Raw genomic sequence first — 72,089 nt, forward strand, 5'->3', positions numbered from 1 at the left:
CGGTGTCCCGTCGACGTCTCGTCCTCGTCTCTTGTGCGCTGTCCCAAAGCAGAAAGAAAAAGCATGTGTCCTCGCGGACTGTACAGATATACTCACCATTTAAATAACCAATAAGAAAGGAAACGAAAAAAATGAACAGCCAAGAACCCTAGTGGCCAAGATTACCTAATGGTAGGGCAAATTAGTACAATAAAACAGGCAAGTCGGTTGCTGATTACCGACGTCCCGATACAGGGGGAGGGCCTCTAATTATCATAATAATCATATTCACTATCCCCAGAGTCTGCTTTATGTTCACGATCTTTAGGGGCGAAGCCCCTACACGATCGGGCTGTCGGCGTCTCATGTCGTATTCTCAATGTGGTCACGGTACTGAAACACCACGGCACTCGTTTTCCTGGGCGTCACGCTACAACGTAGCGCGTACTAAGGAGTAAAATGGATAACACCGGTTTAAAATAAGTTAAAATGATTTAAAATTTGTGTAGCGCTCCGTGTCGGTTTTACGAATTGCAAAGCACGAGCCGAAGCTGTTCGTAAACCGGCTGTAGCTTGTGTTGCACCAAGAACCCACCGGGGGTGATCGGCCGTATCAAGAAAAGGCAAACTTACATGGTGCCGGGGCCCCGGTGATCACCGAGGACTAGGCTTGTAAAAGTGAGTGTACTTGATTTGCACTCCAATAATGTACCGGTTACATTTTACGTGAGCAAGAGGGGAGGCTTGTAAAACGCGCAGGCACCTCGGACAGGGAGGCGTCCCTCCCAAACCTGGGTGCTTGACGCCTCATTCTACTGAAAGTGTATGTGTTCGCAGATGTAAGGCGCGTACTTGTGTGTTTGCAGGTGTTAGTCACGTGTTGTGAATGTAAACAGCGTGCTTGTGTTGCTACTGCTAGAGGCAGTTTCAATTGCATGCTGTAAATAGAGGTATTTCTTTAGGTACCCAATAAGTTGGGGTGCCCCCCAAAATAAAAGGTGGGCTAAATGAGTATACGTGGTAAAGCTAACAAACCACGAACGCTTTGTATTTGTGTACCTTGCAAGGTAAACCCAGCGTAAATGAAACATCTTGTGTAAAGGGAGCGGGTGCCAGGGAGAAGAAAAGGTCCCCCCCCCCCCCAGGACACCAGCTGCCCTCGTGGTGCAAAACCCATGTACCAAGAAGTGTGTCATTTGATATTTCTGTCCATACAGTGATAGCTCTTGCCTCATTTCGAGGAAAGTATCTGGTTTGCCAACAGCAAGGAGTGATGTCATCATGGAATGTAACGGACGGACTGAGTGTATGAACATGGCCAACTGTAACCACAAGTTTTCTGTACCGTCTTTTGTAACAAGAGAAAAATAAAAATTCCTTTGATTACCTCCATAATGTTCTTTACCCCCCACTTAGCGCCAGGGAGGGCCTCCTCCGCTCTCGCACCAATCCCTGTGTGGGAATCTAAGCCCAAGGGACAAAGACCACCGTGCAAAAAATGGCGACCTTGTAGATGCAATGGTTTTAAAGGCGATTGCAAAACGGAAGCAGCAGCTCGAGTGAGCCGCCTTCGTGGTGATCGGCATCGATGATGATAATTTAATCGGTGGAGGAGCAATGACGATACCAACATTTTTAAACCTTCCCCCGCCAATTAGAAGACCGGTGAGTCTATTTCCCGTAGACAAAGGCGCTGCACTTCTCGGTTTATGATCTGTCCATACAGAAACCTACGGATTGCTTTATGAGCGAAGTTTTATATCTTAACCTATCTCGTCCGATGCCTTTGGCGGTTCTTGCTGTGAGGGAGGAGTTCGTGCGACTATTCTCTTCCGCGCCACGGCCAAATTTCCTGCAAAGTTCCTGTTCGCCTTCGCCAGAATTTTTTCAGTGTCTTCGACGTCTATCCGCTTGCAGGGACACCCACATGGTCGAGCGTCTTCTCGGAAACTGGAGGGTTGTCGGGAAGGTCTGCATTCATTGTCCAGGGAAGGGTAACGGCGAATCGCTATCCTGGATCGACATGAACTGATCAAGTTCGCACATTACCGAGTCATCTCGATGATTCGGTCCTGGTTCCTTGTTTTGAATATATGTTGTCACCAAAATGTGATCAAGAGATTGTATCAACTCGGCCTGTTCAGTGCACGTCTGGAGTACTACGACCCTTGAGCAATCAACTTTACTTGAAGGTTTGTGTCGTAGTCTTTGCACCGTATATCAAATCCTTGTCTAGGCTGCGGTTAGTCTGGGTCCTAAATATTGAATATTGTCAGTCACAACATGCAGATAAACGTCTGATCCAAGTAGGACAGATATGTCGCTGTGGTCGGCGTGCTCACACTCGAGATTGTAGTGTCGATGATCTGTTCTCACAAGGCTCCAATGAAAGCTTTATCTGGAGACGGAATTAAGGGGTTTCAGAATGATTTCAACTCCAGCGCTTCTATTGTTAATACGATATATTTGGTTGTTAAGCTATGCAAGTGTACTCGTACTCCAGTGAAAGTTTCTTTGAGTTCTTTTCCACCAAATACTCCTACAGTGAGGGTTTCTTTCCCGACCAACTCACAAACCAGCTTCTTGGACACATCCGTCGCGATGAAGCTCCGTTGACTGCCTCCGTCGAGGAGAATTCTGCCTTTTAACTCCTCTGTCGGTCCTGACAAGTTGGCGGTTAGCGTTTGGGGGAGCCCAACAGAACCCTCGTGTCTGTTCATCAGCTGAGTTGGAGTTATGGCGACACCCTCGCAAACGTTCCTCCTTTGGCCTTCCCTGTAAATCTAAAAACCATGTCGCCGAGAGCATTGTTGGCCGGTGAGTTTTCTGCTGCATTGTCTAGCAAGATACCCTTGCGTCAAACAACGAAAGCAGCGTCCTTCTCTCGAGAGTCGCACCTTCTTCTCTTCGAAAGTTTTTTATTCAGAGCAGTAAGACACTGGGTCATGCGTGGAAGAACAAAAGAGGGCTCTTGGAAGACGAAGAAAAAAAAGCAATCTGGAAGCGGTCAGACAAGAGTGCAGCAGGACAGCGCCCACGAGGTGCAGGCCCGAGGTCCATCACCGGTGCTGCCTTCCAAGGTGTATCATCCGTCGCGGCGTAGGCCCGACGACAGCCCTGGAAGCCTCCGGGAGAAGCCGGTGTCCGGCCCACGAGTGAGCGGCGTGCCGGCGACGCGGAGCGTGGGCAGCGAGGCCTGGTTTCGGGCCTACACTATCTCCTCCCACCGCTAGTCATCGGCACCTCCACGTTCTTCGCCGTGGGATCATAACGCCGGTTTGGAGCTCCCCGGCGCACACAGCTCATCAGCTTCGCGACAGAGGCGCCTCGCGTCGACTCGCCCAAGCCACCGCCCCGCCTGTCCTTCAGTATACTGCACCGTGCCTGCTCCAGTGCACTGAAGTGTGCCAGTTGTTCCTTAGTCCCCTTGGAGTCTTGTAAATAGTTCGTCCCGCTTCCGGTTCACGACCGCTGGATTGTCTTTTGAATAGAATGTTTGTGTTCACGGCTCATAGCTCTCCTCGCGATCCTGCCCACTACTTCATACATACATATTTTCTCGTCCCAGATGTATTACTGTGCAGAGATACTACGGACGACAGTTGGGGACATGTATGCTGTTGATGAGAATCCATATCTTCTAACTCGTAGTCCCACGTATTCGATGTTATTTTCGGCAAGCATTCAAGTTCTTGCCCCCAAAAAGTCATGAACTGCTCAAAGGTCTCCTCGTGGACGTCAATTTGTGGCAAACGATCCTCATTCATGGTGGTTGTCATGGCCATCTTTGACCACTGTTGATATCTCGACACCAGATCTGGGGTAGCGCCCGGAGCAGAATCTCTCTAAGCATAAAGCATAAAGCAGGATGTACTAGGGCTCGTCCCGAGGGCTATTAGGATTCTGCAATGAACTTCAACGTGGTCGTAGAGGTTTCGCAGTCGACTACGTCGGAGGATGAAGAAACCGGTTTCAATTTAATCAAGGCTTGCAAATGATCTCGCATAAGCAACGCCTGATTACCGAACCTCTTCTTGAGTAGTGCTATCCCGTTCCTGTAACCGTGATTTGTCGGAGACAGTTGAGATATTGCGGAAGCGGCTTTTCCGGTTAGAAGTTTGGCTAAATATTAGAATTTCTGCGGAGGTCGGAGTTCGGGGTTAGCATGTATCGTAGTCTGAAACTGGTTCCAAAATTGAAGCCATATTCGTCGGTCTTCATCAAAGTTAGTTAAGCCAAAGACTGCTAGTTTCGTTCGCGTTGCTACGGTTCAGCAAGGCAGTGGGCGCGTCTCATAAGTGAGAATACAAGACTCACATCCAAGAGGTCATCGTGACCGAAAACGAAGCTTTGCCTTACTTTCACAACTCGGTCCTTGAACGGTGCCGTGGCCGATGTTGCCGCTCGGACGAGGTCATTGGTGGTGTCCATATAAATGTCCTCGTTTATTTTCTGGACTTGTCGGAATATAAACTCGATCCGCTCGAGCTAAATAGATATATCCATTTGCATGGTAAGATTTCCATTCTGAAGGCCCTGTTACAGGTTCCGTGCGGTGCCTTTAAGCTTCTCTAGCAGTGTGCTTCGCTGCCGTAGCTTCCTTGCAATAGAGGTCATCGAGGATCCCAAGAGTACGGTCAAACGGAGCAGTAGTGATCGTAATGAGGTGGCTGTCCAGTGGCTCGTCGTCTCAGACCTCAATTCCCGGGTTCCACGGCACCAATTGTGGGAATCTAAGGCAAAGGGACAAAGACATCCCTGCAAAGAAGGGCGACATTGTTGGTCGCAATGGCTTTAATGGCGATTATGAGAAGGAAGAAGCAGCTGGAGCAGGCCGCCTACATGATTATCGGCATCGATGGTGATACTGTAATCGCTGGAGCAGCAGTGATAGTACAAAAATTTCTACATCCTGCAACTACCCCGAGCTGGGCTATGGGGCATGCAAAGTGCCTAAATGCGGTTCAACTCACCACAACAGCATGCGCGCGATTGCTCCTTTCACCGGTGCCTCTAAGGCACCCAATCAGCGCGCGCCGTGTGGCAAGCGAAAGAATTGCAACTTTTCAATACACTGATACACTGCATGCTTCGCCCATACCCATGTTTCACGTTAGTTGAAATGGCCCGAGATTTTGAAGAGCAGAGCACTTTACGGTCCCACCTAGTCGTAGCTGGTCGTATCTCTCTCGCAGTAAGCCTTCGATATCAAGTGACTGCGGAATCTGGTGGCCAGCGAGATAAAGGACCCACGTAACGTCGCACGGCGTACAGTGATGGCTTCGAAAGTCACGCAGTTGGTATGTCATAACGGTTCGACACTACTGAACCGCTGGCGCTTGTCATACTTCTCTTCGTTGGTAAGCGCAAGGAAAACTACAGGCCCATTTGTGGCAAAATCTGTGTATATACCCGGAAGCCCCCGCGTTCATTTAGTCAAGAACGCCCGTTGGGTTCGTTTCGACGATAGTAAGCCAACCAAGTGGATGCCAAGAACGACGCCTTCCAAATGGCGCAGCAAGGCGCCGGCACATGCAGGTTGAAATCAAGCAGAAATAGAACAGATCTACCTCCCCCGCCGCTCTAGGCAGGGGACAGGTGAGCACTGCGGAGGCCAGATATTTCAATTGTATGGGACAAACTTCCGTCCATTTCAAGAAGAGACGAGTGAGACAGGGAGGCGAAGGGCGTGATGCGTGGTAGCAGTGGGCTGATAACGCGTTACAGCCCATTATAGCAAATCACAGCTCTGCACTTCCGGCCGGTTTCAAGTTCATTGGAAAGGCTTTAATTTCTTTATTAAACTTTTGTTCACGGCATAACGCAACGTTTGATTTGAATTGTTTTTAATTTCGCTGTAGCTTTTTTTAAACATTTTGTGTTCATAACAATTACAGCGTACCCTGCGATAATCTCCCAAGTTGAAAACAAAAGTCTTGCCGCCGTTAACCACGCGCTACCAGCCCCACACTTAGCAATTTTTTTTTGTGGAGTAGGCCTGCTAGAAAAAAGCAGGCTACATTTTTGGACTATTTTCAGGCTTGCGCATAATTAGTACTAACATGAGAGAAAACTGAAAATGCGTGTGTCAGCCAGTTAGAAGTCTTCCTGTATTGTATCCATGGACACTGGGTAATTGTAGGGAACGAAAGGGCTCATGCACTCGCTCTTTCTAATCGCAATCCAAGTGACCCCCGACCCTGGCCCCGGGACTACAGGAATAACGAAGAACTCGCTACTAATTGCAAGGCCCGGAGGCAACAAATGGAGGACCTTCGCAGTCCCCATTACGGCCTTCCTCCTCCCGCACCTGATCTTACGCGCCGGAAAGCGCTTTCATCATAGCGGAGACTGTCTCCTTACCTTGCGGTCTTATTCTACCCGAACTGGGACGCCGCACTATCAGGGGCGTGGCGCCTATTCTAACGTAACACTCTCACTCGACCTGTCCTCCCGCAAGGCGATCACCCAAATTCCTTCATCGACGCATTTTACCAAACACAACTACGACAAGATCCTTGCAACAAGTAAGAACGCCCGTGTGTACGATATATCGGGGCACGTTAAAGATCACCAGGTGGTCGAAATTATTCTGGAGCCCTCCAGTACGGCGCGCCTCATCGCCTGCGTTCCGTCGGCGCGTTAAATCCCATCAACAATAAAATCACTAACCTTGATTGATTCTTCAATGTAGGACAATACGTATGTAGCGTTCTAGCGTCTGATAATAAATATCAGTACATGTCACCTCTGAAACGTACAAAAATTGCCAATTACCGAATAAATAGCTTTAGTTTTTCAACACCCTCTTACACCTCTACTAACTATAGAAATATGTATTTCAAATGCATTATAAGAACGTATTTTATTATTTGGTGGGGACGGACCTCCGAAGTCACCACTGCAGCCTAGGCAGGATGCATTCCACCAAGCTCGTCGCAACTGTCTTGTTTCTGGCAGGAGTCTCGCTCTACCGACGTAGTGCCTACGGTGGCCTCGCTATACGCGACGTCGCTCGCCGCCGCCGGGAAAGCAGGCGGCGCGGCCGATGGGGTAAGGTCGCGGCACAGTTTTCTGCGAAAATACCCCCTCCTGTTTTCGGATTAAAGAAAAAAAGCGGAACCTGTAATTGATGAATTTCAATAAGCACTTTAGTGGACACTGGATCTACGCTTTCGGTTATGAGTTTGAGCTTTAAACAGAGTTTACACCGAAAGGTGATGTTACATTGGGATCAACCGGTTACATTTCGTGGAGTTGGGCGTGAAGTGTTGTGTCCGCCTGGGACCTGTTTAGCAGGTGTGCATCTTGGTAGAAAGGGGTTCAAGCCAGAATTCACTGTGCTTCCCTGTTCCACACACCATGCCATATTAGGTATCGAGTTTTCCAAATAGTGTGGTGTACTACTGATTGCACAAATGAACAAATTCACCTGCCAGATGATCTTTCTTTACCCATAATCGACGACTTGACTGACGTCACCGCTGTTTATGTAGTGGAGGACTACGCCGTACCATCGCTTTGGCGAGAGTTATTGTTGTTACTTCACCCACGATCCCTTCAGTCTCGTTCAATGTGTTAAACGAGCCAAAACGAAGCTGCTGGTTCCGCGCGGTGTCGTCCCAGGGGCTGATGGCCGTGCCAGATTGTAGGTAGGGAACTGCTCGAACGCAACCACTGTGCTTCCACAGGAAACGTAGATTGAATCGTACGATGGATATGCCCCAACCGCAATTTCTGCACTGACTGATGTCCCAGTTCATTTTTTGATGCTTCCTCGCAGGGCTCCAAGTTGATTGAAATGATTGCTAAATCTCTCCGCTCTGACGAACGCCAGACTATGTTGAGCATTCTTTTCTGGCAATGTGCTGTATTTTATTTTTCCCAGACCCACTCTGCCCTCTCGTTTCCCACTCCCGGGTGCATCACGTCATAAATACAAGCTCAGACACCAATTCGACATAAATCTTATCGAGTGTCACCATCTGATCTCAAAGTTAACGGCCAAGTCGGCGAAACGTTGAAGCAAGGCGTTATTCTGGAGTCTTCAAGTCCTTACGGAGCTCCCTTTATTCTGTTGAAGAAAGTTGCCTCTTGGCGATTTTATGTTGACTGCGGCCCCGTGAATGCTGTCACCAAAAGCGTATATATATCCTTTAGCACGAGGTAACGACGCCGTTGGCTGCCTCTACACAGCTTCTTACTCTTCTTCCATCGGCTTAAGGTACGGATACTGCAGATTCCTATGCATCCCAATTACAAAGCAAAGACCGATTTCGTGACCCCAGATGGGTTAAATCAATTTAATACTATGACCTTTGGCCTGTGTAATGCGCCTGCCACTTTCGAACGGTTCGTGGGCACAGATATGCGTGGGCTGAAGTGGGGCATATGCATGTGCTATCTGGATGATGTCGTCATTTTCGGTGGCACTTTCGACAAGCATAATGCACCCCTAGCTGCTGTAGCTTACTGCATACCGACCTCAAGCCTCGTATTGAGCAAAAAGAAATGTTTCGGCAAGCGCCAAACTCTGGTATTAGGCGTTTTGGTTTACATGGTTGTTGTGCGACCAGATCCGCACAAGTCTAAGCCCGTCGCATTCTTCAAAGAACCACAGCCTGTTAAAAATGTAAGGAGTTTTCTCGGCGTATGGTTGAATTTTAGACGCTTTGTTTCCAGATTTGCTGACGTTGCATCTCCCCTAACGCGCCTGCTTCGAAAAAGACGTCCCTTTCATGTGGACTCCAGAATGTAATGAAGCTCTCCGCCAGTTGAAGTCTCTGCTTACATCGGGACAAATACTGCGTCATTTCTAAAGCCTGGACCCTACTGAAGTTCACCTGGACGCTAGCGGAGTGGGCATTGGGGCTGTGCTTGTTCAACGTCATGATGGCCATGAACTTGTATTGCTTATGCCAGTCGTTCACTGAGCAAAGGCGAGAGTAACTACACGGTAACGAGTCAATACTGCCTGGCAGGCATATTCGCCACTAAACGCTTTCGTTCTTATCTGTACAGCCGTAGTTTTACCGTAGTTCCGGACTATGGCTCACTGTTGGCTTGTGAACCTCCGCGGCCCATCTGACCGCGTGGCAGGGTGGGCTTTGCGTCTTCTGGAATTAAACTTTACTGTCACGTAGAAGAGCGGGCGACAAACATTCTCACGCAGACTGTGTTTCCCGCCTCCCTATCAAAACAACAGACGGGTTTGTGATTGTGATAAAATGATTGTGATAAAATCGACAGAAATCTTGCAGCTGTAACCACGGAGTTCACCGACTTCAGTACGCTCACGAAAGCACAAAGGGGAGATTTCCGTCTAGCATTACTGTTGTACGCCGCACGTCACTGTCCTTCTTTCAGCACAACGGCTTACTTTACAAAAAGAATTACTCGCCAACACTCTCCCGATTGCTTGTTGTGGTTCCCAAAAGTTTACTTTGCTTCTCCACACCATGCTTGATGATGCCACTGCGTGCTACATGGGACTTGCACGGAGGCTTCACCACACGCGCCAGCGATTTTACCGGCCCAAAATGCGTCAGGTAGCAGATCGATACATCGCCAGTTGCCCCCGATGTGAACAGCATAATACTCCTGCGTTGAGGCCACTTGGCCAACTGCACCTGGTAAACTCACCGCACTCTCCATTCGAGAAAGTTGGTGTCGACCTGCTTTGTCTATTCTCAGGGTCAGCGCAAGGTAATCGTTGGATAATTGTTTGCGTGGACCACCTTTCCAGTTACACAGATACAGGTGCCCTCACATCAGATACTGCACGCTAGGCCTCAAACTCCTTTTTGGACCGCATTTGGTTTCACCATGGTCCCCCTGGTGTCATCTTCCGTGACCGTGGCCGCATATTTACTGCAGATTTTGTAGAACAACCGCTCCGACTTCTCTCAGTTTCGGCACGTCACCCATATCATTCGCAAACAAATGATCTCTCCGAGCACACCAATCGGACACTTCCCAACGTGATCGCTATGTACGTTGATTCCAAACACAAAAACTGGGATGCCATCTTGCCTTTCATTAGGTACGCGTAAAATACCGCCCGGCTCAAGACCACAGGATACAGCCGTTTCTGCCTCCTTTATGCGCATGTGTGGCCGGGCTCTTTGGAGACGATTTTTCTATTTTCTCTTCATGATGACCGCTGCGTAGCCAAGACGCTTTACCTCTCTAAAGAAGCCCGTCGACTCGCTCGGTTACGTACACAGGCCTTATATGACCCCTTGAAGTTACGCTACGACGGCTGCCACCGAGACATGTACAGAAGAGGCGATACTGTGTGGCTTTTCGAACCCCCTCCTCCAGCGTGGTTTGTGTGAGAAGCTGCTGGCGCACTAAACAGGGCCATTGGCGGCTCTACATCGTATAAGCAGTGTGACCTACGTCGTCTTACGGCTTTTCATAAATGGCAGGCCAAGCAGCAGGGCTCAAACAGTTCACGTCGCCCGACTCAAGCCGTACAATTCCAGCGACATGCCATGACTACCCTGGAGAGGTACAACTCCACCGGGGAAGATGTTAACCTGTCTACTCACGGCCCCCAACATCAAATGACTAGAGGGATTGAGCAACAAATTGAGTTGAAGGTACTTGATGCAGAGGAAGGAGAGGTTGCTAGTGTTCGTGAAAGCAGTCCGTCATACCGACGTAGTCCTTGTTTACCTGAAAATAAACTGTCGTCCCCGCACGTAAAGATTGTTCAAATACCCTGCACTAAGCTTGCCCCGATTGCCTAAAGGGTATACTTAATCCATTCGCCAACAGTCGCTACGCAGGTCACGACCCTTAAACTGTGTAATTTATTTGTTTAAATTAGAATTCTTCTGCGCCCTGGAACAGGCAACAGGTACAATAATAGATTGCCGTTATTCTTTATTCTTCGTAATGGAGTGGTGCGTATCCTTCTGGTACTTCCGTACATCTTTGAATCATAAGTTCTATAAAAAGTAAGGGACGGAAAAAATTGTCTTCTCCCAACTGAACGCCTACTGTAAGGCACACAACAAATATTAGAATGTAGGGTCATTGGTTGTAGGATGTAGGATGATTTAGCTCACCTTTGTTTCTGCAGAATGGAGGACTCCCGTTCGTAGTTAAGTACTGATTACCTCTTCCTTGACTTCTTATGCTGTAGTATCCCATCTCACCTTCTCTTTCTGTAGTGTTACAGCCTTCAGATGTCTCACCATAAAGAGGGCACGGGTGGGATGCGAACTTACATGAGGTATTATTGAGTGATGCTATAAACAAATACGCAGCTCTTGTGTGGCTGCAGCCAACAGCTGAAAGGGAATAAGTTATAAGAACGGTCATTTCGCTGGCAGGCGCAATGGTGCTCACCACGTTTTAAGGATGGTTGCATTGAAGATCACAGCAATTAGTGCCCTCACTAAGAACGTAACCTGACGATATAATTACCATTCACAAAATTGAGTAAACGTATCCATTAATGGTCGCAGTAGCTTTTGCATATCATGAAAATTGCGGCACTTGGAGGAAACAAAATAATAAGGAACACTCCTATGTTTGCAGTAAATGTTGGATCTAAAAATAAAGCTTGACTTGTTTACGCTAAGTTTGAAAGCTAGCGTTGATTGTACCATAACATAAAAAACATATAATTTTTTTAAGTACCGAGAAATACTTTTTGTTTCATCTGTGATTTCCAATATACGGGTGTTGTAGCAAAAGCACATATATTTTTTTAAATTATCGAGAAATACGCTGTTTCTTCTGTCACTTCCAGTATAAAGGGTCTTGTAGAGTACGTAGGTGGAGAAATAATGTAAAAAAGAAGTAATCCGACTTCCCACGCTTTTGCGCGCAGCACGAAGCAGGAAAAAGTCGTGTTTACTACTTTTGTATCCAGGACACTTCGTTCATAACATTCTTGAAGGATTGGCGCAAGTTCCATGATGACAGGGCCTACATAGCGCCATATGTTAGCCGCAGAGAATAGAGGGCTGATGACTGTCTAAGCGCTGATGACTGTCTATATCGCTGATGATAATTGCGTTAAAATAAACTAAACAAAGTTCAAGTTCCTGCAGAACAAACTCAAGAATCCTCCAAGGTAATTACACTACCACCCACATTATTGAAAAGATTGGTAGGAATACTTTTTTTCTGGAGCACCGATGACATGATCTTCTATTATGTCGTATATTATTCGGGGTTAAATAAAGCGACGTAGTGCTGAAGTGCTTGAATGCTGTTTCATCTAATAAAATGCATTTGTTCGAGCTATGTTTTTGAAATTTTTGTTAGAAAATGTCCTCTAGAGCTTTCATTTTAACACTGCAGAGTGCACGTCTGAAGAAACGCGCTGCGATGTGGAGATTTGTACCGTCTCTTCTAATAAACAACAGTAACACTGCAAAAACGGCGGCGATTTTGCAATTGCGTCCTCAGCACACGGCTTGGACCAACACCAAGAATATTGAATAGATCGAACGTAACTAATCGACTTTATTAGACAAAGCAGATGGTTTCCTTCATCGCGGCAAAAAGCGTTTAATGGCCTTATTTTTAGCATGAAGCAAATACACGAGCAGTGTTTTGGTCTTTCCTTGAAAACATGCGACCAATCCCATATTTATGGATTGATACTGTAAAAAATGTGTGTGCATTTTCTGTAGTCCTTTAATTTCTCTCTATCAACGTGTTCATTGGACGTTATCGGACCCATTAAAATAATGTAAAACATCATACCAAAGCTCGGAGACTTCTATAAAAGCCGAAAACACTGTCAATGCTGACACGTATACATTGCAATACTATGAGCACAACATATCAAACTGCGCTATCAAAAGGTAGAGTTGAAATATTGGGTGTTGTAGAGGTTATAAATAAGCAAATGTATGAGCTTTTGACCCTTATAGAGCTCGTCTAAGGGAAAGACAGTTTCTTTTTTATGTTTTTCTTCGTATATCACACATTCAATACGTATTGGTTCCGGAGAAGGGTGATATAGCGGCATGCAGAAACTTCTGTGACCGGTAGGTCTCTGATATGGTCCTACAGACTTTTATTCCTGGTATTCTCCCATTCAGGCATAAAACAGCCATATCAACTCATGCAGACCATGCAGAGTGCCGTACAGAAAATCTTTGGACCTTTTCTTTTACCTTCGTACAGACACTTGGGAGGTTCGCGCTGCTGATGTGCTTACTTATCGGCGGGATTGCCCCTAAGTCAAAAACAAATCTCCCGCTTGTTTCAAATAAGCTCATTTTCCCGGGAAGGCAGTTAACGCATACGGGCGTACTATTCGCAAAACCTCCTGATAATGGCAGCATACCGCGTTAAAACTCATCCCGTCCACTAAAAAGCAAACTACTACAAAAATGCGATATTGGTTATTGGTCGGACCGAATGCCTAGTGAGTGAATGCCTTTAAGTAGTTGTCATGTTTGGCATTTGCTTGGGTTAACGGGATACCACATAATGAAGCGCACGAGCGGCTCTGCTGCAAATATCGTGGTGTCAAACAGGTTGCAGGCGCGGACCTAAGCGGGTTACGAACCGAGAAAAGTGCCCTTTTGACTACAGCGTTGCTACAACCACGTGTCTCAAAACTTTTCACGCCATGTTGCTATGAGAAGTTCGGAGTTTTTGCGTTTTATTTATGTGGTACGCACCATTTTATGCAAATATTTCTGCAATAAAATGTACAGCCATCTGTCTATTCAGCGATCGTGCCACCCGGGCCTTCCGCTGTGGTGACTTGTTTTTGCATGCTCCGAGGACGCTGCATATCTTCTAAGCCAAGTTTGTTCAAGTAAATTAGGTTGTTTGTTGAATCACTCACCTGTACACATCAACCCAAGTCATACAAAATGCGGTTACGTAGTTTTACTAAGATTGTAACATCAGTTCTCCAATGGCGACCAGCCGGGGGCTTGGCGAGCGAGCATCACGAATATGGAGCGAATGTGAAAACGAGCGATCGCTTCTTTGTGAGCCTTTATTTAAAGTGTGAAATTAAAGTATACAAATAATTTTATTTAAAGTGTCGTGTATACATTTCTTCCTTACTTTGTCGCACATGCGATTTAAAAGTAAATATTTTTCGATGCCTTAGGCATGTGGATGCACCAAAGTACCGCTTCCGGTGGCATTGTTTACCAAGTGCGCACTTGTGCAAGAGGGATTCTTTAAACAGTATTTTAAAGCGATTAAAAAATTGTTGCATTTTTAGGAACACATTCAATACCTGGATGAGCAGTGACTGAAGCGACCGAAAATACGAAACATGCCCGTGCAGCAGGCAGAGTTGGCTTGGGTTGCTTGTAGCATATCCAAATGTTGAGTAAACAATAGCAACGGCCGGTGCCAGTCGTCCTACAAGGGTTTTGGAGAAGCAAGCGCAAGCCACATATAGCGACACTAAACAAATCATGATGGTGCATTGATGGCTCACTTTTTTAGAGGCTCAATCCTAAAGCACATCATCTGGGTGCATGATCACAATATAAAAGTATACTAAAATGGGTCCTCACGTAAGTCTGCGAACATTAACACAATGCAAAGCCGAGAGGGTAATCGCAAGGATAGGTTTTATTTACCGACAATTTTCTCTATTTTCTCTATTATCGCAACCTTAATAACACTGCTAACAGAAAAGGGGTTGTCTAGTATTCTACCTTATCACAGCCTCAGGGGCCGGCCCATCCCATTTTGGATTCACATCGCGCATCAAGCAATAAAAAATACGTAACTAAACGTGCTGTTATGATTTTACTAAGGCAGAATTGACCGTATGGCCCATTATTTTTCTGGATAACTGAAATATTGTTCGTAAACAACAGGATTGTTCCCAAGTTGCCCGTTGAAACATTATTTAGGAAGCTGATACGTCGTAGAATCCCTTGATGGTGACGCGAAACTGCCTTTGAGTGCTATCTTTAAAGGAGCCATGAAGACAAAATACAAGTTGAGTTTATTAGAAAGACTGCTTAGTCCCGATAACAATGATACCATTATTATCGCCATCTTCAAACAAATAACGGAGATATGAAAAAAAAAACGTGTGAAGCATTCGCGACCCCCTAGCCACTTTCCCGCAACTTTTCTATGACCTCACAGAACCGTGTTTATGCGATTGGCGGCCGCGTAACTGACCTGTCGCGACGACACATGACTGGACGTCTGTAATGGGGCCTCTAGTTCCATTTGACCGCATCACTTGAATGCTAACGTGCAGTTAACGCACTGAAAATTATGTTTTATTGTTGGCCCGTATGACGTCATTCTTGCTCATAACACGTCACTGTGGCGCAAAATTTCAGTTTTTAAATACTTCTTGCTTTTTTTCGTTAAAAATACATCTTTTGTGGCTGTAATGGAGCTGAGTGACATATTGAATCCTAGTTCTTTCAAATTAAACGAAGTTGTATTTTCTCTTCATGGCTCCTTTAAGGGGACTAAAATAAAAAGCAAGAAATGACAACTTAACGAGCATGCTCAATTACATATTCACTGCGCAGAGCTAGGCAGAGGCGTGTCGTTTACATGGTACGTTTGCAAAGGTTAAGGCATTTTTTGTTGTTCTTTTCACCAAAATATGTCTTTTAAATGGGTGGAACGTAACCTGTACAGCCGGTAAAAGGCTTGTCTATAACACAGCGTTCGTACTCTCAGCCCTATCCTGCCCCGCTTGAGCGGTATTTGAATAAAACTACTTCGGAATTCTAAAGTCTTAGCCCTTCGCTTTTGCCTCCGACATGTTTGGAACGAGTATGTTTCGGCAGTTTTCGGATGTAGCTGGTTGAAGTTGAAATCGCTGTTATAGACAAGCGTTTTACTGGCTGTACATACATAAATACTCACCGTTTTCAGCTAAAGGGGTTGCAAATGTCTTTTATTAAAATTTTTAGAGACTTGTAGTCTGACAAATGTATCCGGCAGGAATACGTGTCTAAAAAGTTACCTGATAGCTTGACGGTTTCCATTTACTATTTCAAAAGTGACAACAGTAAGAACTCTAACTCTTAGTGGCTGTTTCTTAGTAAAGAGAGTTGTTGCTTACGTATTCGACAGCCGGGCTGCCATGACCCTCCGTTAGGAAAGAAGTCAACGTCTCCAGTAGGCGTGTCTATTCCAAGTTGCAAACTCCCTAAGCCTCCGGCATTTGAGTGAATGATATCAACAAAATCAGCGTCGCCTTTCCCTAATTCAAGGCCAGAGCCTGAAAACAGGGGGCCGGCAGGATCAAGACCTGTAAAGTACGAAGAATGGTTCACACGTCCATTATATTTAGAAATATTAATTTATTTTGTTGTTGCCTCATCAAGAAATTATACAACAATTTTTGGCGGGAGCTCAAAAATGAGAGCTTTTATCTTTTCAGATAGGTTTTAATTTTTTCCCGATATCAATCTGCTGAAAATGGCTAGGTACCACACGCTTCCCCGGTGATGATGTGGGTGGAAAGTAAAATGTGAAGTGGCTGCGTGAATCAGGCGACTGGTATTTATTACAAAAAACGCAGCGCAAAATTTATAGCGGTTTCTGTTGTTAATGTCTAACTTCATGCTTCGAAGGCGGGTTGCGTAACGTGTAGGTTGTATGCTTTGCCTGCTTAGTACGAGTAAGTTGAGTGTGGAGAGTGCAGCGCCACATGATACGGCGCTGGGAAACCATTGATGTAGGGGTTAGGGGGAAAATGGTTGCAGGCGGTTTCTGTCGTATGGAATGTATTTATTGAACAAAAAATTACTACGCTTGGTTTCTTTCGGTTGGCGGTGATTTAGCAATTCAAAATGTCATACATTCGATCAATAAGGGAGAGATCCTCTTCTACTAACCCCGTGCAATATTTTAATGTATTCATGGGAAAGGGCTATAATATTCTACTTGCGGTAACATGCAGTTCCCAAAGTGCATCTTACGGCAATGGACGCGAAAAGTGGGCTTTAGAGATTTGGGAGAGAAAACAGAGCACGATATCTTGCTCTCTTGTTTATTTCCTTTCGTATGTATCGTGTTTATTCCATGTTTACTGCCGTTCTGAATGCATTAACTCCATAAAAGGACTGTTCTGCTCGTTTGTAGTCGCGGCAAAGGTGAGACGGCATTGAATATTATATTAACATAATAATAATATTTCATTTATTTTTCATCCTTAGAGATGCGGGAGGCAAGGAAAAAAAGCTGTACAATCAGCCCCCCCCCCCCCCAACATGAAATACAAGGTACCATGTTCAATTTTTCCGCAGCGTACAGCGTACAATAAACACACCGTCAAATGAAAAGAAAAAACAATGAGGAAAGAAAGTGAAACAAACAGATCTCCAACAGACCTCTGAAAAACCTGAAGTGGCAGTAGCAAGCCCCCCATTTTTTAAAGAACACCGAGTTGATTTGAACAGCTCTGATTACTTGGGGAATTTGATGCAGGTAGCCTCTATGCCTTGTAAAGGCCACTCTGGGTGCATTTGTGCAAATTTATTTCTTAGGAAAAGCACTTCCAGAATTCTGTCCCACTCTATGCTCCCTCATTGCGATTTCTAATGATGTTTCGTAATACCCTTACTCTTGCATGCTTGGCTTGTAGCTGCCTAGTGCGCTGCTTGCCGACCCTCCTACGGAGCTACTGTCGAGGACGAAGGCGGGTCTTCGCAATTCCTTCGCTCTGTTAAAACAAGACTTGTGCCCGGAAGAATGTGGGTTTATTTTTTAGTTTGCAGTCTGTAAAGTGTAAAACCAATGTATGGGAAGAACCTTTTATGCAGTGTCCAATAACACAGCCGTCAGCAGAACTACTTGCGAACGCTTTGGGGCCAACGGGTCCAGTCGCTCCGTTATTCGACGTGATTTGGGGGACTCTTACGGCACAAGATGCTCGGAATGCTTAAAATAAACAAACAAAAAGCCTGTGCGACGTATAACTCGCATAGCATCCACGCCAACTGGAAGTTACAAATTGTAGCCCTAAAATGCTGAAAGCTACTCTCCTTGTGCCTCTACCTTTCTGCGAGCACTATGCATACTTGTAACTAATACGGTAACTATACAAAGATATTTGCACGTTGGGCGAGTTGGTAGGTGTTCATACCTAATCCCAGCGCGAAAGACTGGACAGACAGAAGAATAACCACCGCACAGGTAGTGTCTTGTGGTTATTCTTCTGTCTGTGCCATGTTTCGCGCTAGGATTAAGTATGCAAGGACACCGCAAACTAGCACAAGGAAAAAATGTCCCAAAAAATCACGGAGAACTCGGTTGACACTGCTCAATCTAAAAACCACTGGATTTCTGGAAAATATGAGAGGCTCCTGTCGGGATATTTTCTTAGGGGCCGCATTATTCTATGTTTCTGCAAGTTACATGTTTCTGCAAGATCTCCGCGCTGTTAGTTTGGCCTTCCTAACGGGATCCATGGGACGATACAATTTTTTTTGCCACTGGACATGGTCACAGGTTGTCTTTCGTTTCTCTTCTTACGGCCATTACTCCCCCGTTCGTGTTCACGCCCTGGTGCAGCGTCTTCTAGCAGGACACCTCCTATTTCTCATCTTGTCTTCCTAACTGTAGGACTAATGGTGGTGGTGGTGGTGATTTATTAACAAAGGAGCGAAAAGAAAAGGACTGGCGATATGGTTAAACTTAATGATGAGATCACCCTTATGCAACCCGGTCCAGGGAAGGGGATTTGGGTTCCATAGGGTAGGAAAAGAGAAGGTGGAGGAGAAGAGCAGTAAGAGAGTGAGGCACAGTCTATGTCGCGTTCGTTTCGTCGATGACTCGATGGCTACAAAAGCAGCGCTAGTCCTGTCACAACCGGGAAGTTGACTAGGTGCTGGAAGACCTCCCGTCGAACGGCATCCGGTCCCGTGGGGAACAGGAAGTCTTCCAGCTTGTGGCTTGGGGCACCGAGTCGCTGAAGTGCAGCCCGGAGTTCCGCCCTCGCGGGGTCGTGCTGGGGGTAAGGGCACAGTAAGTGCTCTAGCGTATCGGCCACTGGGCAGTCGGCGCAGGTGGGGGACACCCGGCGGCCTTGGTGGTGCAAGCGCTCTCCCAAGTTGCAGCAGTTAAGCCACAGGCAAAGCAGGAGAGTCCGGGCTTCTCTGTTAATGAGTCCGGGTAGGACCCGTGGGGCCTGGCTACTGACTACTCGGGCCACTTGATGCATGGCCTCCACCACTCGTGCCAGGATAGTCTTTGCAGCGTGATAGGACACCACATCCCGGGAGGCTGGAACCCCTGCCTGGCGAGCAGCACCCTTGGCCAAGACGTCTGCAACCTCGTTACCCGTGATGGTTACGTGCAATGGCAGCCAGTAAAGTCGCCGTAGACACCCCTGCGCCTCAACTGCATAAAGCGTGGCCGGCAGCGACCGCTCAACGTAGCCGCTAGAGCTGTCTGGCTGGTAGGCGGCATGCCGACGAAGGGGGGCCGACCATGAGTTAGTCAGCATGATGGCTCCCCGGGTCTGGGTGCCCTGCTTGAGAAGTAGGTCTGCGGCCAAGTGGAGTCCAGCCAGCTCTGCGTGGGTAGATAGGGCAGGAAAGGGTAGGCTACACACGCGGCTGGTGCCGAGTTCTAGGGCCGTCCAGGGAGCTCTCGCTCTGCCCGTCGACTGTTGCCCGGACCCATCCGTGTACACGTGCAAACGTCCGGCAGCGTCGTTCTGCAGCAGGGCAGCCACATCTTGGTGGACGGCCTTGGGTGGAGTCGACCTCTTGCTACAAACCTCCGAAGCCCAAGATACTTGGCGCTGTTTCACCGGAAGGAACTGGCCTTTCAAGGTGAGCGGCGGCGTCGTCTTGCATGCCCTGTATCCCCTCGGGTGCAAGATCATTGCCTGCTTTTTGTCTCGGACAGCTGCAGGACATGGCGGGAGACACGCCTTCACCTTGGAGAGTAGTCTCATTGGTCTTTGCGCCCAGATGGCGATGTCGTCAGCATAGACAGCCATCCTCACTCGAAATGCAAGCCCAGCTGGGATTAACTCCCGGAGTGGAGTTAGAAAGAGGTTCAAATAGAATGGGCTGAGCACACTCACCTGGGGAACCCTAGAGCTGGCGTCTCTTGGGCGGCTCATTTCTCGGCGCACCCTGACTCGTAGGGTCCGGTTAGTCAGGAATGCCCTCACGTAACTCCAGAGGTGCCCTGAAAAAGCCATGCTGTCCAGAGCCTGCAGGATGGCCGTGTACAGGACGGAGTCGAGGGCCGACTTCATATCCAGCAATAGCAACAAGGCCACCTCCTTCGCATGGCGGGCCTGCTCTAGCATAGACACACCACATCTCCCAGGGAGTCAGCCGTACAGCGGTGGCAACTAAAGATGCTTTGCTGCTCCTTTGAGACGCCCCGACGATGATCAATACACTGGAGGCAGGCAAAGATTGTGTTCTCCATCAGCTTCCCCGTGGTGGACGTCAGGGAAACCGGCCGGTACGATGCAGGCAAGGTGGGTGGTTTAGCGACGTTCAGCATCGGCCTGACTACTGCCACCCGCGAAGTAGATGGAAGGCTGCCCTACCTCCACATCCGGTTGAGAAGGTGTAGAAGCGACTGCAGCTGGGTGATTTCCAGGTTTCGGAGCATTTGGTATGTCCACCCCATCAATGCCAGGGGCGCTCCGCGCTCGGTGCATCGATCCAGGGAGGTCCGTAGCTCCCGGACTGTGATGTCGCCAGTGCAAATGGCCACCACTTGCTGGTTCTGGGCGGCCGCCGGCAACAGGTGCATCAGGGCCTCAGCGGCAGGTGGAGGTGGGGTGAACTGGTCGGCTAGCCGCTCTGCCAAGGGCTTCTCAGTGATGCCCAAGGAAATGGCGGAGGCCAGCAGGGGCTGCCGGCTAGTGGCGGCAAGCTGTAGAAGCGCCCGGAAGACTCTCCATAGACTCTCGGATCCCTACGAGAGTCCATGGAGGAGCATAGCGACTCCCATTTCTGCCTCCGCCACTGCTTGGATCTCCTCCTGCCCTGTAGAGTATTCCGGACGCACTGTGCAGGCTTTGGGCGCGCAGCCTTCCGGATGCCTGCTCTGGATGGCCCGCCGTTGCAGCTGGTTGCGCCTGGCCCGGAGTCTCAGGAGCTTCAGGTCCGGTGGTGCCATGTAGAAGGGTTTCTCTCCCCGCACCGTGGACGAGTTGGCGCTCTTCACGACAGTTGCCAGGAAATCAGGCTCTGGGCCCTCCAGACGCTCTGTAATCTCCTTGTGGTAGTTGTTCCAGTTTGCAACGGCGTAGACCCTGGTGTCTGCTCGCCTGCGATCACTCCTGGGGGTGGCCAGAATGGGGTAGTGGTCTGATCCCAAGGTGCGAGTGATGGTTTCCCAGGTGTAGGCACAACGTTGGGACACCAGTGTGACGTCAATGTGACACCGCTGGACCATGCCTAAGGGACCAGGGTGGGTAAAGGTGGTGGTGCTGCCTTTGTTGGCCACGAGCAGGCCGCAGGCTGTGGTAGCATCCAGCAACTCTCGTCCCCGGCTGGTGGTGCGGAGGCTGCCCCAGGCTGGGTTGTTCGTGTTAAAATCTCCGCACACGACAACGTCCGGGTCCAAGTGGGCCCGTAGCCGCCCCTCAGCTATGGCGTCCAGGGCTGCATTGGGCGGACGTAGCACGGGCCACGGTGGTGTCCGTTGACCCCATGCACACCGTGACAGCGGCGTATTCCATGCGGCCACACACAATCGAGGCCAGGTGCACTGGAGCACTGTTGAGCACAGCCGTCACGTAGACAGCTGCCTGGGACTTCCCTGGTGGGTGGCTGGCGTCTTGGCACAGATGGCTGGTGCAAGAGCGCAGGCCGCAGCTAGTTGAGCTGGCGTGGCACATGTACCCAGGCAGCCGTAGGGTGCTGCCGAAGACGTTGTCTCCTGCAGCGCCAGTACATCAAAGTGCTCCCGCAGCAGCTGCTCTACTAGTTCCGCGTGGCAAGGCCCCAAGAGGTTGCATATTGCACTGCAAGATGCGGGGCGCTGGCCAGCACTGCAGGGTCTGTTGGCATTCTTGAGGTCGGGGGTGGGGGCACAGGTGTGGCATGGTAGCAGTGGCCGCCAGGCGCCCGGGGTCCTCAGTAGGCAGGTGACCCACCAGGCTGTGCACCAGGGCAAGAAGGATGGGCACCAATTGGTCCTTACCGGTTGCAGCTGAAGCTGCAGGGAGCTGCTCCACCACTGGTTGTGCGAACGGATGGGCAGGTGGACGCCCGGATGGCTTGCGTGGTTGCACTTGGCGTCCGTGGGTAGCGGCAGGCTGCTGCCGCTGGTGGCGTCCCTGGGTGGCAGGAGGTTGCTGAAACTGACGGCTGGCCTGCTGCTGGCTAAAACGTCGCCTGGCCATCTCAACGTAGCTTCGTTGCTGTTCCGTGCGGAGTGAAGCTGTGGACTGGCTGCGGTAAGCGGTCATTGCGGACTGGCTGCGGTGCACGTGCCATGGCTGTGGCCACCTTGCGTTCGTGCTGCCAGCGGGTGCAACAAAGGTAGTTGACAGGGTGCGTGCCCTGTATGTGGCCACCTTGCGTTCGTGCTGCCAGCGGGTTCAGCGGGGGTCGGTGACGTGGTGCGGGCCACTGCAGTTGGTGCAGCATGGGGTACAGGGAGGGCACTGCTGTGGGGTGTGGTCTCGGCCATAGTGAGCACAACTTTGTTTTTCCTTGCGGCAGGCTGTCACGTGGTCCAGTCGACCACCTCGCGCACATTGCGTTGGCCGCGGCCGACAACCCAGCACAGGCAGCAGCACAAACAGGGGAGAGCAAGGGGCACAGCAAACGTAATCTGCACAGCCCCATCAGCCTTCCGTGCCACACCCCATACCGCCGCCTCGCCGTAGATGTTGCCCTGGATCTCCTCGACGGCGAGTTGAGGGTCTAAATACTAATATCTATTTCCGTGGAGACTTTTTCCGTGGAGACGTTCAGGGGCGGACAAATGTCTACAGTTATCTGGACAGTCTGCTCTTTCCAATGAATTCAGCAACGTTATAGCAACGCATCGTCTTTACCAATTCGATGATTTTCCCACCAGAAGAACCGCCGAAAGCAGCTCTTTACTCTACTTGGTTTCAAATGCCGAAGCCTTATTTCAATCCATTACAGCAATCCCTGGCATCAGTGACCATGACGTAGTACTTGCTAAAGTTTCATGAAACCGACCACAAAAAAAAACATTTCTGAACCACGCAAAATGTACAGTTTTAGGAAGGGCGATTACAGTATGATTTTTCCATTTTTTTATTTTTTTTCCATTTTTATTACCCTAAAGTCCCTTCCGGGCATTACATAGGGGGGGAATAACAAAAGCACACGGTACACTCATGTGTCAAAAAAAAAAATACAGATGGTAAATATCTGTTTAGATTGAATTTAAACAAAATGTTACAATGGAACAGAAAACTCCAAGTGCAAAATACAGTGCAGTTAAAAAATAGCAGAGCACCATAATAACAAGCAAACAACACAAAGTTAACCACAAAAATAAGATTACATAGGTTATACCAATATACCGCAGGCGCATACTACCATCTTTTTGTTACACTCACAAAAACAATGTTGTATGTTCTTCGGCAAATTTTTCAGGGTTTGAGATGACAGCAATATGTTTTGGGAGGGCATTCCAGTCACTGATTGTTGAAGGCAGAAAGGAAAGGCGGAGTAGGTCAGTACGGGAAAATTCCGGCTGCACTTTGTTGGGGTGGTCGATACGCAGAGATATGTGTTGTGCGGGTTTCATTCTTGAGGTAGTAAAATGAGTAGGATTGTGATAAAGTTTATGGAAGAATATAAGCCGGGAAATTTTGTGCCTTGTTTCCAGAAGTTGTAGGCCGAGGTTACTTTTTATCAGTGTAATGCTTGAATGAGGTGTGTACTGACCTGATATGAACCGAGCGCTCTTGTTTTGCAATGATTCAAGCTTTTTGGTCAAGTATGATTGATAAGGGTCCCAAATTATTGCGGAATATTCAACTTTTGATCTTAGAATGGACGTATATGCGATCAGTTTAGTGTCCTTATTGGCGTGGCGTAAAGAACGACGGAGAAAACCGAGCGTTCTGTAGGTATCTGCTAAAATAAAGTTAATGTGCGCTTTCCAGGAAAGGTTGCTGGTAAGGTGAACCCCTAAGTATTTAAATGAATTTACAGGCTCAATGGTAATGCTAGTAAGGGTATAGTCGAACAATATTACTTCATTTCGCGTGGTAAAGCGCATAAGTTTAGTTTTTTTAGTATTAATAGACATTTGCCAGTCAGCACACCACTTTTCCAATTTTCGTAGGTCATTTTGAAGTTCAATACAACTAGACTGGTTAGTTAAGCGCCGGTAAAGTACGCAGTCATCTGCGAATAACCTAATAGATGAATTATTGTCAACAGCTATGTCGTTAATGTAAATTAAAAAGAGAGTGGGGCCAAGCACTGACCCCTGAGGAACCCTAGATTTTACTACTTGGAATGAGGACTGTACGTCATCTATAATAACTGCTTGGTGTCTACTAGTTAGGTATTCTTTAACCCACCTTATAACATTCCTTTCCATCTTAATATTTTCCATTTTCTGAATAAGGCGATTATGAGGTACAGTGCTCAGCGATTGAAACGCGATACTCGGAGCGCGTGGCTGCCGGTGCTTGTTGCGCCACCGGTGAGCGCTTGTGAAAGCGAGCTGACGCATTGTGGTATACGGTGAGGGTGAGAGCGTTCGTGACGCAGGCTGACTGCATCCGGGAGACAGCCCTTCAGTGTGCAGTTCTTGGCGGCGCCATAGGGGTGCTACATGCCTTGGCTTCAAAACGCTGCGCCTGCGTGCCGCGCCGCGCCCCGCGAAGCTGGGTGAGCTGGCACCGCGCGCGTTATGAAGAAGTTGAATGCGCATTTATCGCGATGGGTTATCGTGGCGCGCACGGCACGCAGGCGCAGCGTTCTGAAGCCATGACATGTTGCACCCCTACGGCGCCGCCAAGAACCGCACACTGAAGGGCTGTCTCCCGGATGCAGTCAGCCTGCGTCACGAACGCTCTCACCCTCACCGTATACCACAATGCGTCAGCTCGCTTTCACAAGCGCTCACCGGTGGCGCAACAAGCACCGGCAGCCACGCGCTCCGAGTATCGCGTTTCAATCGCTGAGCACTGTACACGATCGAACGCTTTGGCGAAATCAATAAAAATAGCATCAGTCTGTTGAAGTTTGTGTAGAGAGTCGTGGATATCAGTTGTTAGCTCAAACAGTTGAGTCTCGCAAGAGAGTCCGCGCTGGAAACCGTGTTGATTTGGGTATAAAATGTTGTTACTCGTAAGGTATTTCATTATTTGTGAAGACAGAATGTGCTCAAAAAGCTTACATACGACGGAAGTTAAGGATATTGGTGTGTAGTTGCTGAACTCGTTTTTATCGCCTGATTTGAATATCGGAACTACATGGGCTAGTTTCCAATCATCAGGAATAACGCCAGTGTCTAAAGACTGTTGAAAGATGAGTACAAGAATCAGTGCGGAAAACTCTTTTGTGATTTTTAGTAATTTCGTGCTGATGCCATCAGGACCTGGGCTTGAGTAGGTGGGCAATCGCTCGATCGCTTTCATGATTCCCTCGGAGTTTACCACAATACAAGGCATGATGAAGTCAAGGCTAGTGGGAACGCTTATAGATGGCATTGGACTCTCCTGTTCAAAAACACTACAAAAATAGGAGTTGAAAGCGTCAGACACTTCTCGACGATTCGAACCCGATTCCGAGACAAGCTGAGGCATTTCCCTCAAGGGCGACGGAGAAATAATTTTCCAGAATTTTTTTGGGTTAGTTTTCATAAAATTGGGCGGGTCAACATTCAAGAATCTATTTTTGGCTTCTGCAATAAGTTTCTTACATAATTTGGCGTAATCAAGATAAGAAGTCCAGTCCTCGTCTCTTTTGCTGCGCCTGACCTTGGTGTACAAACGTTTCTTCTTGTTCAAACAACGCTTTATATGTTTCGAGAACCATGGCCTGTCGGTAGTTTGAAAGAGGCATTCCTTTGGGACGTGTATTTCCTGCAACGCTCTCAGCCCATCTCCGAATAGCAGCCAGTTCTGTGGTGCCTAACGATTTTTATAAGACTGCGAAAAGGTCGTGTAAAACTGCTCTATATCTCTGTTTATGCCGTCAAAGTTGCTTTTAGCAAAATCGTACACCGTTTTTCTTCTGGAAGGCTTCTTTTTTGTAGCATACCTGAACAGGCAATGAACAATGCGATGATCGCTGATACATTCTAATACGTTGACGTGAGCGCTATCTGGATGTGTGGTAAGAACCAAATCAAGAATAGCATCTGCGCGTGTGGGTGTGGATACCAACAGGGTTAATTGAAAGAACGACATAAAATCCAAGAATGGAGTACTTTCAAATGTAGACTGTATGCTGTGGGACCAGTTTAAAGCAGGAACGTTAAAGTCAAAAGTCAAGATAATCGGCGAGTTACTGTATCTGTTCTCAATTTGAACGAGAACTTCGTGAAGTTCGTCAACGAAATCGCGAAGTTCGTCAACGAAATTAGTCATAGCGTAGATGAACAGTACGATTATTTCATTGAAGCCTCATTGCATTTAGCGTAGAGGAACTATGGGAGCTGTTCAGAACTAGATTCCTATCATTTATAGACGAACACATTACATCGAAAGTTTTGTCTCGTACACAATATAAAAATAATGCCTTGTTCACGAGTGAGATTAAGCTTTTGCTCAACAAGAAAACACGTATATATATTATATACGTCAGCAACACGAACGAAAAAATTTTCAAGAGCCTGGAAAAAATTTGCTACGAAACTACCAAGAAAATAAAGCGTGGCCAAGAAAAATTTTATTCTTATTTAAGTGAAAAACACAAACGGAGTCGTAAAGAACTATGGAAGTATAGAAGAAAGCGGAAAGGGGGAAGAAACTATTCCCCTGTTGTGTGCTGATCAAGGATTACTAACGTATGACATCGATAAAGCCAATCACTTTAAAAATTATTTCAATCAGATTTTCTACCCCCCTAGTGGGCGCAGCAAGTGCCGGAAGTTCTCAGTGCCACCTACCGGCCATGCCAGACATAGATGTAATATATAATGGACCCGGCCGCGGCGGCCGCTTTTCTGATCGAGGCGAAAAGCAAAAATCGAGGCGAAAAGCCCGGGTGTACGAGATTTCGGCGCACGTTAGAGATCCCCAGGTGGCCAAAATAATCCGGAGCCCTCCACTACGGCGCGCCTCAACGCCTACGTTGCGTCGGCGCGTTAAACCATACAATCATTCAACATATAATGGAGTATTAAAGCTTCTAAAAGAACTGAAACGTCATTCTGCCCCGGGTCCTGGCGCTATAGCCTGTCTAGTTTTGAAAAACTGCGCAGCCACGGCGTTTAAATTTCTTGTGCTATTCAGATTTTCTATGTCTACACGCCAGTGGCTCCTACAGTGGAAATCTGCTAACGTCCTACATATTAATTGAAACAGACCCCTTTGCCAGGCGCCCAATTACAGACCCATATCGTTGACGACCGTGCGGTGCAAAATCAGTGAGCACATTATTTACTCGAACATATTCCATCATTTGCAGGTAAATAATGTTTTTATGAACACGCAGCATTGTTTTCGAGCTGGGCATTCATGCACAACCCAATTAGTGGAAATCTGTCATCACATTTTTTCTTCATTTGATTCAGCTACTCAAGTGGTTTGTGCATTTTTAGGCTTCCGAAAGGCATTTGATGTAGTGTCCCACTCTGACTTGCTTCATAAATTATCTTATCTTGGTCTGCCTGACAACGTGCTCGGTTGTGTGCGCTCGTATATTTCGAATTGGTTCCGAAAAAGTCTCATTGATGGCTTTGAAATCGAACCCGTCCCCGTCACCTCAGGAGTCCCGAAGGGGTCCGTCCTCGGCCCCCTCTTGATTTTAAATTTTTAATAATGATATAAATGTAAACATTTCAGCTAAACTACGGCAATACGCTGCGCATTGTATAGGGACATTAACAATTCGAATGACACTGCTCAATTATAGTTGGACCTAAACAGTATTGTTCACTTGTGTGATAAATGTAATATGAAGCTGAACATCTCCAAATTGCATGCGTGTCAGCCGAAAGCGGTCAGATACAGTAACTACTTACTTTTTCATGAAAATTGCAGTTTCAGATCATGTTAAGTACCTCAGCCTCCCATTCTCATCAAACCTAACCTGGACCAAACTCACTGAAACCAAAGCAATCAAGGCTGGCAGTGTACATATTTTATTAAAAGAAATGTAAAAAATGCGCCAAGTCACGTAAAGGAGACTTTGTACGTAACTGATGTGCGCCCAATACTAGAATACGCTGCTGCTGCGTGGGATCCCGACACCAAGGTACTTATTAATAAGGCAGTCGCTATTTTGCCGGCAACTGGCAGATTAGCCTGGGAGAAAATATGCCGGCAGTTCCTTCCCATTGGCTGGCCCAGACCACGTGATTATTATGCCGGCACATTTCCGCGGGGGCTATTTTGCCGGCAGATTAGCCCAAGAAAAGTTGCCGGCAATTCCTCGGCAATGCTTGGGTGCCAATCCTGCAGCAGCCATATATGTCAACTTTAACGTTGGAGAGAAGTTTTCGAGCTTTGCCGAGCTTGAGGAGAAGATTGGTTGGTACTATTCAGTGAATTACGCCAAGTTATAGAAAAAAAAACGAGTCGGCGATATTGCGGCGGGCATGTTGAACTTGTTTAAGCCAGAATTTTGTTTTTCTGGGGGGGGGGGGGAGGGGGGATTTTGGGAAGGGGGTAGTTTTGCTGAAAGCAACAGTAAGTATTGCTTACGTGCTGCCCGGAAAAGATTTCGGGAGGAGGGGGGGGGGGGTTCGAACCCCCAAACTTCCCCTCTGGGTACGGCCCTGATATGAACGCTGTGCGAAGTTATTTTGTTTTACAGAATATGCTTGGTTGGCAGTGGTGGGTGTCCTGACATATAACAATTGCAGCGGGTGCACGTGTAAAAATGATGTAAAAATGATGTAAAAACATGTAAAAATGATCTATAACTTGGCGTAATTCACTGAACAGTCCCAAGCTCGGCAAAGCTCGAAAACTTGTCTCCAACGTTAAAGTTGACATCTCCGGCTGCTGCACCGAGGGGCAGAATTGCCTGTGGAATTGCCTGCAACTTTTCTCCCGGGCTAATCTGCCGGCAAAATAGCAGGTGTGAAAATGTGCCGGCAGCCGGCAAAATAGCACCCGGAGAAATGTGCCGGCTGCCGGCAAAATAGCACCCGCAGAAATGTGCCGGCAGCCGGCAAAATAACCTCCGCGGAAATGTGCCGGCATAATAATCACGTGGTCTGGGCCAGCCAATGGGAAGGAACGGCCGGCATATTTTCTCCCAGGCTAATCTGCCGGCTGCCGGCAAAATAGCCACAGCCTATTAATAAACTAGAAGCTATGCAAAATCGTGCTGCCCGCTTGGTCACTGGTTGTTCGGCAAGAATACCAGTGTTGCCGCCATAAAAAAGGCACTGTATTGGTACAGCTTAACTACTCGCCGCACATTATGTCACCTACTATGCATCAACCAGATAGCTAACGAAAAAAAGGTATTGACCAGCATACTTATTTATGCCCGCCTGCTTAAGCAGCAAAAAGGAGGGGACAACAGCAAAAATATCAGAGAAATTTATTGCCGCACCTCGCTTTTTATATCATCTTTTTTTTTTCACGCACAATTGGCGATTTCAATGAGCTTCGAGAAAACGCCATTTGCGCAGCTGCTCAGAGATTTGACACCGCTCTAAATTGTTATTTGCGTAGCGACATTGAAAACGGTGTTTCTTGAATTGCCGTGATCTTGTTCCTGTCAATTATTTGGTTCTTGTTTTTTTATTAATTATTGCTCCTTCATTTTGCTGCCCACTGCAATGTTTGATGATCGCTGTGACTCATCCATTTTTTATTTCGAATTTCGTCTTGTTTCTTCTTTTCTTTTGTTTTATTTTTTTGCCTTCGGCTGTGTTGTTTGGTGTTGTACAGAGTTCTTTGCTACAAGCTTTTAAAAGTGCATCTGTTGATTTTTTATTTTTGTATCATACGAGATTCATGATTACGTTTCGGCACTGACCATTTTATGTATCTCCTTCAACAATGCCGTCTGGGCGAATGTAGTTAGCTGGATAAATAAATAAATAAATAAATAAATAAATAAATAAATAAATAAATAAATAAATAAATAAATAAATAAATAAATAAACAAATAAATAAATAAATAAATAAATAAATAAATAAATAAATAATAATATTCCCCGAAGAGTGATCTCTGGCGTACCTGTGACACCACACCCCTTTGATTCCACTGCGGGAAGGCTCGCCCATATTGCGAGTGCCCAGCCGGTTTGCCCGCATTTGCACCCAATGCGCCGCGTCCACGAGACGGAGAACGGCAGGCTGAGATTTCGGGATACCTCGCCAAACATAACGACATGTTCCTTCAGCGACGCTCTGAATCCCGTTCACCGTCTCCACACCGATGCCGCGCCCTCAGCTTTCGCTTGGCGCCCAACTCCGCCAACCACCTGTCGCGCAGCCCTGAAAGCCGAGGAAACTGAAGTCAGCGGCCCCCGGGGGTGAGGCCACTGATGACGAATCGATGCAAGATCCTCCATTGCGACGACGACGATGGGAACGACCGGATACCAACGACGGGGCGGACAGAGACAACAAAAGCATCACCACCCAACCGGCTTCCTGCGATCTACTTGTACGAATCAGTGACTGTACGACGACTGCTTTGGCCGACACGGGTGCAGTTTATTTCGTTATCAACAAGGATCTAGCGACTTCACTTAAGAAAGTTATCGGCCCCTGGACCGGCCTACAAATTCGCGCAGCTGGGAGTCATCTAATTACACCTAACGGTAGGTGTACTGCGCCGGTCGACATCTGCGGCTTCACATACACCGGCACCTTCATAAGTACATAAATATTCGAAGGATTTGATCTTTGCATGGACTTCCTGAACTTGCATGGGGCTGTTATAGACTTACCAAAGTCCACAATCCCCTTCTCCACAAAGAAAGCTATACCTGGAAGCATTCCCGACCGACGTGACACGGCCCTTGTCATTGTCGACGACAACGTAACGCTTCCCGCCAGCACAAACGTATTTATCGACGTCAGAAATTACGCATTCGTGGACTACGAAGGTACACCCGAAGGGAATATCCGGGTGCTACATGAGAGCGGTATCTGTATAGCAACAGGGTTTCTGCAGCTGCAATATAGGTGCACACGCGTCTGGCCTACCAACTTCTAGAACAAGTGTCGTCATCTCGGCAAAGGTACCACCGTCGCATTTATCCAGGAAATCACCAAGTGGTGCATATAACCACTATTGGGACAACTTCGGATAGTCGCCGGCAGCTGACATTCGCATACCCGTGGAAATCGACCAGAAACTCTCGGGGACTGAGAACAATGTTTTAATACGCCTTGTGCGCGAATCTGATTGCTTTGCTACGACATCTAAAGTGCGCCATACGCCGGTAGCGAAGCACCGATTATTTACGGATGAGTCCGCCACGCCTCTGCGGCAGCCCCCAAACAGGGTGTCCCCAAAGGAGCGGGAGGCAATTAGGAAGCAACTGGCGGATGATGCCATCCAAATGTCGAATGGTGCATGGGCCTCACCCGTTGTGCTATTAAAGAAACAATACAACACCCTCCGTTTCTGCATCAATTACCGCAGATTCAATAGTGTCACACAGCAAGACGTATATCCGCTCACCAGGATTGATGATATATTAGACCGCCTGCAAGATTCTAAATTCCCTTCTTAATTGGACCTGAAATCTGGCTATTGGCAAATAGCAGCCAACAAGCGAGATTGCGAGAAGACGGAGTTCGCCACACCCGACGGCCTGTAGAAATTCAAGTTTCTTCGCTTCGGTCTAGGCTCTGCGGCGGCTACGTTCCAACGCATGATGGACACTGTTCTTGCTGAACTTAAATGGCAGACTTGCCTGGGGCATTTCGATGACGTGGTTTGGTTCTCTAGTACGTTCTTCAAGCCATTTGTGCAGCACAGTCGAATATCAAACGGGAGAAATGTCACGTGGGTTTCCAAGAACTGAAATTTCTGGGTAATGTTGTGAGTGCTGATGGAATCAAACCAGACCAAGGAAAAAATACAGCTGCAGCCTCGTTTCTCCGACCTAGTGATAAGAACGCTGTAAAACACTTCTTGGGACTTTGACCATTCTACAGACGCTTTGTGGGAGGCATTTCTAAGATAGCGAGCCCCTCACGCTACTTATGAAAGATAGCTTTACCGTCGAATGGAGTGAGGAACATCAAAATGTGTTTGATGCCCTCTGTGAGCGCTTGCAAACTGAACCAGTGCTGGCCCTATTCGACGACGCTTCTGACACTGAAATTTCTACTGACGCCAGCAACATTGTCATTCGTACCATCCTTGTATAGTGGCAGAACGGTGTAGACAAAGTAATGGACCGCACTCTTTCCAAGGCTGCAGGTAACCATTCGGTGGAAGAGAAAGAATGCCTAGCAGTCGTGTGGTCTATCAGCAAATTCTGCACGTACTTGTACGATAGGCCGTTCCGTATTTTTAGCGACCACCATTCCCTCTGCTGGCTCGCAAACATCAAGGACCCTTTCGCACGACTTGCTCGGTGGGGCGTACGGCTGCAAGAGTACACCATCACCCGGTCTATTATAACAGACCGCGGCGCAGCTTTCACCGCAGAGTTTAGAGAAGATGGCCTCCGCTGGACGCACAGGGCTCATCGGTAAAGTTCCGCTTACCATACCCAATGAAACAGCTTGACGGAATGACTAAATCGATCATTAGCAGATATGCTGCCTATGTACATCGACCTTAACCACAAGACCTGAACAAAATTCTTCCCAAGCCACGTTCGCTTACAATACGGCTGTAGAGGAAACTACCCGCTTTACGCCATTTGAACATGTGTACGGTCGCGAGGTCACTACAACGCTAGCGCAATGCTGCCTGTTGACAACGATGCGATAACGGACGAAAACATCGAAACCATGACGCAGGCAGCTGAAGAGGCTTGCCAGCTACCATGCTTTAGAATCCATACACAGCCAGAAACCAACACTTGATGATACAACACCGGACTTCGCGATGTGGTGTACCGAGTCCGACCCGCCGATCTCTTTTGGATATGAACACCTGTTCGCTGTCGCGGAATTTCAGAGAAGCTACTGCGGCTTACTTCGGGCCCTGGAAGGTTTTTTCCCGTCTATCGGACGTTAGCTACGTCGTGGCCCTAGAAGGAAACGCGATTTACACTCCGAGGCGACAACCTCGCCCAGAAGGTGTACATGTCATACTCCTGAAACCGTATCATGCCGGGTGACATGACGCTGACGTTCGCTCGCTATTATTTCACATGCCCACCACATGCTGACGTCGGAACCAAGTAGTCATGATTATCCCCTTGTTTTCCAACGAGTCGCATCAGGTCGATGCCATCGAGGAGGGGGGGGGGGCAATGTCACGGCTCGTAATATATTTGAACTTTACCGCCATTCCTTGGGCAGGCATCAACCAACCACTCTTGTTTCCCCACATACCCAACAGGGGGGATAGCAGCAGATCACTTGTGAAATACGAAGAAAGGGAGCCGGATAAGAAGAGAAGGGTGAAGAGCTTGATAGTTCGGCCAAGGCTAGAAGTTTAAGCTCACTTGTGGGCACAAGTGAGCCTGTGTAAATAAACGATTCTACTAGTAATCTTGTTTCTAACGGTGACAATATTTTTAAACGCTTGCCTGAATACCGATGATTGCCATAATATCTAGGGCGATAGGTATCGGCGAGAAGAGAAGGTAGAGTAGTGAACGCTGTGCAGCCGTTGCTTCCCAATGCTGTGTCGTGATCCCGATTCTAAATAAACGTCCCAGCTTCGTCGTCCGTAACAATTTTGGTAAATTTGCGGGGTACGTCAGCACGGAAGCCCAGGACTTGCGCCGAAGCCGACGGGTGGCTGGACTGCCTACTACCATGAACGGGAATCGTCAGCCTCAGCGAATTACCAGAAAGCCCGGTCCGTTTGCTGGTAGGGCTGGCGAAGATGTTGACGGCTAGCTATCTCACGCACTAATAACGCGTGAGTCGCTATAATCGGTGGGACTCTCCCAGAAAATTAACTAACGCTCCGCTCTCCCTGATGGTACTTGGTTTGAAAACCAAGAGACGCTGACGAGTTGGCGTCACTTTGGAGAGGAGATAAAGGCCGTTTTGGCGATTCGATTGCCGAGAAAAAGCGGACAAAGCAAACTATACTTCGAAGGGTTCATATCCCCGGGGAAACTTCCACCACGTATACTAAGGAAGTTTTCAAGCTCTGCTGGATCGTGGATTCGCAGATGTCTGATGAGGATAAAGGAGGCCATTTGCTTAAAGGCATTGCAGAAGATGCCTATACCTTTTTGATTAGTCGAGAGGATTTATACACCGCTTCATATGTCATTCGACACTGTCAACATTTTGAAACCCTGAATATGCGCGGCATCGCTCCAAAGTTTGGTAGACTTTCCAATGGGCCCACCGTCTCAAGCTGCGGCTACGATGGTAAAGCCGACATGGCTTAAACCATACGTTGCATACACTGCATGTCGGGATAGTGGTCCGTATACACGGGACGTGCTTCACAAATACCATGAGGCGTCTCTCTCACCGGTACACCCTCGCCGTGAAGAACCACAGTTTCCAGCCTACCACGATCCCACACGTTTCGACCACGGAATATCAGAGCGGGCCGCACGTACGAACAGGTCAAGTCGTACAGAAAAACTCGAACTTAGTACGACGTTTCGCCAAACGCAACAATACCTCTGGATCCTACAACTAAGACCGAGAGAGTGATTTGGAGCAGGTTGGTTGTTTGTTATGATTGCGGCGTGATTGGGCATATTTCCCGATATATTAGACGACGCCGACCAGCTGTGCTATGTCACCCGCCAACACCGTTTACTCGCCCTAACTTCAACTCTTACTACAATGATTTCCGCTTGTCGTCAGGCCGGTCTCCAAGATATCATTTTCCACGCCTGAACCACCGAGCACTGGGACTCCAGCGTCCGACCGAAGCGTTACACCGCCTGTCCGCCGCCGTTCTCCGTCGCCAACACGCCGTTCTCCGCCCCTGAAAACTAGTTGACGCGGCCGAAGCGGGTCAGGCCGCCATTCAGCGCTTATACAATACCTTATACCTGTAGTGATGCTGAAGAACAAAGTTGAATTGGTAATTTTTGGTGTTTGGCGCGACGGTTTCTGTTATGAGTCTAGCTTTTAAAAATCATCTTGAACGTAATGTGATGTTTGACTGGGACCACCCAGTCACTTTTCGTGGTGTTGGCGGCGAATGTTTGCTTCCGCACTGTTGTTGCTCTGTTAATGTCACTTTCGGTGGACACAAATATAAAACGGTGTACTGTGCTCAGGAGGTCCACTAACGACGTGATAGTGAGTACAGAGTAGTTAAAACAGTGTGGCGGAACCATTGGTTGTTGAAGTGGTGAAGTATATATAAAATGCTCTGTCTTGTTGGTACTTGTGAAGGACTGTCAGAGTGCGAGGTCCGGCACGTTGCCCGTATTAGAAGACACTGTTATTACGGGACTCTGCGCTGAGTTTCTCCAATTAGGCTCACCAAACGATGATCCTAACAAATTCGACGCTACTATTGGGGCCGTCACCGTGTCCTGCACATACAAGAACATCGCGGTGCCTCGCTGCACTGTTTCCGTTGGTAAACTGTGCTCTGCGCCGTAGGCAATCAGTCACTTACCTCAGCCTGTGGTTATACCGTGTGGGTTGAAACTCTTTCCTTTTGATGAATACGTGAGGAGTTCAGTAGCTGTTTTAAGCGAACACGTTGATCCGTCGGCGCACCTTCCTCCAGTGACTTGCAGTTTTTACGCAGGATCAAGGGGCGCCTGCCCTCGTCTGAACGATCTGCCGTGCCTAACTGCATTGCGAAGTGCGCATCAATGTTCGACTTCTCATGTGAAGAAAGTCTGTCACCGATTCAAACCTCTCGCATTGCTCACTCCATCAACACCGGGAGCTCCTAACCGATTTGACAGAAGCCTTACCGAGTGTCTGCATCCCAACGGAAGCAGATTAATAAACAATTTCAAGACATGTTGGCAAAGGGTGTCATACGTGAATCATGCACTTCATGGGCAGCTGCGGTAATTTCGGTTAGAAACAAAGATGGGTCGTGGAGGTCTTATGTTGATTATCGCCCATTAAATGCTATCACCAAGAACGATATGTACTTACTTCACGCATTGAAGACTCCATCGACTGCTTGCACTCCGCCTTCTTCTTTTCGTCAATCGGCTTGCGGTCTGGTTACCGGCAAATCCCATTTCATCCATCCGACAAGGAAAAGACCGCCTTCGTAACCCCAGGCGGCCTTTACGAATTCAACGCCTTTCAAGCCTTGTAACGCGCCTTCCACTTTCGAGTGATTTATGGGCACCCTTTGTGCGTTTTAAAGTCGAATGTTTCCATGTGCTACCTGGATGACGTCGTGAGTATAGGTCGGCCTTTGAAGAAGCGTAACGAGCGCCTGGCTATTGAAAGTGACTGTAAGGAGAAGGCGGGATTGGTGCTCAACTCTAAAAAGTGCCGCTTCGGAGAACGAGCAGACCTTGTACTGGGTCTCCTGGTGGACAGCAATGGCGATCGACCTTACCCAAAAAGATTGAAGCCGTTACCTGTTCTAAGCCTCTAAAGTCTCTGAAAGAGCTACGCAGCTTTCTGGGACTATGTTCTTATTTTCATCGTTTCATTCCTGCTTTAGCCAACATAGCCGCCCCACTACAGAAAGATGTGCTACAGATGTGCTACAGAAAGATGTGCTTTTTCACTGGACACCCGAATGTGACTCTGATTTTTGCCAATTGAAAGTTCTCCTAACATCCGGACCCGTAATTCGCCATTTTCACGGTTCCGGCCCCACTAAACTTGACACAGGTACGAGTGGTGTCATCATAGGTTCCGTGCTCGTGCAGCGCAACTGCGGCCAGGAACCTGCCATTGCCTACGCCAGGCCCTCTGTCAGAAGTGCGTGCGCGATTTCACGATTGCCCAACAGGAGTGTCCGGCCGCCGCCTTTGCAACACATACATTTCGTGTGTACCTCTATAAACGCGCCTTCACAATAGTCACCGATCACCACTCGTTATGCTGGTTGGTCAGCCTGCGTAATCCCAGCGGTCGTCGTGCGCGCTGGGCGTTGCGTTTTCAAGAATTCAACTTCAATATCGTCTATACTAGCCGTATCAAGCACGCGGACGCTAATTGTCTCTCTCGACTATCCATGGAAAAGACGGACAGTGACACCGCCACCTTTGACCAATATCTTGCTTCTGTTGAGCCGGCATTTTCTGACGTGCATAGATTCCGAATCGAGCAACAGAACGATAAGCCTTTTTAGGAGCGAAGCTCCTCCTGCTTGGGCCCTGTCCCGTTCGTACACGGCACATTGCACAGGGCACATTGATGAGGATTGTGGCAGGATCCCCCTAGAGATTGGCCAACCAAAGATTGGCCGAAGAGGTCATAACGTTCAACGCATTCGTTGCTACCCAACAAGGAGGAGAGGAAGAAGAGGTTGTCGTTCGTCGCCTGCAAGCTCAAGACTCTTGCTCGGGCGCTGTCCCGTCCCTCGTTGCTGCAGTACACGAAGAATGATGATGATTGTGGCAAGTCTACTTCCGCTGTGTCTATCGCCGCCCAATTCTCATAGGGCGAACCTATTCTTGTAGGACGGAATTATAGAGCGAACTTATTCTTATAGGGGGAAGGTATAGGCCGAACTCATGTTTCGAATTCTAATTACGCCGGTAGACAAAGGCGTGGTGGTTTGGGAAATGTAGGTTTTAAGCATCTACTTTTAATAAGGATATTGTGATGTTTTCTTATTACGGTTGACACTCTCGGAGCGGAGGCTGTGTGTGTCAGCACTATGTTTATTTCCGGAATAACGTGCCGGGATTTTTTCTTAAAGATTTCCTTACGGTCTTGTTGGTTGGCTCGCACAATAGACCTTATGCAAAAGTGCCGCCATCAACCGGAAGGAAAACGAAACGAGCACGCGACGCCATGTTGGGGGATGGCGGTCGCGGAATTGCTTGGTACGGAGCGTGTGAGGGGCTTCCTTTGCTTGGCGATGCTTTTATATTCAGATTTAAGCGCAGTGAAATGAGGGACGAGTGATGTGGGGACCTTTCTCTGTTGCCTTCATTTGATTTGCTATCGACTTCGCAAATATGCATTATCCATCGAAAAAGCAGTCAGGGAGGCACTGGCAGGGAAGCTGTTGGAGGCTGTCGCGTTTCTTCTCTCTCTTTTTTTTTGGCTTTGAGAACGCAAAATTGAAAGTACATCCGTGTTGGTTCGCATCCTGCGGGTTTCTTAGGAGGTCATTCCTGAAACCGTTCAAAACTTTCGGGCTGTCCTGAGGTTGAAATGGGGGAGGGGGGCACTTGCGATTTAGCCATACGCTAAGGATCCTCTGGGACGCAGAGGAAACCTGCAAAGGAAAAAAAAAACACACCTAACAAAATAAATTGTATTCCTGGCATTTTTTACCATCGGAGCTGTTGTAGCTGGCCGTAAGGTGTAGCGTGTAACGTGTGGGGCGTTTCATGCGTTTAACACTGCCAATAAACTACCAATAAATTGCCAATGATCAAATATTTAAAGTACAATAAATTGCCGAGCGCTGGTGAGCGCGCGCATCGCGACGACCACCGAGCGTCCCCAGCACACGCAAAGGCTTTAGAAAAAAAAAAACTGCGAAAATCTTATAGAGCGAGAAAATGTCGAGCGCTCGTGAGCGCGTGCCTCGCAGCGATCGCTGGGCGTCTTTTGCTCGCGCCATGGGCAACAAAACTGGGTGCACACTACCGTTTAGAAAATTGCGCTCGAAAAATTTGTTCTTGGAAAAATAGGCTACGGTCGAACAGCAGGAGACGAGCCGTAAATGACCGGTACACGGAATTACTACGTCCGTTACTTGCGCAACTGATAGCGCTACGTTAAGGTTGCAACTCTCGCGGATCTCTTATTTCCTGTAACGTTTGGCAAACTAAAGAATGCGTAGTTCTTCCACAAAAGCCTACCGAACGTCCAGAATAAAAAGAAAACGCGGGCGCGCAAAGCACGAACAGCAGACTCAAACATCTACCCGCCCGATAAAGTACGAGCTGACCGATGCAGTGCACCTTAACACCAGCAGGGAGGAGTGCTCTGCGGCAAATACAGGGCTACAAAATAGCTCACTATGGGACCTTTATAATCCTACACATATTATTCGTTTCGGGACTGCATACAATATACTGTAATATTACTGCGCGACGAGAAGTCGACACTTGCAACCGACTTCACGCAGGGCTCGAGTGATGCTTCCGTTGAGAAATAGAAAAAAAGATGTGTACACTGTATCCGTATCATCTTTGTGCACAGCAAGTTACAGGGCAGTATTTGGGCATTTTGGACAACGATAAATGCCGACGTGCGCATCGCTAACACCGGGCTATCACAGCAGTATTCGGTAATCCGGGAAGCCCACGCGGTTCCCGCAAGAGGGCGCCAGTTTTTGCATAAGGTCTATAGCGTCATCGATAACTCGTTCCGCGTATTTTTATTCAGGAGAGTGGTTTTAACTTCTCGAAACTTTGAGCAACAATCGGCTTGATTTGTGCAAATTCCTCTAAACTGGTGGGCTTGACTGCAAAGTATTGCTTGAAAGTGCAAATACTTTGGTGTGTCTGTCGGGTTTAGCTTGAGCCTTCCTTGGGAAGTAGTAACGGTAACGTCCAGAAAGATTACATGGTGTGTCGAGTAGCAATGAGCAAAGGAAATACTAGAATATCCTAGGTTAAATGCCTCAATGAATGTGAGAAGCTCCGCGTCACCCTGCTGCCAGATCATGAATAAGTCATCAGTATACCTTTCACAGTACAGTGGACTTCAGTTTTGAGTGTCAAGAAAGTTTGATTACAGGTGAGCATAAAGATATTGGCGCAGTTGGTTCCGATTCGAGTTCCCATTGACGTTCCGCTGAGTTGCACGTAACTAACCCTGTCAAAATAAAAATAGTGAAGTTCACTAAGTCTCAGGAAAGTTTGGAGAGTAGAAGAATTGATAGGTCTCTCGCACGATGGCTGCTCATGCGCAAATGATACAGCGGTAATGCCATCTTCGTCGGGGATGTTAGTGTACAGTAACGCAGCATCGAGGGTGACTAGGAGGCAGTTATCAGGATTTTAAATTTTGGCGATGTCTGAGAAAATCATTGGTATCCTTAATTAAGGAGGCAAAGTTGGGCGGGAAGTCACAAATGATGTGATCTACATAGCGCGAGAGCATTTTGGTAACACTGGCAATACCAAAAACAGTGTGGTGACCTTGTTTGTTTACCGTGCGCATGTTATGGAGAAGGTAGAATTTACCGGCTACTGGGCGTAAAGGGATCAGAAAACAAGCCGTGGTTTCATTGATTGTTTTATTTTTAACAATCTGACCAAGTTTATCTCTGACGATTTGGTTGTAGTCTTGAGTAGTATCATTGGGTAGATCTTTGCAGAACGTCGATACCGATAGTTGTTTACTGGGCTCGTTAACATAGCCGGTTTTGTCAAGGATTACAATGGCGCCTCCCTTATCGGCAGGTTTAGTAACTATGTCTGAGCAGCTGGAAAGTTCCTCTACGGCTTTGTTTTCGTTGGTATTCATGTTATGGTGGAAATAAATTTGTGTTTGGTATGCTTTTCGCAGATCGCGTTGCACAGCTGATGTACATCTCGAGGCAACTATCACGCCATGTGGAATGGGTCCAGTGCTTATATCTATAAGGTAGCGTGCATAGGGCTTCGTCTGCCACCTGGTGATCATAGAAGTATTCTCGTAGCCTCATGTTTCTTGGGAAATTATCAAAGCCCTTAAAAAGCTGAAATTCATCAAAACCACGTCTAGGTGGGCAAACGTTTCGTCCCTTTGACAAGACGTTTATCTGAACTGGGGAGAGGGTTATACGTGAAAGGTTCATTACATTCCCCGTAAAATTATTTCCTTTTCTGGCTGCAGACAAGGTAAATTATTAGTAATGGTGTTTGATTGAAGTGGTGGAATTGCAGTACTCGAAGCGTTTATTACAGTCGCGCTGACAATATCGATTGTGTTGCCAGAGTGGGGGCAGTAAAGCGACAAAGACGCGGCAGTGTTTCCGCTTTCGAAGTAGCTAGGTCAGACACTGCCAGACAGTAATACCAGAGTCCTTCAATGCTTTAGCGTTGAAGGACTCTGGTAATACCTTACAGTCAAGCCCACCAGTTTCGGTGGGATCGGCTAACCAAGCCGATTATGACCCAAACTGTTGAGAACTTAAGACCGCTCTCCTGAATAAAAATACCCGGAACAAGTTATTGACGACGCTGCTGTGGGAGGCAACCAATTACACCGTAAGGAAATCATTAAGAAAAGTGCCCTGAACGTTAATTCACAAACAATCTTAGTTTTGCCCACTCAACCTCCGCGCCAAGAGTGTTAGCCGTACTAAGATAAAATCACAATACCTTAATTCAAAATGAACGCTTCAAAATTATATTTCCCAAACCACCAGGCGCTGTCTACTGGCGTAATAAGAATATATGAGCCCTGTAACGTTTGTTTTATTGTTATACTCGTGAGTATTTTCTCGTTTATTTAGCTATGTATAATTAGCTGATATTGCATTTTACTTTTTTCTTGTTTGTTTACTTGTAATCCACCCACGCTCACATCACTAATGCATTTGCTTTGAGGGTATCCTAAATAAATAAATAAATAAACCCTCGCATCAGCCAACCCAAAAATGATGGTTACATGCGCTGTAATAAACCTCGAGGTAAAGTGTGCCCACATATGACCACCACAGAGCGTGCCACCATCATGGTTTCACACTATTACTTAAATATAAAATATAACTTCAATACTGACTCTGCTAATGTCGTATCTCTTCTAGACTGCACTGTTTGTAGGCAGCAAAATATCGGCCAAACTGGAACGCCTTTTCGAGAACGGTTCAATAATCACCGCTCTCATGCAAAAAGGTGCTCTTTTTTTCCTCTGTCAAGACATGTGAACGGTCCCGGTAATGCATTTGAACATCTTAAAGCAACAATCTTAGAATCCGCTTTTATAACCCACCACGACGGCGAGGTTTGGGACTCTTATCTCATTTATAAATTTTGGTCAGTGACACTTGGTATCAATGAAAGTTACCGGAAACTAACGCTCTTATGCCTCGATTGAAATTGGGGACCTCATAATTTTTTTCACGTTCATTATCCTACCCTGGAGTTTCCAATCAGCATTGCCACTAGCTCTAAAAGTGCAGTAGCTTTATTGGCCAAATGCGGCTCGACAATGCGATTTCTCCTTAATCAGGTGGCCACGTCCCCCCCCCCCCCCCTCCACCACCCACCCACTTCCCCGACTTAGAAACGTTTAACCATTTGTTATCTATGGACCCTACTTAGTTCCTGTTCGGTTGCTAGCTTACTGTGCAATGCTCTTCTGTTCACCGTATCTATTCTTTCCACCTGCGGAGGACACAACCAAAATACAGTCTTCCTTAATCCCTGTTCAAATGCGTCCGAACCCGTCTCCACCCCCCCCCCCCTCCTCACTGAATACCTTATAGTGTACATTTGTCCTCTGTGCAAACCCCGGTGGTCCACGCTTCCGTGGTGTCTGAACTTACAGCCCGCTCCACCTGCGTTGCCACATCATCGTACAATCTTGAGAGCTGCCTTGTTAATTCAACCCCTTTCTCTTTTCTTTTATTTTGTTGTACCGGGGCATAGGCCAACTGCTTGCATGCACTCCCTTTCCGAAACACCTTCCTCTCCTTCTCACAGTTTTCGACAAAGGTGTATAGGAAATATGTTCCAAATGTTTGTGGCAGCGACATTATGTACCGTATTTACTCGGTGTGTGCGTGCGCGCGTGCGTGTGCGTGTGTGTGTGCGTGTGTCTGTGCGCGTGCGCGTGCGGGTGCACGTGCGCGTTCGCGTGCGCGTGCGTGTGCGTGTGCGTGTGCGTGTGTGTGCGCGTGGGCGTTAGTCCGCGTGCGTGTGTGTGTGTGTGCGTGTATATGTACGTGCGTGCGTGCATGCATGCGTGCGTGCGTGCGTGTGCGTGCGCGTTCGCGTGCGCGTGCGTGTGTGTGTGTGTGCGTGTGCGTGTGCGTGCGCGCGCGTGGGTTTTGTTTCGCAATACAATTAAATTATTCAATTGATTCAGCGCAGCGTCGTTTTCGGTTGTCATTGTCGAGTTGCTTTTTTTGAGGCAGAAATGCAGTCCTACCAGTCTGCCAAGCTTACAGTCCTTTTGGTAAGGTCGCCGTCAGGGGCTGTGCTTTTCTTTTTGTTTTTAGTCAGGACACGGAACGCTGTTGGTGATGTGTGCTCTTGAATTGGTGTCAACGGGATGAGGACAGGCTGGCAGCAATATAATCATATTTTGAGTACCATTTGGGAATTTAGGTAGAGAAGAAATGACACAGTAAAAGTTTGAAAGTTCATTTGAAAGTTACAAAGCTTTGCAGGGGCAATTGGAAGTGCGAGCTCCGCATGTGAGATAAAGGCCGACGCTACGGCCATATTTAAAGAGGCGGTGCATTCGAATAGTAAGGATTTAAGGCCGTCTGCATTAGTAATGAGCACTTCATTCAGCAGTGGTTAGTAAAAATGGCCGGGCGGAAAACTGCGTCGAATGCTTTGCCAGGAACTATTTGTGCGAGGAATCGTTACCGCGATGTTGGCGCGGTAGCGCGTGTCGCTTTACGAAGGGTGGCCTTGGTGTTCAATTTACGATTCGACGATACCAACTACCGTGGTTCGAGAAACATATTTGCAAGAGGTTAGGAAAATCAGGTAGGGTTGTGTGGAAATGCAGAATTCCCGGGTGGTCGCGAAAAACAATGCGAGCCTTCCCAGAATGAGGCAATGGTTCTCGAGTTTATTTATTTATTCACAATGCCCCTTCACATAAAGTTGAAAAGAATCAGTGAAGAGAACTGGGAGTCCTAAAATTTTGGTGTTTTTAGCACCGAAGCTAAGCGGCCGCTATGAAACGCGTCGTAGTAAAGAGCTCTGTGAGATGTTCTGGCTGATTCGATACGCTTAATGTTCTAAAATCTTAACGGAGTTTTCGCCACCATCAGAAAATGATTCGCTGCGGTTTATGTCGAAGCCACGTAATTGTGCTTGGCAGCTCAACGTTTTGGTGTACTGAAAAAGGCGGACAGTGGTGAGAGCGCAATTATCGAACAAATCCTTACATTTCAACAGAACACAAAAATGTTTATAAAATTCTACACGGAAACTACGTACCTAAACAATATTTTTTGTGCACACAAATATTTGTCCTCCTGAGAAACTTAAAATATTGTTACTTAGCGGCAGGACAGAGATGAAACGAACCATGGTAGAGGAGGAAGGCCAACAATCTACATTATTTACAAGCGGCGAAGACAGGGCGCACGCAGGCTGCATAGCAGCTACGCCTTCGTCGTCGTCGTCGCCCTTGTTGATGTGGATAGTGGGCTACGACACCATGGGTCATTGTCCGCGATGTCCCGTGACAATATGAGGACCACTTTTTAAACATACTTCGTAGGTGACAGGGGCGGTCAATTCATTTCTAAAGCAACAGAACTACGCCGTGTGTACCCAAGGTGGTGGCGAAAGCTGCAAGTAGTTATTTTTACCTTGAAAAAATTGCACAATTTACTATAAACTGGCATCTGTTTAAATGCTGTATGCCATACAGATTTGATTTAAGCTAACCTCAGTTCACTTATGCTGTTCTATTTTTGGTGGTAAACTGTCGTACTGTCGTAATTTACCCGTCTCCAAAAACAGCTTCATGCAGAGCTTACCTGTTATTCTTCCGAGTTTCTGTCCCGTAGCATTGTGGAAATGCCTTCCGCAGAATCCAGCAGCATGTGCTCCCAAGCTAAAGCCGACGAGGTGGACGTTGCTCGCATTTAAGTATTTGTGGTTGCTTTTCAAAATCGATTGCAGTAAAACCGAGGCTTCGGCACCAGCCATTGGTGTGTTGAGTGTAGCTGATACATAGTTTAGGCCAGAGCTACCAGGTGACCAGTCGACATTAATAATGTAGCATTGGGTCTGCACACAAACACAGAGGGCGAAAAATATTTGTTGTATCGCAGTTAGAGATGCCACGTGCAGAAAAAAGACAATTCCGGCAAAAAACTGACCTTTTTCTATTTTTTTCGGCGCAGTTGAAAAAAATGGCCAAAATTTCCGCAGGGAACAACGTACAAAAATAACGCTTAGGCAACACCCAGCGTTGAAGGTGAAACCAACACGCATAACAGGAAACCAAAATTGTTGTGTTGTGTAATGTAGTTCTGTTCATGCCACCAGGTTGCGCACAATGCTAAGGTGACCAATTTCCATCATCATCATCAGTAACCGCAAGCTCGGTTATAAATAGCATATAACAAGAAGAAAGGCTCTCTTTTCCGTGGGTACGAGGTAGCGTCTGCGTCTCTCTGCCGCGTATGGTGACTCGGCGGGCGGCGGATACAACATAATGGCGACGAGGTAACCCTTTTCGGCTGCGGGCGGAACTCCACGTCACTACTCAAGTATGGCATACTGCAATCTTCTTCAATGGCACTGACGCCGCCGCCACCGTTTCTACCGACACCGGGAAAGCCTGCCATACCGTGGACGTCGGCAATGGCGTCGGCTGTTCGAGAACTACCTCGTAGCGTCGGCAAGCGACGCGTACCTGCCAGCACGCAGCGGGGCGCTCCTTCTACATTGCTTGGGGGTCGAGGGACAACGAATCTACTACACGCTACCAGAGAAGCAACCTATGGAGGAAGACGACGAATTCAAGACTGCTGTACAGACGCTCGAGGCCTACTACGCAGCACGTACTAACGTTGTCATTGAACGCCAGCGGTTTGGTCAACGCGTTCAGTTTCCGGGTGAGACCGCGGACCGCGAAAGTTCAGTGCGAGAACTTTCCCTTTCCTGTGCCTTTAATGACAGGGCCGACGAGTTCATACGCGACCAACTTGTCGCAAAGACGAACAGCCCCGTACTTCGGGAGCGGCTACTTTTGGAAGGCTCCTCATTGGCGTTGGACAGGGTCCTCACAATTGCTCGAAGTATCGAAGAAGCTGCAAAATATTCCAAGGAGTTCTCATCAGCTAGCCCTGCAGGGTACGTGCAAAAAGTGGATAAGCGTTTGGCGCCAGGGCCAGCCGAACGTGCCTCGTCGGGTCAAAATACTAGGACTTGCTTTCGCCGCAGCTCTGAGAAACACTTAGCCAATTCTAGTATTTGCAAAGCAAGGAGCAAGACCTGCAACAACTGTGGCAAGGTAGGACATTTCGAGAGAGTCTGTCGTAGGGAGAAGCTTAGCAAGAAGTCACTCGCTGTTCAAGAAGTCCAGCACCACGATCCAACAGATCTTAGCGTACGGCAACTTAACGGGGAACAGAGCACCGGAGTGCGCATACAAGTACAGGTTCAAGAAACTCCCGTCGATTTTCTCGTGGACACGGGTTCTGCATGCAGTTGCAATTCTTGCTGCTGACACGTACAGCAAACTGACACCTCTACCACCACTCCAGCCAACATCGGCGACATTGCTTCATTTTTCACGCAGACAAATCAACCTTCAAGGATGCTTCGTCACTCCAGTCCAGTATCGGAACCGGCATGCTCACCTCATTTTCTACGTGGTACCACAAGACACAAATCTCCTGGGCATCGACGCCATCAACACAATGCAACTACAGATAAATGGTACGTCACTGAGCTGCTTCCACACTTCTTGTGAACCGGAAGGGCTCTCTCCTGATCTGCTATCACAGTTCTCTGACCTGTCTGACGGGAATTTGGGTATTGCAAAGGGCTTCGTGCATAAAGTCAAGATACTTTTTTTTCTTTATTACCAGTCTTCAACACACACTTGCAACACAAAAATACCCACACTGCATTTGGTACAACACACACCGACATTAACCTACTATCCGTGCCTCCGGCTAGGCTTTGTGATATAATCATCACTTTAGAGAAATTAAGGGCTCTAGAAAATCCAACCAATCTGGTACTGGCTGCTGGACTCTCAGCCCCTCAACGAACTGCGTGACACTCTCCCGCAGAAACTGCCGTCCCGGCCGGGCATCCACGTCGCCATGGAGCCACGCCATACGCGCCTTCCATATGCTGTGAAGACCCAGAAGCATTATTATATCGTAGGAGACTCCTTCGTTATTCTCTGTGCGTAAATACCGTATGCCACTCGAGGTAAGTGGGAAGTCTTTGTGTAAAGTTCGCTGCATAACATCCCAAAAGTGAACCGCCATCCAGCAGTGTATGAAAACGTGGTCTATGCTATCCGGTTGTTTACAAATTGTACAGTCAGTACCTCACGGTGTATATAACCCCTTTTCTTTTAACCATGTTTGCACAGTAAGTGTCTCCGAATGAAGTTTGAAAAAAAAATGACTTCACCCACGGTTTTACAGCCATACGCTTAACACTTTTCAGTACATCCTGCCCTGGGCCTTCTTTGTACAGTTCTCTATATCGCGGTATCGGGAACACACAGTCGCAAACATCTTTATATAATTTTCTACGTGACACTGTACTCAAATATTCCATCGAAAAACGAGTTGACAGAAACCTGAGTGACATGACAACTTCTTTAAAATATCCTGAAATCCTTCCCTATATGTGCAAACTGGATACGACAAATTCCGGCAGTGCTTGAGACAACCGCAACTCGCAAACTGTTCGCGAAAAAGGATCGCTTGTATCGCGAAGAAAAAGGAACCTATTCACCAACTGGCGGACAAAAACGTGCGACAACCCAAGCCCGCCCTCCTTGACACGTCGAAAAAGGTTATCTCTACTGCACCTTTCCCATGTGGATGACCAGATAAACACAGCAAATGCACGATGCATTTTCTGTACATTCAAACGCGAGCAGTGCAACGCTTGCATAACGTACCACAGTTTGGTAATAAAAAATAAATTACAGTCACTTTGGCAAACATTGAAGGAAAAACCCCTTTTCACTTTTCTGCCCTTTCGCGTATGTCCTGCGTTCGGGCACGCCAATACGGTTTGCTGTCCTGGTTGCACTCCAGTGGCGTCCCTAGATACTTAACGGGACTGGTTTTCCATCTCACGTTGGCAAAAAGTTCCGGTGTCAAAGACCAGTAAAGTCAAGATACGCAAAGATGTCGCTCCTGTAAGCGCTAAACTTGGACGCTTGCCGTTTGCGGTGAAGGAATCTGTGGAAGCTTAACTGAATAGGCTAGAACAGGCAGATGTGATTAAGAAAATTGACAGTTCCCCTTGGGTCTCCCCAATAGTTGTAACGAAGAAAAAGAACGGGACAATTAGGATATGTGTAGACCTGCGGGAACCTAACAAAACAATCATTGTGGACTCCTTTCCCCTGCCCCACACTGAAGAGTTGCTACACAAGCTGCATGGTGAAAAGTTCTTTTCAAGACTGCATTTGGCCTCGACCTATCATCAATTGACTCTTAGCCCTGACAGCAGGGACCTGACTGCTTTCATCAGAGAGCATGGGCTGTACAGGTACAAGCGTGTCTGTTTTGGACTCGCTTCGGCACCAGCTGCTTTCCAGATAATTAAGACTACAATCTTACAAGGCTGCAGAAATACTCTCTGCTACATTGACGATATTGTTGTTTTTGGGTGCACAAAAGAATAGCACGACGCCTGCCTTCGGCAGGTTTTGAAGTGTATTTCCCATGCTGGGCTAAAATGAATGAAAGGTGCATTTTTGGAGTGAAGGAGCTTGATAGTTTGGGTCACAGAGTGACCGAAGAAGGGGTTCGCCCACTTGCGAGCAATGTAGAGGTCATCCAGACAGTTCCAGCATCCCCCCCCCCCAAATGTAGCAACGTTCCGCTCTTTCCTTGGCATGGTTGGGTATTACGCAAAATTCATATCGCACTATGCTGAACTCGTTGAGCCTCTACAACAGCTCCTGCGGAAGGGAGTTGGTCTCACTTGGACGCCAGAAAGGCAAGCCTGTTTTGACCAGCTGAAGCTCCTCTTGGCAAGTAACTGCTTACAGCTTTTTGACTAGCTCTCGAAATAGTGGTTACAACAGATGCTTCTGGCATTGGCATAGGAGCTGTACTCCAGCAACAGAAGGGTGATGTCTTGCATAGCATGGCTTTTGCATCAAGGCGCCTAACACGGGCTGAAGCCAAGTACTCTTTTGGCGAACTGGAAGCACTGGCCTGCATGTGGGCATGTGAGCACTAGAAAAGGTACCTTTAAGGAAGGCACTTCACGTTACGTACAGACCATCAGGCACTGGTGACGCTGCTCGGTGCAAATGGAGCAGGCCGTCATCCTTTCAGGATTGCCAGATGGCATGCCAGACTGCTGGCATACAACTACACAATAGAATACAAGAAGGGCACTGAAAACACTGTCGCAGATGCCCTTTCCCGGTTACTGCAGGAGAAGTATGGAGCCCGTCCGGAGCCGGAAGATGCCGTTTGCGTTGTTTCTTCATGCTTAACTCACGAAGAATTCGTAAGCGCAACTGCGCAGGATTCTGTACTTTGCCAAGTGATGCAGTGGACAACGTGGATCAGTGGGTCAGCCAAGACGCTGCCTCCAGAAGCAATGCCTTTCTACAGGGTTCGGAACTAACTGTCAGTGAGGAATGACCTGCTATTCCGAGGGGAACAGTCCTTGGTACCTTCTTCATTGGTGGGCAGACTTCTGGATATTGCCCATGAATCACACCCAGGCATCACGCGTACAAAGCAACGGCTCCGAGAAAAATACTGGTGGCCTGGCATGAACAAGCACGTCGAACAGCTGATCAAGTCTTGTGCCGTTTGTCAGTCTGTTGACAAATCAGCAAAGCCAGTTGTGCCGCTAATACAGCCGGTACCAATTCATTCAGCACCGTGGGAGAAGATAGGTATCGACATCGTTGGTCCTTTCGCAAGGGCTCCTCAGGACTGTCGTTTTGCCATTACCTTAGTAGACTACTTCAGCAAGTGGCCAGAAGTAGGGTTCACCTCCAACGTCACTTCAGCGACGACCATGTCCTTTTTGCGGGGTATATTTAGCCGTGACGGTTATCCGAAGGAGATAGAGAGTCACCATGGGCCACAATTTACATCCATCGAGTTTGAAGAATTGTTGCGCAATAGAGGTATCCTCCAACCCTTCTCGGCAGTCGGTCATCCACAGTCGAATGGAAAAGTAGAACGGTTTAATCATGTGTGAAAGGACTACGTTCAGGTGTGTCTGGAGGAACACCGCCCACTAAAGCAGGCTGTCACAGAGTACTTTGGGATCTACCGATGCACTCCTCATGCAACTACGGGTCAGAAACCTGCTGTTCTCCGACACGGCCGTCACCCAAGGATGAGACTCGATCTCGCTGCAGGGCCGAGTGGAAGTGTTCCTGAGGTCGGAGTCGTGGAGCTTCAAGCCGTCAAGCGAAGGGTAACTCGAAAACAGCTTGCAAGCAAGCACTATACGGATTGACGTCGTGCAGCCAAACATTCGTCATTGAGCGCAGGACAAGCAGTTCGGATTAAGCTACCGGGACATGTGCCAAAGGGTTCGCCATCGTATTCACGTCCTTTCACCGTGGTTCGGTGGCAACATGAGGACACGTATGAGCTGAGCGACGGTCGCGTTTGGAATCGTGAGCGGCTGATTCCATACACTGCAGCCTGGAATCCTGCGACAGGGGCAACCTGAGTTTCTCCTGGCACTCCCGGCTCCACCGCAGCACAGCCTCCGAGTGCCCAGATGTTCCAGCCACTTAACCCCGGCCAGCACCGACCGAACGGCAGTTCCAACTTCAACTGCAAGTACCGGTGTGCCGAGTTTTGATGTCACGGACGTGAGTGTACCAAGGAGCGTCTCGGGAGGGACTGAGACAAGTGCTGAAAGTGAGGCTCCATGGCGATCCACCAGAGATCGACGCAAGCCTGCGTGGCTGGCTGAATATGACTTATGAAACAGTGCAGTGACTGTGCATGCACCTTTTGGGAGGAGGGGATGTTGTGTTGTGTAATGCAGTTCTGTACATGCTACCAGGTTGCGCACAATGCCAAGGTGGCGAATTTCCAGCATCGTCATCAGTAACCGCAAGCTCGGTTATAAATAGCATGTAACATGAAGAAAGGGTCTCTTTTCCGTGGGTACAAGGTAGCGTCTGCGTCTCTTTGCAACGTATCGTGACTCGGCGAGCGGCGGATACAACAAAAATATCGCACATAATACAGAAATAGCAAACGACGGCTGACTAATGGCCATCGACATCACATAATGTCACCTTCAGCGTTAGCTTAGCGTCGTCGTTGGGGTGCAGTGTCTCTTGTTTTGGTGCCTGTTATTGTGCAATTTTGATGTTCCCTCGTACACGTGAGCAACTTGTGGCGGAAGTTCGTTTATAATGCCATGTGGAAGCAGATTCTGCAATGGTACGGTGAATTTCCGACGTGTGGATGCACTTCACGGTCGGGGAGACCATTGACGGGAAACGGGGACCCGCTGTCTGTAACTACTGCAACAGCCGCTACGCTTTTCCCTATGCGACTCGCCTTTCCCAGCACATTGCTCAGTGCGCGAAATACCCAAGACAGGACGTGACACCACGAAGCCGCTTTCGCAGCCATTCATGTAGCAGTGTCAGTTTAAGTGGAAATAACGGTGCTGTAAGCAGCACAGCGAGCAGCGCAGCAAGCAGCGCAGGCTCAGCGACTGGAAGGGTTACTAATTTTGTCGAGAACGCATAACGCCGATAAAGCGCTGAAAAAGCGTTGATATATGCTTCCAACTCACCGTTTTCCTTGGTTGCAAATGGACAAAAAAGGCAGCATTTAAAGCCCTCAGGCCACCTTACAAGCCCCCGAACCGGCACAGCTTGGCTGGTACACTGCTCGACGCTGAGTACGATGCGGCTACCGTATCTATGAATAATTCTATTGAAAAGGCTTCATTCATGACCCTTGTCACTGACGGCTGGACAAACGTCGAAGGAGAGTCAGTTATAAACTTTGTACTCTGCACACCATCGCCATTGTTTTTCAAGACAACACTGTAACTAACAGCCATACTGCGGCCTACATGACAGAAGAAATTTCCGCTGTTATGGAACCGGTCAGAATTTCAAAGGTAAAGGCTCTGGTAGCCGACAATGCCAGCAATATGAAAGCGGCATGGGCTCTTGTTATTGAACAATTTCCTCATGTTACAGCGAATAATTGGGCAGCACACTCTCTGAACCTGTTGATAAGTGATCTCCTTACTCTTGGCACAATCCACGATGCGCCAAAGCAGGCCAAATATATAACCAAATACGTGAAGAAAACCCACGTGGTGTTAGCCACATTCAAGGAACGGCAGAAGTCAAAGTACGGCAATAGTGTGAGCTGCAGCCTCAAGCTGCCAAGCAAAATAAGGTGGCAAATAAAGAAATATAGAAAATGCAGAAAATAGCTAAAATAAAAAAAAAACTTAAGTTCGGCAAGACCTAATATGGTCATTCTGGACGAAGAATAGTTCTGGGTTACATTTAAATTATGCCATATTTGCTGGAACGCATCGGAAAGGCTATCAAAGCTGTAGAAAGTAACAGAGCACTGTTGTCCGATGTCACAAATTTGTTTCCCAATCTAGCGTAGAAATTCACTCGATAATACAGCGTTCTGTTCTTTCGCAGAGTGAACGGGATCTCGCCGAAAAAGCCTTTGAAGACGTGCAAAGCGTTTACACTTCATCCTGTGCACTGTGCAGCAAACCTACTTGACCCAAAATACAAGGGGGAAAATCTGACTGAAGTCTTGTCTGCGTTTGACTGGATCTCGGAGCACAGTAGGCACATTAACCTCGAAGTTGAAAATTGTACTCCGATGTGGCAGAAGACATGATTAATGCAGAAACATGGTAAAAGTACGAAATCTGGGCTTCCCCTAACCACATGCCTCCTTCAACATGGTGGGGGGAATCTGCACGAGTAAAACAATGGTGCCTCTGGCTCGAAACATTTTACAGATTCCACCATCATCAGCCGCTTGTGAGCTGAACTGGTCCGACTTCGCCAACATTCATGCTCTGCGCTGGAACAGCCTGCTCATAAAACGGTGCGAAAGCATGTTTTTGTACACGCAATGTCAACATGATGAAGAATTCTACAGATGAAGCCAGTGATACTGACTCTGAATAAAAGGTAGAACTTCACCTTTTTCCATCTTGATCAGTGTTTACATAGTCGAAGCCACTACGAAATAGCCACAGAAGAGAGAATTTGGTGATCTTTGTTCTAACTGCCGTACCAATGCTATAAAGCCGAACCCATTCGCAGAGCACTGAACGCGTTCGTGGTGACGATTCTAGCCGGCCTTCGATCTGTTAAACCCTGCATTCGTTTGTGAAAAGACATTTCACTTCTATTATTTACCAATGAAAGTTATCGCTTTTGACAGCTGGCAATAAACTATTGCTATATGCTAAAGAAAATTTGTTCGCCATTTTTTTCAACATTTCAGAAAAAAACGTAAAAAAATAACCTTTTTGATTGCTCAAAATTTCCGGAAATTTTTCATCTCTAATGGCAGTGTCATGAGTTGTTAAGTCGCAGAAATCTTGAGGACAACCAGTTTTCTACAATTGAACTTTGCTGCCTAAAGTGAGCCTTTAAAGCGAAACTCATTATTTTTATATCATGATAATATGTAATTGTAGGTGTTATACGCCAAGTAATATTTGCCTAACAGTTATTACCGGCGTATTTCAAGACCGACTACGTCTCAATACCTGTAGAACACCAGGTATATATCCCCGATTTCATGATAACTCCGGTTTTATGACGGACAAGTCGGGTCCTTGTGAATTCCCGCGTAAACAGTGCAGTGAACACCTCGTTAACCCGACGCGATTTCATGTGCAACCTCCGTTAACCGACAGCCGACGCGAACCGTGCGAGAGATCGGCTGGCAATATAAAATTGCCGCGGGCCTGTTCCGCGGATCTTGAGCGCGCTCAATAGGCTCTCTACGGTATAGCTTTGTTCTCCGTCTGATCTTTTATTTCTCTTACCTTCAGCTGCTTCACGCACCTCTGCATAATCGGATTCCCCCTTTCGTGTCTTGCACATCTTGTGATCTTGTTTCCAAGCGGACGCAGGGGCAGTCTGCAGGTGTTTTTTTCTCCCACGAAAGTAAATTTCTCACAAGGTTACGCGGACAGGCTTAGGCTTCCACATCTGTTTGTCGTGATCGCGGGTGCTACGATTCGCACTAGCTGGCGATAATTGGGGCAGTGCACTCCGGTAGAAGGTTTGTTTTAATGTAGCATGATTACCCCCTGCAATGCATAATTTTTTTGGCATTAACGTTTCTAGTGATTTTGGTTTCCGAGCTTTTTGAAGCTCTGAAACCAGTTTATAGTTTAAAATAAATATTCTCGGATATCTATCGCGCGAAACTGTTTTAATGGAAGTAAATGTTTGTTCGGATTTTACGACGCTTTTTTACGGTCGCGGGAAGGTGTATAATTATGGTTTTATTTAAGTTGTTTTCAGAAATTCCACCCTGATTTTACACTAAATTCGCTTCCCAATACTTGATACTAGGCTGTGCATATATAAAATATCTGAAGGCCAACATATTCGTTTAGACTATCGTGGGCTTTCCACACTTTTATTTAGCTTTCATTGGTTATTGTCCCCAGCACAATTAGCACTGATTTTTAACACGATCGTGTGCTTTCTTGCACTATTATTTCGCGCTCACAGGTATTTTTTAGAGTGCGAATGCGCTTTATAAGCGACCCTGAATTCCGTTGACCGCCGTCCGTCCACATAGCAACAGCTGCGGGTGCGCGCGCTCCTCGTCTTCCTTGGCAACGGGGGGAGATGGGCGCGCGCTGCCTGGCCGCTGACATGGCACATACCCACGTGGGGGATTGGCCAGGAATCGGGCGTGAGAAGGGCTAATGCACCCGCTTAAAGGAGTACTGACGCGAAATTTCAAAGCTGAGATCCGCTCTAGCAATCAAGTACAACGACAACACAAATAGGTGTCTGTGAATAAATGCATCTTTCTTTCTTTGTAGTTGTGTGTGTGTGTGTGTGTGTGTGTGTGTGTGTGTGATCTCTCTTTCGCGAACATTACCGAACCGCGCAAATTCAACTCCTGCATTCGCACTTTCACATTCTTCCCCTCGGGGAAATGCGGGGAAATTTTTTGTACATGCATCGCTGCCTGTTAATGCAGTAAAATATAAGGGCTATGTTTAAACTGCGGTACGTTTTAGAAAAAAGGTATTTTTGCAGAAGTGAAGTAATACTTCACCCGTTCTCAAAGTAGACCGCGTGTTTGAGAGCACTGTTTTAAAAATTATGTTTTCGAAATGTGGATATAAAAACACATCCAATAGTTTTAAGCGCGCTTATATAGCAGAAGCGTCATTTAGCTAGTTAGTCCCTCATTTAGCTAGTTAGTCCCTTATTTAGCTAGTTAGTCCCTTATATCTTAGTCCAAATATAGCGTCATGAAATGTGTACGTTAGCTAAGGAAACACCCCAGGTAATAATATAATACGCACCGGAAGAAACTTATCGGTGATACTATATCGCGGTACTGATCGCGGTACTTCACAGTGTCGCGTTGACAGTAATCGCGGTGCTTAGGAAAAAAACCCACTGAAAACGACCGGAACGGAAGAAAAAACACGCAAGTCGCTGTATTTGATAAAGTATGCACAACGCATTTTTCAGCGAGGCTGTGGATAACGTTTTCTTTTTGTGGAAATCTCTGCGGCCTGTGCAGTTTGATGTCTTAACTCAACGTGTTCAGACGAGCCAGTGACGGCATGGAACAAAGAACGTTTAATGAAGAGGTATAGAAGTAGCACGCACTCGCGCGAAAGAGCATCCTTCTTGCTCTTCGTCTTCAAGCGCCTTGATGATGATATTTAACAAGCTCCCGCCCAGCCAACTTGAATCGCGCAGGGCTTTGGTGGGTCACTTGAAGCAGCCCTCGAAGGGATAGATATGATTCGCCGATATTCTGAGAAGTTCTTTGTTTCCCGCCCGAACGAGGCCAGCCTTTGTCACTCCGTCGCGTCTAGGATAGGTTTTCTCAAATCGGCACATTTTCCAAAGCGGCCTTGGGCCCGGTCTTGAATGAGCACCACATCTCCTAAGGACAGTGGTTTAGCGTGGCCTTGAGAGTTGCTCCCATTTCGTTTATGTACTCTTGATGCTATCTCTTCCAACAATTCGTTACGAGTCGGCATCGACTTCTCCATTGCTCTTCAACATCTACTCTGTGTGTCTCCGTGTCTGTGTGTGTCCGTCGTGTAGCTGTTGTCGTTCTGCTATGATGTCTGCTGGCATTGGTGGCCCGGGCTCATTGGGCTCGCCATACACGTCAGTTAAAGGGCGATTGTTGAGAGCTCCTTCAACTTCGGCGACAATTGTTCGCAGCACCTCCACTGAAGTTGTCTTTCTTGATATTATTTTTCTCATCGATGTCTTCAGGCTTGTAATTTGGCGCTCATAAGAACCTCCCCTCCACGGAGCGCACTCGGATATCGTTTTCCACTGTATGTTTCGAACACTACAGTAATTCTTCACTCGTTTCTTCCTGATGGGTTCGAACATTTTGCTGATCTCCTTCTCAGCTCTTTAAAAGGTTCTTGCTTTGTACGAGTAGATTGTAGCAGGAATACCGCGTCGGGCTGTGAACCACCTGAATGCCTGCAAAAAACTGCTCCTGGACATGTCGTTGGTCACCTACAAGTGCACTTCTCTCATTACCGCGCCGGTAAAAGTATTGTCTTGTAATCTCGTCTTTGTACTTCGCATAAAGCGCACCTGCGAAGTGAAGCCCCGTTACTTGAATCGGTAACGATTTGTTGACCCTGTCTGCCGGTAGTGGAGGCGTTGGTTGACTGGCAGGTCTGGGGTTGGGTTTCCGCCATATAAATCTCATGGCATCCCTGTCCTGTTCATGTATAGAGATTTGTAGGAACGCCTTCTCTACTTTTGTCGTGGCTCTGTCATCGTGAATAACCGCGTGACGTGGCATGAAGTAACATAGCCCAGCGAGAGGTTCAGAGTATTCTGGAACCTTTTCCGTGACTTCTAATGTCACATATTCCGAGATCGCATGGTCGCAGCGACGCAGAGTGGCTTCGTTTTTCTTTACCCTTTTGGACAATTTGTAATAGTCTTTTCATGGCGTTTTCCTTGTTTCTCTCCAGATTAACACTCTCCTTCCACGGCAAGCTGACTTAATAGCCACAATCTCACTGGTTTATCTTCCCCTCAAATTCTTCTATGATTGCACTTTCTTTGGTATTGCAACTGGGTTTTCTGATGCCAAAAAATTCCAGACTCCTGAACTTCTGTACGTCTTGTTGAAGTTCTGTTTCCGCAGCTTCAACTTTCAGAGCAATGATTGATTGGGTTTGCGTTAGTCAAGTTTTACTTTTCTCGGAAGGACCTTGCACTACCAAACCTCAGGTTATTTCGACTGCCGTCAGTGTACTTTTGAGTTGGTGTGTTCTACCACTAAAAAACTCCCAATAATGATCTGAGCCAGCTAGTAGCCATGTCGCTTCTGTGGCTGTCGTCTTGATCCAGTCGTCCGCTACTCGTAGCTGCAGGTGTTCTATTTTTTCGTTGATCTTCTGATTGGGAGCAGGCAGCCTGCTGTGCGAAATCACGTCAACCTGTAGAGCTTCGATTACTGCTTCTGTTTTCTTGTCTCGGGGTGCTAAAGTCACTTGAACTACGTCCATGTACTTGATTTTCTCGTCCCCTCCGAATGAACGGATTGTTAGCTTTTCCTGTCGTAGTACGTTTCCGCCTATTTCTTTTGCCAATCCAGTTTCAATTATTGACCACTGACTTCCGCTGTCCAACAGCAAACGGCAATGTCGGCCAGACGTGTGTCCCTCTATCCATGGTACAGCCGTCTGCAACAGCACAGAACCGTGCCATATATCATCAGTACCGTGCAGAGTAGACGTCGTGCCCTTCGCTTGCTGTGCTTCAACCTGCACCGTCTTTTCTCGCCGCACTGTTCTACACACAGACGTAGCATGTCGTCCCTTGCGTCGCTTGCAGTTCACGCGTCCTCAACACATCCGTGCTGTGTGATTCGGCCGGGTGCACCTGAAGCATGCTCTATTCTCTGTGAGAATGGCGTTCGTTTCGGTCATAGTAATCCTCCTACGACAGCCTTCAGTCACATGGTTTTTCTGCTTGCAGAAAATATATATTCTATACGCTGAGCTGTGGACGCTGGAAGCTATGCGCAGCTGCCTGATGTTATCTTTGGGTTTCGCAGCTGTCTTCTCCTGTTCACGCTGTGTTTCTTCCCGAAGGCATAACTGCTCCGGTAGAAATATCATCAGCCTCTCCAACTTTTCAGCGAACTGTTTTCCCGTTGAGTGGTTTTGCGCGCTAACTTCCATGGCTGATCTGCTTCTTAAGGCTTCTATGCACTTGAACTGGACTGATAACTCCGATGGACTCACTCTTTTCAACATTGGCAACAACACCGGTGCGTAACTCTCGTGTTCCACCTTCAGTGATTTCAGTGCCAATGTGTTTATCTGTACTCTCTGCAGAAGCCTGCGGAGATCATCCGTTTCTTGTGCCGAACTTACTAACTCTAAGTTCAACCGCTGACTCCTGTGCAGCTCCACCGATTGTTCTCGATTTCCGAACGTTTTTTGCAGTACTTTTATCGCTTCATCGTAATTTTCCTCTGCGGAATCTCAGTCCCTTCTATAGCAGCCGCTGCTTTTCCAGTGAGAAATGGCAACAAATAATTGAATTTTTATACCTTCGTCATATTAGGTCTGAGGTGAAGTGCTGACTGATACTGAGAATAGAAGCGGTGCCACTCCAAAGCTCTTCCACCAAACTTTATCATTTCTAGCATGGGTAGTTTAACTAGCTCCGTTGCGTCGTGAGCGCTACTTGGTGCTACCGCCTGCCTTGCACTGCTATTCAATTCCATTTGTACAGGCTCTCTAGTTCTGAACTCGATAGTAGATAAAATTGCTGTTATTTTCATGTCATACTCTATTACTCTTACAAACTCGGGAATGGCTGTTTCTGCAGTCAGATATTGCTTCATTTGCTCGGCATTCTTGAGGATTTCGCTTATCGCTTTGATCAGGGCCTGAGTCGTGCGTGCCTGTTTTTTACTGGGTCCTTCATTGATCGGCTGCTCGGCTGCGTTGATAACCTGCGAGATCTGGTAGCGAAGCACCTTCCTTTTCTTCACTATCACTCCTTTGCTCATTTCTCGGCTGGTCATGATGACGCCTTAATTGTTACCCGTTCCTATGCCTCTGTTGCCCACAGCGGCCTCGTCACGCGATCCAGGTCGTTCCGCTGCTCCGCCGCCGTTTCCTTCTCTCCTGCGCAGTCGCAGGTATATGTCCCTCGTGGGCGTGGAGGTAAAATCCGCGTCACGGAAATATTTGTTCAGATGAGCGAGACCAGTAACGACATGAAAAAAAGCACGTTTAATAAAAAAGTAGAAGTCGCACGCGCTCGCGCGAAGGAGCAGTCTTCTTACTCTTCGTCTTCAAGCGCCTAGATGATATTTTACACACCAGGGAAGCACAAGCAGAAATGGGTCCTTAACAGCACACAATGCCGCTACTGACTAGAATTTGACCAAGCCCTCCTCTTCAAACACTACTGTTAGCAAAGGAAGACGAAAATTGACGATGGCTCCGCTATCACAAAATGCGAGGCCCGTTCGTGAGCGCATGTTCTCTGCCATTGAATGGCTAAAATCATCTCTACTTGCTTACGTGAGAGACACTTTCATTAGAAAGTTTTAGCTGACCGTCTTTCACGGTCCGCTCCGCTCCGATAGCGAGCGTGAGTGCCATTGCACATGCGTGGCGCGCTCGGCCGCGAACGGCATTGGCTCCGGTTGCGCTGAGCGTGCCACCGATACCGGAGCGGACCGTCGAAAACGGTAAGCTAAAACTCTCTATTATCTCAACCATTTCCTTGTTTCCTTTTACAACGCTGTCATATATTTGTGTTTCCACCGGAGAAGAGGGATTCGCCACCAGGTGGCTGACGCAGCCAGACGAGCTTCGCTTCGGCTCCCGCTTTATGCCTCCCAAACAGCGAATCTGCATTAGCGCTGACTAAACGAGCACTAACATCGAGCGCCGGACTTTGAGACGTCTCATCTGACACCAAGGTGAGACAAATCGGACCTCGAAAGCCCAGATTGTCGGCCACGGGAAACAGCCAGCGCGCAGCGCCCGCTAGGCCTACTTTGTAGGCCTAGCTCTTTGGAACAACAACCGAGCCGCCGCCGGGTGATCATGTGCGACGCGCTATCACAGCCCGCACCCCAGATCGCCGACATGGAATTCGATAAGCTCAGTGGACGCACCATTCACCCTGACAACCCGTGGATCCAGCACATCAAAAAACGCAAGCCAACCAACGTCCCGGCCGCGCAAACAAGTCCGATCGCCCATGTGCGCCGACCACCTGCCACGCCGCCCTCCAAGACGGCGGCCCGGGATCCGCCACCAAGACTCCCAACAAGCAACTACACGATCATCTACCGACCGCGCGCGGGGCTCAACCTCGCTAGGCTGACCACCACACCACTCACCGAAGCTTTTGCAGCCAAATGTGAGCTCGACCTGCCGTCCTTCTATAAGACAGTTACCCTCCTTGTGCAACCGACTCAGAATGTGATCGTCGCAAGTACGCCCGACCCTGACCTTGCTATCACACTCAGCAACATACAAACGCTTCAGATCTCAACAGGACTTTGCGAATTTGCCGCCTATATGAAGCCTCCACCCGGCACCTGCCGGGGTGTCATCCACGGTCTGGAAGCCACCATTACCGACTCAAACCTCCACGACTATCTTCTAGGAAACGAGCCGGCCCTCATCCACGCACGATTCATGGGTCAGACTCGATCGGTGCTTCTGACTTTCCAAGGTAACCACGTGCCCTTCTACGTGAAGGTGGGCAGCGTCCTCCACCGTTGCCGACCATTTCGCCGGTGTGTGCAAGTTTGCCGCGTGTGTGGTGAACTTGGGCATCGCATGGACGTGTGTCCCCAACCTGAGGACTCCAAGTGCCCAGACTGTGGCCAGTCCTCGCCAGCCAAGGACCATGCGTGCCAACCAACGTGCAAACTCTGCTCACAACCGCACACCACAGCAGGCAAGGACTGCCCGCGCCGCTTCCGCCCAACCGTGCCGACCAACAAGACACGTCCTCTCGCCGACAACCAGGTAAGCTGGTCAGCTGTAGCTGCGCGCTCTCCCACCGCTCATTGCTCCCTCCAACGCGACACGCCCAATTTCCCCCCACTCCCTACCTCGTCTCACTCACTCCCACTCTCACTCCCCGTCCCACAACCACTCCGCGATCTCATGAAACAACTGCAGGAACAAAACGCTAAGCTTCTCAGCCGAGTGGAAGCACTGGAAGCAGAACGCGCTGCACTACCTCATCCACCCCCGCCGGCTACCGAGGCTCCCACTTCCTTCACGAGAGCCCAAGTAGAAGAAATGGTGAACACGCAAATCACAGCTCACATCGTTCCATATGTCGAGCAGTATATAGAAAAATCCATGGCGTCCCTCACTAAAATGATCACGGAGGCGGCCGACGCCACCCTCCGTCTTCTCACGGAACGATTCTCCGCCCTGGAGCAAACTCTCCTCCTCGAACACCCACCCCAAGCCAAAAAACAGAAAGGACAAAATGACCCGTAGGCACACAGTGCAACACCCTCTAACTATATACCAGTGGAACTGTCGATCATTTAAAAGCAAGAAAGCCTCCCTTGAACTCTACACATCCACCAGCCCCGCGGATGTACTGGCGCTTCAAGAAACGGACACCCCATCACCCACGCTGCGCGACTACAACACCTACACCAACCCACCGCACCAACGCACGGCAATATTTGTCAAGCGTACCCTTCCGGCCCAAGTGATACCCACGGCATCCCCTATCGATCACGTTTTGGTCGAGCTCATCCCTCACGACAAGCGGGAAAAAAGTCTCTTTATCCTGAACCTGTACAGCCCCCCCCACCCAGCCTCTCACGGCCATAGAACAGCTACTTCATACAGTGGCCCGACTCACCGGAAACAATCAGTGCATACTCCTCGGGGACTTTAACGCGCCGCATGTTACGTGGGGATATCCTCACGCATCCAAGAAAGGAACGGCCCTCCTTCATGCTACGCAAAATTACCATTTTATCCTGCAAAATGACCTAACTGAGGCCACCCGGCTCGGAAATAGCGAACGCGAGATTCCATCCCCGATCTCACGTTTACACGACATGTCCCACAAATAGACTGGGAACGGAAGCCGGACACCTTGGGAAGCGACCACTTCATAATTTCACTATGTGTCTCCAATCATGCGTCCCGCCACCGCACCGGAGTGGCACGACTAACCGATTGGGAGGCCCTCCGGAAAGCCCCCCTTCCCTCCATACAACCTACGGAAGACATTGAAGAATGGAGTCAACAGCTGGCCGACCTACAACAGACTTACACCAAGAACATCATACTCACACAGGATCTACCAGCAGCCGATACCCACCTTGACCACCTGTGGGAAGCCCGCCGTGGCTTACTGAATCGATGGCGTCGCAACAAGCACAACCGCTCACTCAAACGGCGCATCGCAAAACTTACACAAGAGGCGCTCACGTACGCCCAACATCTCCAAAACCAAAACTGGCGGACGTTTTGCGACCAACTGAGCGGATCCCTCACAACAAAGAAAGCATGGAATATATTTCGGCACCTGTTGGGCAATACGCCATCCAAAACCGCCACTACTCACCACATCACCCGCCTCATTCACAATCACTCTCAACCCCCGGACCAGCTGCTTTCCTCTCTTCAAAAGAAGCTTTTTGGCTCCTCGCTAACTCCGTCGTCTGCTTCCCACCCTAATTACCGAGGGGCTCCCAACCCCAACCTTGACGAGCCATACACACGCGAGGAACTCTTACAAGCACTCTCAAGGTTAACACGCAATTCGGCGCCGGGGCACGACCAAATTACATACAAGCTGCTTCGGAACCTGAACGACGAGCACTTGGATTCCCTCCTTGACTGCTACAACCGGCACTGGAAAGAAGGAACACTACCCTCGCAGTGGCGACACGCTGATATTACCTTACTGCCAAAACCAAACAAGTCCTTGGGGTTCGACAACCTACGACCCATTTCCTTAACCTCATGTGTGGGTAAACTATACGAACATTTGGTCGCTCGACGCCTTACAGAACTCCTAGAAGATACTGGCCGCTTTCCCCACACCATGTTCGGCTTCCGGGCACATCTATCTGCTCAAGACGTACACCTACAATTGAAAGAAACAATCATTGACCACCTCAGCAAAACGAACCCAAGCTGCATCGTAGCCCTGGACATACAAGGGGCTTTCGACAACGTAACCCACACCGCCATCCTACAACAACTCCAAACCACGGGATGTGGAAAGGCAACTTACAACTTTGTCCGCGCCTTCCTCACAAACCGGGCGGCTACCTTACACCTCGGACCATACAAGACAGAAAAATTCCACATCCCCGCCCGGGGAACGCCCCAAGGATCAATAATCTCCCCTTTGCTATTCAACATCTCCCTATTAGGCCTTCCGGAACAACTTGCACAGATACCTGACCTACATTACGCTCTATATGCTGATGATCTCACGCTCTGGACCAACACAGGCTCCGCAGGTTACCAGCAAGACAATTTACAGCAAGCAGTCGACGTCATCTCGAATTACCTTCGTACGTGCGGTCTCTTATGTGCCCCATCTAAATCTGCCCTCCTCGTTCTCCGAAACAGGACCCGAGGACGACCACCGAACCCGACACCCGACCCCACAATATACATCGGCAGCCAACTGATCCCCACTGTCAAGACCCTCCGCATTCTGGGGGTTCACTACCACCACGACGGCTCCGGAGCTGCATATCTCCCCAGACTACAAACTACTGTGTCACAACTAACGCACCTGATTCGACGAACCTGTTCGAGAAGACATGGCCTCAGAGAAGCCGACACCTGCCGCATTCTCCAAGCAATGCTAACCAGTCGGATCACATACGGAGCTCCATACCTTCTCCTCAAACCGCGAGAACAGGCCAAAATTGACATTCTAATTCGGAAATCCTACAAGACGGCGCTTGGCTTGCCCGTGTACACATCGACCGAACGGCTACTGCAACTCGGTCTCCATAATACTCTCACCGAATTGATGGAGGCCCACATAAACAACCAGTTGCAACGACTGCAGCTCACCCCAACGGGCCGACACCTGCTGCATAAGCTCGGTCGACATGTTGAGCAGACTCCCGATACCCCCCAGCGAATACCCACTGCTCAACGCGCGAACATACGGGTGCTTCCCATCCCACGCCATATGCACCCCACGTACAACATTGGACGACGACAGCATCGGACCCGCCTCCTTCTTCGAATGTACGGCAGTGATTCAACTGCCCTTTACACCGACGCCACTCCCTACCCCCGACAACGAGCACACGTAGCTGCCGTAGTGCGCTCCGACGCCACCACCCTCGTTGCTTCCAGCCTGCAGACAGCATCAACGAGCACGGCAGAAGAAGCCGCTATAGCCCTCGCCATCGCTCACGCTACGACTCCAACTGTCACGGTGCTCACGGACTCTCAAGCTGCCTGCCGCCGCTACGCTCAAGGCAGAGTTTCCACCCTGGCACTCCACATCCTGTCCCAACGCCCCACTCAACGTTAACCCGCATCGTGTGGACACCGAGCCACACATCCCTCCCTGGGAACGAAGTGGCTCACGCCACGGCCCGCGATTTTCTTACCCGGGCCCTCCCAGACGAGGCCTGCCGCCCCAACCTTGACCATGGTCCCCCTGCTCTGACCCCTCTCCAACAAACCTACACCGACATCCTGTACCACTACAGGGCCTCCCGACGCACTTATCCCCCTCCTCACCCTTCGCTCTCCGTTCCCGACGCCCGCATCTGGCGAAGACTTCAAACTCACACATACCACAACCACGTCGCCCTCCACCGCATCTCCCCCACCTGCTATGCACCCAACTGCTCACGCTGCGACACTCCCAACACGACCCTGCACCTTGTCTGGATGTGCCCACTGAACCCCCAACCACCCGATCCCCCTTCTGTAGAGCGATGGGAGAGCGCGTTGCGCTGTTGCCAGCTCGAGGACCAGGAAGCCCTGATCTCTCGGGCGAAGGCGGCGGCGACCCTGCGCGGCCTACCGGAATAGGATGGCCACCCACCGCTCCTAACTCTTTCTCTCCCCCTCCCCTCTCCCTTTTTCTGAATAAACGTTTTCCTCCTCCTCCTCCTCCACCGGAGAAGAATCTGTTGGCAGTGATGGCACTTTATGCCTCTTCCTCAGTACAATTTTTTTATCCTAGTGCTTTTCTTTAACAGTGGATCTATTCAGCTGTTCGTAATGTGTGACGCATATCGAGTAACGCGCTAAACATACTACGAAAATGCCGAGTGCTCGTAAGCGCATGCCTCGAGCTAGCGCTGCGTCACGATCTCGCGGAAGAAAAATTAGCAGTGCCTTAGCTCGGCTATGCCAGGATGCACGTAGCGTGAGCTAAGGTTCAGCTGGTTTTTCTTTGGTTACCTGGTTGTCCAGGATTAGCTGAGTATCATGCTTACTGCTGCTAAAACGATTTCCAATCCAATCCAATCCAATCAAATCAAATCAAATCTCGGCGGCGGTGTCTCCGGCGCGCCAGCTGTGCGCCGTCAGACGTCACTGCTGCTCGCGCAGGCGCAGCACGGCTCTCCAGTAGCCACTCAAATCTATGCAACCTCCGCCAGTGTAGCCCACGCTAGAAAATAACGTGACAATCTCAAGGTGCGAGAAAACGCCGTGCTTACGCGTGAGCGGCGCCTTGCAGCGACCGCCGATCGTCCCCGACTCGCGAAGTGGCTTTAGCAAAAAAATTGACAATAACCCCTAGGAACACCCCGCATTGTAAAGCAACCAACGCCACTCAGGGCGAAACATCTGCATATGCGTCATACAAGTACGCGCTGCCGCTGCGCCCCCGCTTTTCATGATTGACACGATGATATTGATGGTTATGACGACGACAACTAATAGTACAGTGCAAAGCGAGGACTTAACATGTAAACAATTTTAAGCTTGCACAAATGCATGGTTATGTGTCCTTCAATGCTCAGTTAGAAAGAAATCCTGCATTTCACCGTGGTTCAAGCCTTGCGCGACTTAGTGCAAGCTTCGCCAGTTGTTTAGGTATCCTAACGTCCCGTGTTAATTCGCATAAGTTTTTGCTAGAATTTTAACAATATTTTGGATTAAAGACAACTGCGTAATTTCCAGCACTGAGAACACTAATGATGGTAAGTTGTGGAGGCGCAGGCTAATTCAACCGCCATCATATTACTACTATTTCTAATCCCCTTTGGTGATTATTCTCACCCCCGTCTTACTATTTTTATGTGTTATTTAGTAGTTCTATACAAATTATTCATACAGTAGCTACTCTCCGACGAGTGGGTGCAAAGGCCTGGAAAATCGTTTATGTTTAAAATATGGGAAGGCCTTTTACGTGACCGAAAAGTCTTCTATTTTTAATATTGTCACACAACCATTTTAGGAATGCTTTGGGTCCCATGAAGTTCTAGCTATGTCACAAAGTAATACCATAGTGATTACATACGTACTAGTACCATAGTGAGTACATAGTGAGAATTCTAGTACGTACGTGCTCTTAGTCGTATCCTTAACGCTTTATGTTGTACCGTGGGGGTGATTTCTCAATGTTATATGATGTACCCCGCGGTGCGTTTGCTTGGGTGTCGATCCAATCTATTTAGTAAACTGCGGCTTTCGCAAAGAACTCACGCACATCATATATAATGCCAGAAGAAGCCACATTACAAGTCCACCAAGCTGACCAATAAAGATCAACGACCAATAAAGATCAATGCATACACCTCTGAGAAACTCTTGTGCACAGGTTCGATTCGGTAATGCAGCTCCGCCTTGTTCAAAGGCTGAATAATCCGCTATGAAGTAAACTCTTCTGGCTGTATAAAATGGCATAGGGAGCATAGGTTCCCCACTTTTCCACGAAAAATTTTTTTTCTCTGTCTCGCTCTCTAGAAGATTTTAGAAATGGTTATGTACACTCTGACCCTGCTTGTTTTCTCATTCGTTTTTGCCGACATAGGTTACGAATGTTCTGTGTTCTTTCAAATTTTGCGCATCAAATGACACCTCCTTTGTAATTAGGGTGGCAGTGCTGCAATGCCTTCGACGTATGTACACGGTATAATAGGTGTAGGTGTGGGCGACTTGGCATCACATGCGCTACACTACTTTCCGCAAAACTACTAATACAAAAGAGAGAACATACCACACAAAGCACAACTATCAACAAATTGTAAGGGGAAGATATCACAGCGCGTATACTGGCCCTACGCGCACGAGGGCGTGCAAACGCAAACGCGAACGCACGCGCACGCACACGCGCGTACACGGACGCTTGCGCACATACGCGCACACACGTTCGTCTCTCTCTCCTTGTTTGTCTCTTTCTTTCTCTCTAACCAGTTGAAAACCTTTTATTTTGTAGTTGTTAACCTTTTCTGAATCTTTTTTCACAGATCCTTTTATTTAAACGGTGATGTGCGTCTACATGCACAAGGTTGCACCATGTATTGTCTACGCGTGAAACATCCGTACGCGTACAAAGAGCAGTGACAGGTAAAAACACCCGTGTGCTATGATTTCGGCGGGCTTTAAAGATCCACAGGGGGACAAACTAATCTGGACAACTTTATTACGGCGCACTTCATACCATAGGTGCAGCATCAAGGCGTTAAACCCCATAAACACATTCGTATATAGACATTCCCTCGGTTTCAATGCGTGATCCAAAAATGACAGAACATAATATGCAAGACGCACTGTGTTACTGTTTTTCTGGGTACAAATTTTTATGTGGGTGATTTACCCTCGCGTACAATAAAAAGTATGTTGCCGCACGGCTGACTGCCATGGTTTCCAGCATTCAATTTGGCAGCATGCGTGAGGATGGTAGATTTAAAATTTCAGGTTCTAAACGTTCTATCTCACAATCAATAAAACCATTTCTGTTCAAGTTCTTTCAAGTGATGGCATTTTACTTGGGATAGAGAGCGTATACTTTAAAAACGTTGGGAAGCATACAATATGTTCCAGATTTAGTGGCTTCGAAATGCCTTCGAAAAGTGGCTTCGTAATAAATTTCTCACTTAGGGTTTCATAATGACGTTTTTCCAGGCGGCTGGACCGAGAGAAAGACAGCAAGACATGTACAAAACACGCCATTTCGTTGTAGCCCCCAAAAAACTATCGTCTCTAGAACAATAACGGTGATGCTTACCTGGCGACACAGGACCTTTGTTAGTGCTTGAACCCACTTTGTCCGCCCTCCTTCATTCCATCCGTGAAATGTGACCAACAACGGGGACTTCATAACATATGAATTGTTAAAGATACCATTCCCTGGTTTGTAGTTCATCCACTTCTCCCCGTTATAAAGGGAAAAGCTTGTTCCCACTCGTTCAGGTGGGGATGGTCCGGCGCCAAAGAAACCCATTCGTTGGGTGTGGTAAAAGCAACCCACACGGTGATAGCATGGTTCTTTTTGCGAGTTCTCATATAGAAACTGCGCAACCTGAAAAAAAGAAAACCTTATTACTCCAAACCAGTTTTTAAATATTTGCATACATTTGCTTGTTCATTTTGCTTAGAGAAAAATTCTTATCCTGCAATGTGTTCACATAATACGCGTAATTTACTCGATTTGACGCGACTACTGATTTGATAACTATGCCTTGTAAAGCCAAAATTTTGAAAAGTAATGTCTTTATTGAGGCCTACGCCTATTATTTCTACCTCTAAATTTCCTCCTTGTGGTTGATCTGTCACAAATCGGAATGTGTAATTTTATAGTGTGCTAGGGTAATTCACAGGGAAGTAGGCCGAAATCCATATTTTGTATTTTTAGAGATTTGTGGGAACAGCCAGTAGTTGATAGTGTTTGTAAGGTGGCCAGTAATTAATGGTTCAATAAAACTTATTGCGCTGAAACCTCAGCCGAATTTTACCTTTGCGGCCCTTAACAACAGGAACGTAATTTTTTGTTCGGCTCTGTGTGAAATGTTTCTTGCGGGGTCGCTAGTGGCGCTTCTTCGGAAAACTGTCATCCGATCTTCTGTAAAAATGTATTTTCCCTATTCCGTTGCTATTTAGTGAAGGTAAAATTGAGTGTATGACACCATTCGTAGTGTTTCTGTTACCCTTTGCTAAAAATAAATTACATCTTTGAAACAATTTCAAATCTCAGGTTGCCTAAGCCGCAGGTTGTCGTCAACCCTCCAACGCCCAGTTTTTGTGAACCTTGAAGCTACGTTCAATATGTGTCCATAGAAAACTACTTATTTTTCTGAAGTTCATTCAGCAGGGTCGATTGCACGTATTGAATCAAGCGATTCCGTTTTCGCAATGGTTTTGTGCCTGCAGGGAGTAAGAAGAGCAGTGAAAGATAAAAACACTCACAATTGGTAAACCAATTGTCCGTGGTGTTAATAGGAAAATAACTTTATGACAAAAAGCTGACAGCTCTCGTTTTCCAGAAAGAACATATGATAAGCAAGTGACGGGTCCAGTCTCGAAATCTGCTGAAGTTGTATAATAAAGCCATTTTTTGCTGACTTTATGACACCCGGAGCTTATGCGGTGTCCAGAATGGTTAACTTTCTTTCCGAAAGAAAAGTGGCGTTGTTGCGTGCTGCAAATGTAATATATGATATTTCAGATGTTTACCACAGTGTGTGATGATTTACGTTTGTTACTTCCGGCTATTGATGGGATGTTCAGCAATTTACTTTCAGCTAACGACATTTCATATACTTACAATATGTGAGCGGGCTTCTATTTTGTGTCAGTCTTGCAAATTCTAGAGCGCAGTAATGATGCTTACCTCTTTTATGACTACCAATTTCAAAATTTCCGCAACAATAAATCTTTTGCTTCGGCTGATCGACGACAAACTTGAATTGTATTCTTCGCTATTTTCCAATGAAAGATTTGCCAACTGTGCTGTTAGGACTGAGTTATTACGTATTGACTGAAACAAAAAGAACAGCGTAGCTTGCATAAGGAATATTGACTCTATAGAAGTGGTTTATTACGGCTTATTGATTGAATTATTTATCACTATACCCTCAGCACCATTGCTGGTATTAATGTTGGGGCGGGCACACCAAAATGACCGAGCGGATGTTTGTACAAAACAAAAAAGCAACGACTGATGTAACACACACAGCTGTACAGCGGCGAACAATGACAGCATACAATATAGAAATGAGTACGTCATCCGTAGGCCTGAGGCTAAAGCTTCATTGCACATAAAGTGAGCTTCTGCTGACTTAGATTATACCACTACAATATGGACCTCAGGGAAATGAAAAAAAGTACCAGGTTTTTTTTAGCATTAAATTTTGTTTACTATAAGTGAATAACCCCTTCTGGATGCCATATAAATATGGTTTTGTGAGCAATGGTCACGGTTTGTTCCAGTTTTATAGTAAAATATGCGGGGAAAAGGTTCTATCTCGGCAATTTCATGCGGTTACGAATAAAGTGCCATCCCAGAGAACTGTTTGCACGAGACAGCGGTTTGCGCTGAAATCACGCTACAACTGTTGCACAGTAATCGAACAGAAAAACTTTGAACTGTATCCATCTATATCTGTGACCGCCGAAGGGTCTCGGTCTGTGCACGCGTGTTCGAGTATATGGCGGTTGCAAGTATTTTATAACAGGGCCTTTGCGTGTAACAAAAAATGTTTAGGAATGCCTAGTAGAAGACGTGAACCGCGTAATGCTTTGAAGCAGACATGGCTAGTTTAACGACCCCACGTAAAGGTTACAAGTAAAAGAACACCGAGATTTTTATGCTCATGTACGAAGGAAACATTTCTTTCAATAATAACAGTTTTAGGTAACAGTATTTATCTTCTTTGTAAAATGCATTGAAACAGTATTTCGTTTTATCAAATTTCATGCCTCATGCCTCACTTTGTAGAGCACACAATCATCAGCGGAGCTGCATACACGAAGTAATTCCAGCAGTCACATTATTCATATAAATAAAAAAAACGACTGGCAGAGAACGAAGTCCTGAGGCACCTATCAAGTAACATTCATATCTTGAGATTCTTCGCCATCCAGAACAGCTGCTCGCCTTTTGCTTGACATACACTCCTAAATCCAATGAATAACCGTAATCTGAATATTATACCCGAAAAATATTTTCAATTACAAAGCGTGATTAACCATGTCGAAGGTTTTTTCATATAAAGAAACACACAATAAGTGGGAAATTCCTTGTAAATTCATTAGTGCGTGGGGCACACAAGTAACCCCGACAATAGCCGCGCTGCACCAGAGTGAACAAACAAACCCTTCAAGGGATTGAGACAGCAGAAAAACTAACGTGTTGAAATGTTTTACAAACTACGCTTGCTAGCGGCATCGGCCGAAAATGTGATGGGAACGATCGAAGTCCAGTCCTGTAATAGGCGCTACATTTGCCATCTTTCCAATGCGTGGATGCGCCTCTTCATGCAGTGACTTCGTAAAAAGAATGCGCAGGTATTTACGGACCGATGGGCGCACATGTAGAGGAAAGCGACTGGACGTTTGCCAGGCCCTGGGACAACATTCACGTTTGAGCCATTGAGCAGAAGTTGAATACGACGCTAGTAAAACGCTATTTTATTGATAAGACCCACGGCATAAAATGCAGGACAATATACAGTAATCCCTTGTTATAACAAAGTCAGCGGGGCGGCGAACAATCTCATTATCAGCGGTATTTTGATATAAGCGACAGCTAGTAAAAACTAAAG

General features: G+C 47.6%; 1 protein-coding gene across 1 annotated transcript; it reads right to left on the reverse strand.

Annotated features, from left to right (window-relative positions):
• Positions 1-1,882: 1,882 nt before the first annotated feature.
• On the reverse strand, positions 1,883-45,157 carry LOC144164325 (lipase member I-like). The gene is made up of 4 exons (XM_077694819.1): positions 44,925-45,157; positions 16,028-16,216; positions 11,055-11,279; positions 1,883-1,950 (listed from the first exon to the last, which is right to left on the reverse strand). The coding sequence occupies exons 1-4, from the start codon at positions 45,094-45,096 to the stop codon at positions 1,883-1,885; spliced, it is 654 nt and encodes a 217-aa protein (XP_077550945.1). The 5' UTR covers positions 45,097-45,157.
• Positions 45,158-72,089: the final 26,932 nt, after the last annotated feature.

Source organism: Haemaphysalis longicornis, unplaced genomic scaffold, assembly GCF_048455015.1.
Source record: "Haemaphysalis longicornis isolate Haplotype H1 unplaced genomic scaffold, Haemaphysalis longicornis Haplotype H1 scaffold_13, whole genome shotgun sequence".
NCBI classification, from domain to species: domain Eukaryota; kingdom Metazoa; phylum Arthropoda; class Arachnida; order Ixodida; family Ixodidae; genus Haemaphysalis; species Haemaphysalis longicornis.

Coding starts and splice junctions, on each gene's coding strand:
- LOC144164325 (XM_077694819.1), bottom strand. CDS start 45,096: ATGGCTGGTGCCGAAGCCTCGGTTTTACTGCAATCGATTTTGAAAAGC. Junction 16,217..44,924: donor GAAACTCGGAAGAATAACAG/GTAAGCTCTGCA, acceptor CGTACTTTACAG/GTCTTGATCCTGCCGGCCCC. Junction 1,951..11,054: donor TCCATTCTGCAGAAACAAAG/GTGAGCTAAATC, acceptor CAATGAATGCAG/ACCTTCCCGACAACCCTCCA.